The sequence below is a fragment of the Castor canadensis genome, chromosome 8, assembly GCF_047511655.1.
Source record: "Castor canadensis chromosome 8, mCasCan1.hap1v2, whole genome shotgun sequence".
Classification (NCBI taxonomy): domain Eukaryota; kingdom Metazoa; phylum Chordata; class Mammalia; order Rodentia; family Castoridae; genus Castor; species Castor canadensis.
The window spans coordinates 18,666,444-18,736,997 of NC_133393.1; the positions used below are offsets into that span (position 1 = coordinate 18,666,444).

The 70,554-nt window shown below is 45.9% G+C and overlaps 2 protein-coding genes across 5 annotated transcripts; one reads left to right on the forward strand and one right to left on the reverse strand.

Moving 5' to 3' along the window:
• The first annotated feature begins 3,933 nt into the window (after positions 1–3,933).
• On the forward strand, positions 3,934–17,835 carry Ccdc167 (coiled-coil domain containing 167). 2 transcript variants are annotated; one of them, XM_020175921.2, is made up of 4 exons: positions 3,934–4,016; positions 15,531–15,625; positions 15,853–15,905; positions 17,489–17,835. In XM_020175921.2, exons 1-4 carry the CDS (start codon positions 3,975–3,977, stop codon positions 17,590–17,592), a joined length of 294 nt encoding a protein of 97 aa, XP_020031510.1. In that variant the 5' UTR covers positions 3,934–3,974; the 3' UTR covers positions 17,593–17,835. The 2 variants fall into 2 exon arrangements, with proteins under 2 accessions (XP_020031510.1, XP_073938396.1); XM_074082295.1 differs by lacking the exon at positions 15,853–15,905.
• A 1,180-nt stretch (positions 17,836–19,015) lies between these two features.
• On the reverse strand, positions 19,016–58,810 carry Cmtr1 (cap methyltransferase 1). Of its 3 annotated transcripts, XM_074082289.1 has the most exons (25): positions 58,622–58,809; positions 57,690–57,777; positions 55,897–56,034; positions 47,580–47,731; positions 45,905–46,063; positions 43,309–43,401; positions 41,763–41,834; positions 40,295–40,389; positions 40,114–40,186; positions 35,933–36,131; positions 34,902–35,020; positions 32,930–33,026; positions 32,474–32,606; positions 31,640–31,819; positions 29,111–29,167; positions 28,338–28,395; positions 27,799–27,867; positions 26,746–26,877; positions 25,630–25,752; positions 24,922–25,013; positions 24,167–24,235; positions 22,805–22,852; positions 22,008–22,120; positions 21,260–21,368; positions 19,016–20,509 (listed from the first exon to the last, which is right to left on the reverse strand). In XM_074082289.1, the coding sequence occupies exons 3-25, from the start codon at positions 56,027–56,029 to the stop codon at positions 20,353–20,355; spliced, it is 2,532 nt and encodes an 843-aa protein (XP_073938390.1). In that variant the 5' UTR covers positions 56,030–56,034; positions 57,690–57,777; positions 58,622–58,809; the 3' UTR covers positions 19,016–20,352. The 3 variants fall into 3 exon arrangements, with proteins under 3 accessions (XP_073938390.1, XP_073938388.1, XP_073938391.1); XM_074082287.1 differs by lacking the exon at positions 57,690–57,777; XM_074082290.1 differs by lacking the exons at positions 19,016–20,509; positions 21,260–21,368; positions 22,008–22,120; ... (2 more) ...; positions 24,922–25,013; positions 57,690–57,777 and adding an exon at positions 25,025–25,483 and having other exon boundaries at positions 58,622–58,810.
• Between the last annotated feature and the right edge of the window lie 11,744 nt (positions 58,811–70,554).

A 70,554-nucleotide genomic window follows, 5' to 3' on the forward strand; every position in this document is an offset into this window, starting at 1 on the left:
CAGGAACTTAGGCTCAAAATCCCAGAACAAGTTCAGATCTGAGCCTCTTCAGGAACAAAGGAAGTGAGGAACATGACTGTTATGGCATAATTACTGTTACAAAAGGTACAGTAGCCATGAAATAAAGGCCTATCAGCACCCCAGAAAAGGCCACAGAGTTCATCTCATCACCAATGTCTGAAAGAAATGTCTTCTCATCAAGAAAATACTGTAGAGTCAAATGATTTGCATTTTCAATATGTAAATCCAGGTCCTTTTGATATCACCTGACACCTACTTCAGAGTCTCATCTGGAGTCATTCTCTATTTATGATCTGATTTAATTTAACAAAAAACTGGTACACCAACTAAGTAGCAAATAAAGCATCCTTCCATCACTTTTGTTTTCTTCATATGGTAAAATGAGCTAGGGCACAAGGCACGGTACAGATGAGTTTTACCAGTGAAGTATGTGGGCAAAAAAGTTCTAGCACCTCGGCTTAGCTGAAACATAAAAACTGCTAAGACATAAAACTGATCCAAGCAGGCCATAAAGACACCGCTGCCTTTGCCTCAGAACTTAGGCTATAATCTGCTGCCCTGGAACAAAATTCAAACATAAATCAGCTTTCACTGTATTTTTAACCACCTCTGAAATTCTTCATTTCCTGCCTGAAATGCTTCTGACAGTGAACAATGCTACTCTCCCTCACCCCTGCTCTGCAAGGCTCCGTCGGGGCATGGCTGGGGACCCAAGCCTGGATCCCATAGTTAGACAAGCCTAACATGAGGCAAGAGGAGAAAGAAATGGTCTGTCTCCAAGACAAATAATCCAACTTTGGGCAAGTCCAGACAGTGCTTTTGTGCTAAATTGAAAAGAGTGCCCCCTTTTGGCAGGGAAACCCTTTGGGTTCTCACCTAAGAAGTCACATCTGACCTCCCTGACCCAGAGCCTCTACAAAGCCCTCCCCGACCCCAAACACTCAAGCATTCCCTTCTTTTGGAGCTCCCAATGCATCAACAGTAAGTACCAGACAGCTGGCATTTAATTGTATGATGTCTGCCATTCACTATTTCATGTTGTCAGTCTGTATCTCTAACTAGATTAAAGATATCTTGGAGTAATGATAGTTCTTATTTCACATGTCTACCTTACAGCTAACAAGGATGCCTTATGTCTGGGCACCTTACAAATACCAAGGTCATGAAAACAGAATCCTGGGGTATCTAAAATGTCTTGTTCTCCCTGCTCTGCCCATTTTTCAGAGGAGGAAATTGAGAGCCAAAGAGGAGGTGTGATCTGCCAAGGTCACGCAGTGAGAACCTGCCAGGAATGACACCAGCCAAAGCAGGTTCTCTGTCCTTCATTCACCTAGCTCTACCCCCTACCCCAAAATAGACAGTTCAGAACGACAGCTCACTGGGAAACAAACACAGACACACAGACCACCAGCCCACAGGAATGCATCTGCTCATGGGCAGGGTTCCCAGCACAGAGCCCAGCCAGGCTGCAATAAGTCTCAGCAAACAACAACCATGTCTTTGCAAGTGTGAGGGGAAAGAAAAGACCCCTGTGGATTACCTGGGCACCTGCAGGCTCCCCCATGTCCACCACTGTCTGTATTATTTAGACACATGAAATGGTGATTGATGGTGTCTGCTCAAGGACAAGTAGAGAAGTGGCAGGGCTCTCACCTCTGCAGAGAGATGCTTGTGCATTTTGGGGACTGCCTTTTGCAGTGAACAACACAACCCAAATTCCTAACAACTGATACTCCACAATAATGTTAAAGTCACCAGAAGCCATTATCAAAACAACAGTGACAAATACAAATTGCTCAGGGAAACCTATAAGGACAATGGTGGCAGCAGGCTTCTAGATCCTGCTATCTCGGCAGCTCTGGCATATTAGTGATTCTCACAACAACCCTATGAACCTGGCATGATGGGCTTGCTTAATAGGCATGGAAACTGAGGCTCAGCAAGCTGGAGTGTTTGTGCCACATCACATAGCTGCCAAGTCAAAGAGGTGGGATTGAAATCCAGGTTGGTCTTACTCTGAAAGCCTCCCAACCTTTATTACTGCCCACCGAGACTCTCATTCTAGAATTTTGTCCCATCACCAGAACCATGGGAATAGGTCTGGCTGGGGAAATGCAAGGCTGTTGCAAGAGAAAGACAACAGCTTGCCCATCTCAGCAGAAGAATGGGAGGAAGAGATGGGACTGCTGTGAGGCATGCCAGATCTCCCTGGCTTTCTTTTGGTGCCAAACAAACACAGAAGGAGCCACTTCTAAAAGAACACAGTGTCTTTCTTCCTCTCCTCACCTCCCCTGGGCTGGTGCCTGTGGTAATTGGGAAGTAGAGAGTCTGGTTTTTCTGGGATGGGAACCAATGCTGCGAAGAGTGTTGACAATGAATGTTGTTGATTGACAGTTGATGGACAGTGTTCTTGAGTAAGTTTTTCCTGTGCTGGGTGTTAAAGCTGAGAACTGCACTAAACTGCTCAACAGCCTGTGTCCTATTCAGAAAGAATTTACTACATTTTCCCTCTGAGGGCTGCAGTCAGACAGCCCAGTGAGATGATATCTCAGATCCTGTTCAGCTCCATCATTCAATGACTCTATCAAGAAGAGGACATAGGTCTGAAAATATTTTTTTTCTCAGTGAGTTGAGGTTATTATTCACACAGAAACACAGCCTCCAATGGAGAGATAATTGGTCAGGAAAAGGAGCTTTGGTTCAGGTCTCATAATCTTTGACCCAGTAATTCCACTTCTGTGAATTTATCTTAAAACAAGAACACAAAAGGACACAGCTCTGTGCAAAGATGTTTGTTTAGCACTATTTGCAGGTTTTAGCCTATAAAATAATGTCCAAAACAAAAATGGATGTTGGCACCTGGTATTATCACAATGATGAGTTCAAAGACATGGAAAAATGCCCATAATAATATTTTTCAAGCGGCACTTCACTCTCCATTAATGGGTATTTATTTGTTAGGTCTTCTGTCACCAATTTAAATTTTTGGTTGTTGTTAGATCAGTCTTACTGTGTTGCTAAGGCTATTCTCAAACTCGTGGGCTCAAGTGATCCTTTCTCCTCAGCTTTTCCACTAACTGGGACAACAGAAATGTGCCACCAGACCTTGCTCCATTAAAAAAAAAAATCAAATAGGCTACAATAGAAAATATCACATGCATCACAGATAGTAAAGGTACTTATTGTAAAACTTTGGTAACTGGGCCATGGAAGAATATATATATATTTATGGGGGTCATAGTCAAAACATTTCAAAGGCCGCAGATCAAAATAGTATAAAATACTATGTCAGTCTAAGCATGGGAAGGAATACACAGAAACAATGATAGGAACTGGTAAGATTGGTAAAATACAGATGCTGCTTCTCGTTTAAAGTTTTCTGTGATGTTGGTAGGCTGTTCTTAAGAATAAAACAAGAAAAATGAGTTAGAGCATAAGACAAAAAAAGACAGCTAGCAATATAGTAGGCCATTATCAGACCCCAAAGGGCAGAGGGGCTCGAGGTGGGGGCTTCCTGAAGGAGCAGGGCTACAGGTTGGACCTTGAAGGATGGACAGAATTTGAATTGGAGGGGGAAGTTGGCTTAAAACTGAGAGAGGTTGTCATTGATGCATGAAGGGCACAGAAGGACAAGATGGGGCTTGGGGTTTAAAAAAAAAAAAAAAAAAAGGCTCTCATTGATGAATAGCCACTTCCACCCACGGTTGAACCAAGTCATGGATCTTCCTCAGGCCTTATCCATTTTCCACTCTCATCCTAAGGCCTCAAACCAGAGGCTGCCCCTCACAAACATGGCCGTATCCAGCGGCCGCGCCCCTCATCAAGATGGCGACGGCAGTAGTCCCACCTTTCTCTGCCTCGCTGACCAATGAAAGAGACGCACGAGGACTTGCGCGTGCGTAGTGCGGCTCGGTGGGCGTGTCCAGCACCGACTGGGGATCCCGGCAAGCAACATGACTAAAAAGAAGCGGGAGAATTTGGGTGTCGCTCTAGAGGTGAGGGGAGAGGGCGGAGTCGGGTAATGGGTCCGCCCGGCTGGAAGGTTGGAGAGGGGGCCGCAGTGAGGGAGCGAGGGCGACGCGGGCCCGGGATAGGCACGCGAGGGGCGAGGGGCCCAATGGGACACCCAGAAGTGAGGAGGCACAAGGAAGAAACCCGAGGCAAGGGGAATCCACAGGGGAAGCGACACGGGGAGGAACCCCAAAGAAGCAGGGCCCAGAAGTGAGGGGACCCAAAGGAGAGGACGCGGAAATTAGGAGGAGCAGAGACAGCCAGGTAAGTGAAGAGTAGCCAGAAGGGACACACAGGTGACGCCTAAGGAGCAGGGACCTGAAGATGGGGGGACCCACTGGGGAGGGAGCCCCTACCCTTCAGTGTTTTACTGCTGACCTGAGTACCCTGAGATGGGACATTTCCCTCTAGGGTACGAGTCTTGTGGCTTGGACATTATTTTGAGAACCTTTGAGCATCTGTAAAGAGAATTCTAGAATTAGTGATGTTACCAAGGGCTTAAAAGTGGTCTACCGCCTATGGAAAAGAAAGAGGAGGGCAGCACGTGGAGTCACTACTACAGGCCTCTTTCACTTGCCTTCTCCACTAAAATGAGGATAGCGAGATTTCAAGTAGGATCCATGGTGGCACAGGCCCGAAATCTCAGCACTGGGGAAGCTGATGCTGAGGATCAAGGAGTTCAAGGCCAGCCAGGGCTACATAGGGAGACCTTCTTTCTTTCCCTCCCCCCAAAAACCCCACAACAACAAAATAAAATCCACGTTGAAGTTGTAGGAGTGATGGATTAGAGAATCGAGCCCAGGTGATCTTCCTGGAAGTGGGACTTGTTTCCTCTTGGAGTTCCCCTGGAGCACCCTCCCAAAATACCAGACAATAATCTTCTTTAGGCTTACTACTAGTCTGTGATTCTCAAAGTTAAGAATGCAAATGAACCACCTATAGAACTTGCTAAAAAGGGAGGGCCAAATTCTTCCCCCATCCCAAGGAATTCAGTAGCACCAGGTCAGGTGTGCATCTTTAACAAGCCATGCATGCCTGTGCTGAGGCAGGTGGTTTTGTAGCCCTGCTTCCTTGTAAAATATCAGCCTACTTAATAGGAAAAAAGTCATTGGAAATGTGACTCTCCTTCGAAAAGAGAATAGTGTACGAATGGTGAAATGAGTTGTCACTATATAGTGTGAAGAGTATAGACTTTATAGGCTGTCTTAGGGCACAGTAAACTGTGATAACAGAAATCCCAAAACTCAGTGACTTCAAAAACAAAGTTTCTCATTTTCTCTAACAGGCGAGAGAGGGGGTTAGCAAACTTGGGTATAAAGAGTCCGACAGTAAATATTTTAGGAATTGTGGGCAGAATGGTCTCTGTTGGAACTACAGTCGATCCTTAGTATTCACTGATTCCAGTCTGCCTACTGGCTAAAGTTTATTTGTTGCCCCCAAATCGATACTCGAAGCATTTTTGAGGTCATTCACAGCCAAATAAAGAGTGGCAGGAAAAAAAAAAAAAAGTCACCTGAGATCCAGCTAAGGTCAAACAAGCGATGGTCTGCCTTTACTAGAGGGGACCTACTGTAAGCAGATGTCCTTTTTATGGTCTGTTTAGTGCCATGTTTTTTTGCATTTTTTTATTGGTGAGTCTGCTCAAATGGCCCCTATGCATAGTGATGACTAGTGTTCAAAGGCTGCCATGTGCCTTGTTAGAGAAACGTGGGTTTGTAACTCAGCCCTGAGAGGTACTGTTGGTCACTAGTTTAGTGTCAGTGAAGCAACGTTCAATAAAATCTCTTTAAACAGAAACACATGCAAAACAAAGCTTTATATGAATTAGTTGAGAAAAATGTATGAGCAGAACCTCCCAAGAACCTAACCTGTATTTGCAAATTCAGTGTTGGCTCAATTTTAAAGAACCTAATTACCCTGAATAATGAGAACCACCTGAATTCAGATAGGCTGTCTTAACAAAAAAGCAGCCATGGGCAATATGTAAGTGACTGGGTGTGACTCTGTTCCAGTAAAACTTTATTTACAGCCGGGCCTGGTGGTGCACTCAGGAGATTATGCAGGAAGATCTTGGGCTGACACTAGCCTAGGTTATGTACTGAAACCCTGTCTCAAAAAGACAACTAAACAAAAAGCTCCCACTCCACCCCGCCCCCCCCCCCCAAAAAAAAACTTCATTTACAAAAACAGGCAGTAACCATGTTTGGCTCACAGGCCCTCATTTGCCATTCCTTGGCTTAGAATACCTGGACTGTGGTGGTTCTGTCAGATTCTTTGACTATGGGCCTTGTTATCACCTTGTCAATAAAACCAGAATACCCTCCATTGACATGTCTTTTGGCAGAGAGAGAGAGTGGAAGAGGTAAGTGCCCACTGTCTTAAGGATCCTTGGCACAAACTGCCCACTTTCATGGGCAAGAACTAAGACGTGTGGCCCCAGTAAGTGCAAGGGGGTTCTGGGAAATCCACCAGAAGGTCTCATGCCCAGCTGTAACTTGCTTACCACAGAAGAAGGTGTTGGCATTTTGTATAGACAGCCTGCAGTCTCCACTGCCCATCCCCTCACCTAACAGTGTGGCTGAGACAATTAAAGGAGATATACATATAAAGTGCCTAGTGCATGCCTGGCACAAGGTGGGTAGTTAGTAACAGTAGGTTGCCTTTGGAGTTCTTTTGCATCTGTCTGCCATGGCTGTGGCAACCCAGTGTTTGGGCCTTAGTTTCTTTATCTGTAGTGTGAAGAATTTGAACTCCACTGGGTGTTACAAACTGACCAACTGTGTCCAAACAGAGATAATGGATGTCTTTTGTTTCAGTTTTTAGTTGAGTTTGATTACGCATATATTCTTAGTGCGGTATTCTGGGCAGATTCACCCTTTTTTTTTATCCTCTTGAGACCACTATATGTATTTTTATAGATACTTACATAGGTATTTAAAAATACATATAAATATATTTGCCCTCCCTGTCTCTAAGTTACTTTTTGCTTGGTTACTCAAGGTTTTGAGATCTGTAACTCTGCTTGGGAAAAGCCTGGCGTCTGGCTGCCTGCCTCCTTGCTCCTCTGTCGCCCCAGAGGGCCAGAGTATTGAATGTGCACTGACGCTGAGGAGCAGTAGATATTGTGCTCTTATTAAAAGTCATGTGCTCAGAGCCAATGAAGTGGTGATTTAATCAAAAATGTTTGTTAATCTGACGAGTGCAATAAACCCCCCACAAGTGAGTGATCTCTCAGCACCTGCAAAGTCTCCACTTGTAATGAAGCAATTACCAGGCAGGCGGCACTCACCCAAAGGCTGGAGCGGCCCAGCTGCACTGGGCAGTCACCTCCTAGGATAGCCAAGGCACCTTCTAGCCTCCCCCGCTCATGGTCCTTTTTGAGGCCTTTTTATCCAACTCATTTGCCACCTTGTGAGATCTGAGTCGGAAATAACTGGCTGTTAGTTTTAGGTTCTGAGAGTTTATTCTGAATGATTTCTCATTTGAGATGAGAAATCTCTGGCCCTGACTTTAATGTGTGGGAGAAGAGAGAGGTTGCACTTCAATCTAAATGGATAGGAAGATTTTGGCCAATACATAATTTGTTTTTACATCTCTGGTAGTAAAATACCTGGTCATTGCACTTTTCTTTTGTGGCTAGACTGTTTGACCTGGTGTCTTTAGATGTTTCACTGGCCGGTTGATCTTAAGTTATCAGATGTGTCTTAGCTGACATCTTAACAGGGATAACTTGGTAACTTGGTTGGATTTGATCCACAGTGCAAAAATCTTATTACTTAGAAAAGCTTTTGTCTACAAGTTACAGAAAGTTCACCTTACGGACTTCAGCAAATAGGAGTATACTGTTTTGCCCCATAGAAGTTTGTAGGTTGGTAGAAATTTGAACCACTTGCACTGGTTCAAAGCTCAGCTATATCTAATAACTGATACCTAATATCAGGGTTAGTGTTTCTGCATACTTTAGCTGTGTCCTCATAGTCATAAGATAGCTGCCACAACTCCAGACATCATTTTCAACGTTAAGTCAAGGAGAAGGAGAAGAACTGGGCTCTGGTGGCTCACGCCTATAATCCTAGCTATTCAGGAGGCAGAGATCAGAAACATCACAGTTTGAAGCCAGCCTGGGCAAATAATTAGCAAGACCCTATCTTAAAAAAAAAAACCCATCGCAATAAAGGTCTGGTGGATGGCTCAAGGTGTAGGCCCTGAGTTCAAGCCCCAGTACCGGAAGAAAAAAAAAAAAAAGAGAGAAAGAAAGAAATAGCAGCACTATTTGTCCCTTTTACTAGCAAAGCATAAGCTTTCACAGGAGCCTTCCAGCTGATTTCTGAACATCTCATTGGCCAGAACTGGGTTGTGCATGATTGACTCCAGCTGCAGTGAGACTGGGAAAGCCCCTTTTCTGCTTTTCCTACTTCTGCAGTAGAGGTGCGTGGAGGAGGAGGGGCTGGGAGTCAGTGCTGGACTAACAGTATCTGTAGTAAGGAATAAAAGTCAATGGGAGGGCTGGTAGAGTGGCTCAAGTGGTAAGAGTGCCTACCTACCAAGCATGAAGCCCTAAGCTCAAACCCCAGTGCCGCCAAAAAAAAAAACCAAAACCACAAAAGTCAACGGGAATCATTTAAAATTCTCTGGAATCCTTACAAGGAGAAAGGACTGTTGATCACTCAGGAGAGGTAGCAGGCTGAGGGGAGAAAATGGCCTAGCTAGAATGAGCACCAGGAGGAAGGGAGTCGCTTGACCCTGTGATTATAATCAATGCCAGCCCCTGCCGTAGACCCCACGGGGCAGAGGGCAGAAGTAGGAATTGTGGGTGAAGTCGGTCTCAGGAGGCCCGGGACAGGCCTGTGCAGAAGGCTGCAGGAACCAGTTTCCTGAAAACAAGCAGCTAGTGGCCGTCATTAAATATGTGCCCGCTGACCTGAGTGGCAGGAGGCGGCACTGGGTGCTGGGTGGGCAGAGGTTAGGAGCCGGCAGTTAGAGCTGTGGTGCTGGGAGCAGCCGGCCAGGAGATGGGAGAGGCCAGCTGCATGGGGGCTTTCAGGGCCTACTGACCATTAAATGAGCCTTACCTGCTGCAAGCTAGAGCGACAGGTCGCCACTGGGCAGGTGATTTCTCCCAGCAGCCTGCATCTGGCTCCGCTCCACTTGATGGGGTCAGGAGACTAAAACCTCATTACCTAACGCGGCTGGATGGCGGCATGTATGGAGTGGCTGTTTGCCAGCATCTTAATTAATGAATTCATGAGGCATGGGGTGAATGCCAGTTCTTGAAAAGTGCTTGGAGCCTTTCAGCGATGAAGAAGCTTGTGCTAATTTATCAAAAAATATATATTGGGAGAAAGAAAACAAACCCCCAACAACACTTTAGCCCAGGGGCAGCTGAAGACTTCAGGCCAGCCTGACCCTCAGCTGGGCCACCAGGGCCACTCAGCCTCCTCTCAGCCACTGGGCCTCAGACCTGGCCTCAGACCTTGTCCAGAGAAGTGATGACTGCCTGGGCCCACTCTGCTCTTCCTGAAAATTGGTCATTGATTAAAAACTGGGAAGGCTGACTGTCTTCATGGGCTCCACCGGGAGAGAAACTTCTGCGGCCTGTTGATTTGGGGAACCACGGACAGAGGTTCATCTTCTGCCTCCACAGAACCAGATGGGCCGCTGCCTCAGAAAATCCTCCAAGGCAAGTTGGGGGAATCAGCCCTTTGGGGTTTAAAGCTGGCCACCTGGAGAATTGAGACCCACGGCCCCATGTGACTTGGCTGTGCGGCCTGGAGGCCCCAGATGGAGAGTCCTAGCGCTCTTGCCAGGGACCATCTGGGCCAGTGCTCTGGCTGCTTTACCCATTATAGTAAATGTCCTGAGGCCTCCCAACATGCGAAAATGAGTGGATTTCCACAAACTGGGCTCCCAGGCTGCTGGGGCTGAAGATGAAACAGCTGACACCACTCTCCAGGCTGTGAATTAGCAAGAAGGTGAAGGCTTTTTGATACCCTTTGGGGAGGGAAGGGTTTATCAGACTCAGCTAGCCCGCCCACGCTTTTCCTTCTCCAAACTGAACCTATTTTGCATGGATTTGGGAGCCTGCTTTGACAGTTTGGCAATTTGGGGGAGGGTGCCTGGGGTGCTTGTGAAGCGGGGAGTCAGGCTCAGTGTGAGGATAATCACTGCACTTCTGGCCTCTGTGTCTCAAATCACACAGATCTCAGGCAGGCTGTTCCTCAGCAGCACATACGAAGCAAAGCCTGGCACAGGGTCATTCAGAGTGGAGGATCTGTTAAGCCAGCCCAACACACTTCATGGGCTGCAGCTGGGGTGTGGGATGATTGTTTCTAGAGCACATCTTTGTTGTGGATGTTTGCATGAGGGATGTGGTAGAAAGAGGGGGAGCCCAGCAGCAGAGAAACCCAGACTCAGACTGGCCTGCAGGGAGTCTGCTCTGTGCAGTGACAACAGCCCTTCCTTGCAGGGTGGATGTGAACACAGGAGTGCATACATGCAGGGGCCCGCACCTTGGGAGGTTGTGCCTGGGGTTTGGCATTGCTTAGGGCTGATATGTTTCTGCTTTCTAATATGGGATGATGGTTAAGAGCACAGACCTAGACCTCTTACCTCCTCCATTGATAGTCTGTGTGATCCTGGACAAGTTACTTTATTCCCATGGGTCTGTGTTTTCTAGCTGTGAAATTCAGGTGTTCATTATACCTCTTGCCTCTTTTCTTCTGAGCCTCCCGTGAGTTGAGTGTCTGGTGTGTGGGACATACTGCAGAAATTACCGTTATGGTTTCTTTTGTGTGGGCTTTTGGTTTCCAGACAGTGCTTTGACTCACCCTGTGTCATCCAGACATGGGAGACTCATGACTTGATCTCGGCTCAGATACCCACCACCCTACTCTTTGTTAGATGTTCTCAGTGCACAGCCAGGACCTGACCATGCAAAGGTGGGACGTGCGTAGGACCGAAGCCTGGCCCTGGAGGCAAGCCTGTTCCCAGCACCCTCGGTCACTTGCTGGCCGAAGATCCTGAGGGCAAGGCTTCAAGGAGACAGGAAATGATTTCCTAAACTAGAAAGCAGAGTGGGCCTTGTGACACAGAGCCAATCCCGAGGGTGCCTCTGCCCTTTCCTGGAAGAAGGCCTGGCCCTCACAGTGGCTCACTAGGCAGAGGGCAGAAAGCCACCTCCCAGCTATCTAGGTGCTCTGCGGGAGCCCCATTCAGCCACCTTCAGTAGGAGAATGGAGTGAGCGACAGCCTGTGGCTCTGCTGATTCCTGCTTGTTGTCAGAATAAAAGCTGCCTGTGCCCCATCCCGGCAGCCAGACTTGGAGCGGGCACCCCGCAGGGCCTGCCCTGACCAGTGTGCTCAGGCACTTATCTGTGCAAGTGGCACAAGGCTCCCTGCCTCCGAAGAGCCTCACTGGGGCTTTGATTCCTGGAGGCTACACACTGAAAAGATGCCTCACAGGGATTTCAGAGGAATCTTACAGTTTCTCTTAACAAGTGGTTTTATGGCATATGGGACCCCAGGGAGACTTGCCTAAAGCTCTGAGAGTAAGGTGATATTCCCCTATCAGGCAGCAGAGGGATTGGGTTTATTTGGCTCTGGGCTGTGGAGTTGCCAGCTGCGGCCCGGGGCAGACAGCCTCAAGCTTGTGGCCAGAAGGCTCTGGGAAGCTGCAGGAGGAGCTCCTGCCCCTGGTGACTGGCAGGAAGAAAGCCTTTCTTGTACTTGGACGTGCCAGCAGGACCAAGGCCCTACTTGGCTGCAGCCTTGTCCCAGCTTCTGTTAAGCCCACCACACAGCCTGCCTTCAACCCTTCTCATCCTGTGAAACCTCCCACTCAAGGCTGTATCCTGCCCAGGTAGTGAGAGGCAGCTGTCCTTCCCTGATTGACTGCTCCGGCCTCCTTCCTGGGCCTCTGCTAAACTACATTGCCAGGGCCTCCCTTTCGACATGCAGAGTCTTCCCCATTCCCTGCCTTACCTGCCTCCTTCCCCTCCACCCTTCCCATGTTCTGTTTCCCTGAGTCCCAGCAGCAGTCCCAACAGCAGGTTTCAGCCACTGCTGGCCTCTGGGTCAAGACCCTGCACACTCACCTTCCTGTGTCTGTCTCGGTCCTTCAGACCACCTATGCAGGGGTTTGCATGGCACCTCCTGCCACCAACTTCCTATTTCCTGGGTCACCTGTGCTGCCCTGCCTCCTGTGCTGGCTCACCTCAGTGACTTGACACCATGCTACTTTCCCTTTGTAACAGTAGCCCTGGGTTTTCTGAGTGTAAATACAGCACGCACATGAGCACCTTCAAGGCGCCCACGCTGCCTTTGCTGTTTGTGTTTTATATGGACAGTTACAGCCAGTAATGTTGCCCCTTCCTTATCTTTCATACCCTGACCCTAATGCCCATGTCTTCTGGTTATTGCTGTCTTGTCCTGTGTTGCCTTTAATCTGGGGGTGGAGTGACCACCCACTACTGATTTGGACTGGGTCATCTGCAAAGTGCATAATCTGTGTGAATATAGTTGAGAGTTGACTGAAAATTTCCAGCTAGGGACTTTAAGGCCCATTTTCTGATTCCCTCGTTTCTGGACCCATCTTACTAGGTCAGCTCCGTTCTGCAGCCATCACTCTGGACCCCAGTCACAACTGAAGGAAGCCTGCTGAGTCCCTCCCTACCACCACTGAGGTCAGGTTCCCCATTGTTATAGCTGCTGAGAGGGGCCTCAGTTTTACAAGTCTGCCAGGTGTTTGGTAGCCAGCTTCCTTAATCAGGCCCAGCCCAGACCCAGCAGGGTCACCTTCTAAGGATGGGTGTGTGGCCTGCTGAAGCGCCCCTGATAGTCCCAGCCTCCCTTCCCTGGACCCACATCAAGCAGCTGGATCATTAAGAAGGGGAACTTGCTGTTTAGTAGGGAATAGAGCGCTGTCAGCAGGGCATAAATATTCATAGAGGGAGGTTAGAACTTGAGTCCCTAAAACCTTGATTTGTGTTCACCCATTTAAGCCTCATTAAAAAGTGGCAAATGAAAGTGGGGATATTTAGTAGAACTGCAAATAAATTGGGCTTATTCAGATAAAGGCTCCCAACTGCCAGTCCCTTAGGCCCTGTCCAGAGCATGATGGCAGATTGGCTTGGCCACTTGAGATTTGCCAGGCTCAGTTGTAAGGTTTTGCTTAGCATGAGTTCCTGGCCTTGCTCTGGGGCAGTTACCACTTGTTTGGGTACCTGGTAGCCTTCCAGTGGTGTTTAGGGATGGAAATCCCCACCTTTTCTCTCCCCAGAATGACTTGCAAATCTGGGCCTGGACCAGGAGCAGCAGGGAGAACTGTAACCTAGGACTGAGGCTTGGGTCTGTAAGTTATGTGCATGAGTGAAAGTGCCAGTCTAGGTTTCTCCTTCCAGCTTCTGTGGGCACGAGGGCAAGGATTTGGAAGCCAGTTGTTACATGAGACCTGAATCAACTGTCCCCAGCGCCAGTCCACCCATGCCAAACCGCCATTCCAGCCACAAATACAAAAGGTGCAATAGGCCCAGCCTTGTGGTAGACCCAAAGGAGACAGGTTGCCTTCTAGGATAGGAGCTACAAACTTAGGCATTTTCAGCCCTACATGGGGCTCTCAGGGTTTGGACACAAATGGGGCAGCTTCATGTATGTTCCTTCCACCTTCCGAAAGGACAGACTGCCAGGGGAAGGTTGGTGTCCCTCCAGCGAAGGGCAGAGGAGGAGGTAGAGCATCAGGAATTAAGCTTTATTTGGGATCCAGTCTGGAACTTGGGGCCCTGGTTGTGGCTTCTTTCTGTTGGTGGTGGGGTTTTTGTTTTTTTTCACTACTGGGAGTTGAACTCAGAGCCCTACGCTGGCTAAGCAAGTAAGTGCTCTACCACTTAAGCTGCACTCCAGTCCCTGACTGGTTTCTGTGCCATAGAATGACACAGGGGCTGGGCTGTGTTGAGGAGCACTCTGTGAAAGACAGACCCCATCATGACCTGAAGCATGGCATCAGGCTGTTGCTGTCCCCCAAGCCTGGTCTCCCCAGCGTTAATTCCCTGCAGTGCAGGTCTCAGAAGGCCTCTGGCCTCCCCAGGGACAGCCTCATCTTTTGGCTGGAGCTGTTTCCCAGGACAGCTCTTTTTTTTGGGTGCCCATTTGCAGAGAAACTACACAATTAAGTAGGCAGTTAACTCAAGACTCTGCACTTGCTCCCTCCCACAGGACCCTGAGCTGGAGTGGGCTGGGACTATAGGGAAAGGGAGGATGGTGTGCCTTCTGAACTAGGCCTCAGGAAGAGGGACAGTGGCTGCCCTAGAAGTGACTAGAATGGGTGCTGGCCAGGGTGGGGGCAGAGACCCAGACACTTCAAAAGCAACTCTCCTGACCCCAGCCCAGAATGCCTGCCTGGTCCTGGACTCTGACCAACCTTCCTGAGATCCAGGGTTCTCATTTGCAGGGGGCAACTCCAGAAAGGAATAGAGGAGAGAATTGGCCCCACTGTGACTACTCAGAAAAGTCACTGCATTTGGGCAGCCCATCCTCCCATTTGTGAAAAACATTTGTTATCTGTCCCAGGGATGTGGTGAGACTGGGTGAAGTCAGACATCGGAAATGGGATGTGATGTGGCTCCAGTGAGCTCTTCAGCCAGCTGCTGTGCAGGGCACAGCCCTTGCACCCCGACCCTGAAATCTAGACTCCTGCCAGTAGGCCCAGACCCAGAGAGACACCTGGAGCCAGAGGAACAGGGAAATGGACTTGCAAGGACAAATATGTGACACCAGGACCCTGGTTGGATAACAGAGGCCAGGATTTTACAAACCACTTTCCTACAAGTCAGATATTTCCCCCAGGAGCACATCTCTCAAACTAATCAAGACAAACGGGAAAAGGTATACTTGGCAACCTGCCTTTCAAGAGTTTATATTTCACCACACAAGTTATACTTTCCTTGATGATAGGCAATGTTTTTGCATAAGAACCAAGTTAGAAAGAAATACAAGAGGTTTGGAGTTGCATTTTTTCACTAATTTTTATCAGTTCTCACAGAAAAATATCTATTCTCAAAATTTAGATTATGCTGTTAGGATGAAGTTTGTCAGTGAACACCTGCTTTGTGTCCTTCCCAGGTTTGCAGGCGTGGGAGCTCCACGGTGCTCGTGTGTCAGGGGCTGCCTGCGGAGCAGGACCTGCAGTGTGCAGGGCTTCGGTGGCCCCTGTTGTAGGCCCAACTGGGGCGTTGTGCTGAGCTGACAGCTGACCCAGGGGCTTCTCCTCTCTGCCCCGAACTCTGCTTGGTCCAGAAGATAGGACAGCTGTAACACCCACTGCCCTGTTTCCACGGGGTGCTTAGGCTGATAGCTCATCTGAAGCACACAGTGGTAGAGAACATTAAAACAAAGTCACTCCAGGGAAGGCAGGACTAGAACAACTGCCCAGAGGCTCCCTCAGAGATCCCAGTGTTTTGAAAGCTGCAAGGCTCTGCAGCCCACCTGCCTGCTGTCTATTTCAGATCGATGGGCTAGAGGAGAAGCTGTCCCAGTGTCGGCGAGATCTAGAGGAGGTGAACACCAGGCTCTACAGGGCAGAGCTGAGCCCAGAGGACAGGTAATGCTTCTGCTCTACCATTCCCCTCCCCCATCCCTGCCCTCTGTATCCGCCCTAGGCCCCCAAAGTAAACTGAATCAATCAATCCCAGGCAGATTGGGGTCCCTAGCTTCTGTGGCTTTAAGACCTGAGCCCTTGCCCTCCTTGTTCAAACTGCCCTTGTGTGTAACTGCTCCTCAGGGGAGACTGAGAAAAAGGGCTTGAGCCATAAAACTTCCCTCTCACAGGAGGTCTCTGGAGAAGGAGAAAAGCAGCCTGATGAGCAGAGCTTCCAACTATGGTAAGAAAGTAAGTTTCCTTGGGCCCATCCCCCAGCCCCAGGGTTGAGGAGTCAGACAGCCCTGGGGAGCCAGATGAGGTGTCAGGGAGCCAGCCCCCAAAAGGCTGCAGGAACCAGCCTCCTGGAAGGAGAGCTGTTTTGTTCTTTGTTCCAAGGGAGGAAGAGGGCCAGTGATGGCTCTTCCTCTCTGGGATGAAGGAGTGTGGTTGCAGCCAGGTCCAGAAGAGTCTCATGTCCACCCAGACTTTGGACATCTGTCCTCCCCCAACCCCGCCTCCCACTCCCTTCCAGAAACACCCTGCAGTGGGAGTGGAGCAGTGGTGAAACAGGACAGCCCCATTCAGAAGCGCTCTAGTGGGTAGAGCAATGCTGCCCCCTTCTGGGGACTGGAGGCAGAGTCCCGGCAATATGAGCAGCCCCTTGCCCTCAAAGGCCAGGAGGAAAATGGCCTGCTGGAGGCTCTTCAGATTTGTCCCCTGTTCATTCCTTCCCTAGGGGGGCCAGGTCTGGCCAGAGAATTGCCCAGAAGAACCAGTCTGAATCAACATGTGGCTGAGGCGTGGGGCCCAGTCTCACCTGCCCACAACTGGGCATGGGTAGGGGTGAGTGGGGCCTCAGTTTCCCTTTAAGCTTAGCAATTTCACTCAGAACTGCAGCATCACCAGTTTAACCCTCAGAGTGCCAATCATCACCTACCTACATGTCAAGAATAGCAGGACTGACTTCCTTTAGAGTTGAGGCTGCCTGCCCATTTTATCCTCTCTAGTTCCTGCTTAGCTGGGCACCTGGCAGAGGACAGGAATTCAGGAGGCCCTCAGAGGTCTCAGCTTTCCTGAGTTTCTAACTGGCCAGAAGAGACTCCTGGAAGGATGAGCACCACAGCCCACCCCGTGATGGGTAAGGGGCCACACCTGGTGATGTTATGCCAACTTTAATCTTTGGCTTTCAGCTGAAGCCACTTGGGTTGACCCCTCACACCCCAGCTGCACTTGAAGAGGAATGACTGAGCAGAATTTGGTATCAGGACTGTTACGTTAGCCCAAAATCTGTAGCTAAAGGTTATGAGGATTTGGGCAGATAGGGATAGGGCCATGTTTATAGATAAGAAAGTAGCTTAGTCTACGGCCACACCACCCTGAACGCGCCCAATCTTGTCTGATCTCGGAAGCTAAGCAGGGTCGGGCCTGGATAGTACTTGGATGGGAGAAAGTGGCTGGGATAAGGACTGGTTTGAGGCCAACCTTGGCATAAAAAGTTACCAAGATCCCATCTCAACCAATTAGCCGGTCATGGTGACACACACCTGTTATCCTAGCTTCATGGGATGCGTAAGTAGGAAGATCATGGTCCAGACTAACCCAGGCAAAAGCCACACAGCTCTACTTGAAAAATAACTAATGCATTAAGGACTGGGGCATGGTGCCTGCTTAGCAAATGAAGCCCTGAGTTCAAAACGCCAATACTGCCAAAAATGAAAAAGTATCTGGGAGACACCTCTATCTTGAGCTATGTCCATCTTGGAAAGGGAGAAAGTGGCAGATGGGCCTAACCTCTGCCTCATTCCCACCTTCCCTTTTCCTCAGAGAAGGAGCTGAAGTTGCTTCGGCAAGAGAACCGGAAGAACACGCTGCTCTCTGTGGCCATCTTCCTCCTCCTGGCCCTGATCTACGCTCACTGGACCATGTGAGTTTCAGATTCTCTCAGCTGGTCCCTGCTTGCTCTCAGCTCCCTGCTCAGGACCAAGCATTCCCTTCAAGTTCAGAGGACCAAGGTGCCAGGCATCCTTCTCCCCACACCACATGCTCAAGGGAGACTCTTGCTGACCCAGCCCCTGTGGCCCTGGCCTGCTGTGGGGCTGGATACCTAGAAGGACATGCTTAGGTCTCCTGGAGCCAAAGGAAAGGCAATAAAGAATACCAGCCCTCCCGTCTGCTGAGTAAACATTGCGGGATGCTGCAGCTGAGGGGCAGCAGGGCAGTCTGGTATCAAGGAAAAAGAGCTGTTCGTAAGTTCTTGGTGTCGAACTCAGAAGGGTAAAGGCAAACCTGGGAAGGCAAACAGACATCATGCTGCATGCCCACTCCCTACCAAGTAAGCTGCATGCCCTCCCAGTCAGTGCCGTGGCCTGTAATTATGGCAGAAAAAATACATGCAGTGAAGGGCAACTCTGGGACTCATAAAGTGGTGGTGCAGAGGTCCCAGGGGAGTGCGGAATTAATCCATCTTCAAGAGGCAGGCAGGGCTAGGTGGTCTTGAAGAATAAGTAGGCAGCAAGAGCCATGGTAATGAACAGACTGACTTATGGTGACAGTGGCCAGTAAATTAGGTAGGGTTTGCATGCAAGAAGGGTGAGGCTGATCAGAGGGGAGGGGACTGAGACAGGAGCAGCAAACAGACATTACCCACTGCCCTGGCACACCTCAACTCCACTCCAGCACTGGGCAGGCGGGAAAGACTGGGTGCTACAGTAAACAGCTCAATGGTGAGGGCTGGGACAGAATGAGGAGAGGAACGCTGTTAAAGCATCAAGATGGGGTTCCTGTGGTCAGGAGAGGGAGTCCAGCAAAGTGTAGGCAGGCATAAGGGGAACCAACACCAGGTCACCAGGTGGAGAAACTCACCCTAGAGTGGAGAAGAGAGGGACCGCTGGCATGTGCACATCTGCTCAAGCATGGGCAGAATGGGCCCTGGCCACCTAGGAGGGGAGACTGGCCAGGGTCAGCAACACTGTCCCTTCCTTCCTCCCATTCCCAGTCTAGTGAAACTAACTGGTCTGACATCTCTGTTATTTTAAGTCACACAGACTGATCCTGGCTTGTCACAGTGCCCCCACGGAGTGAGCTGTGTGATTTATATAAGAGAGGGAATGTGTCCCCTGGCCTCCTGTAGCTGGAGGTTCATTCATCCCCCACCTCGTTGGGCTCCCTCTATAGCAGCAAGCAGCAGCCCTGGGAGCTTGGACAGGCTCCAACTAAACAGACGGTTCTTTCTCCCCCTCTTCAAGTAGAGCTTCCTCTCCCTTCACCTCCAGCCCAAACTGTTTCATCCAAGCCAGTCCCCAATCACAAGGCACTAAAGACAAACGGCCCCAGCACACAGACACACAAGCATTAAAAATATGTTTATCTTTAATGATCCAAGATTCTGCAAGACACACTGATATACCCAGAACTGGGTGGAAATACAGCATCTCAGAGGTGCTGCTGCCAGCTTGGGGGGGCCAGGGCTGACTGGAGAACCCCCCGTGGTGGAGTCAATTCCAACCTCACAGGAGCCTCAGTGATCCATCTCCATGGAAACCAGTCTAGCATTGGGATGGGGGCTCTAGGGAGCTGGCATGAATATCTCTGAAGCATTCCCCATCAAAAACAACTGCAAGTGCCCTCCCCCACCCAAAAAGGCCACCCAGCTTGCCCTCCTCCCTCTTCACCAAAGTAGAGGAAATGGAGTGACCACAGTATGAACGAAAACAGACTCTATCTACTAATAGAGGAACAGGGTAGCAGAACTCAGAACTTTAGAACTCTGCCATGACTTGAGGGTGGCCAGGGCAGGGTGGCATGTGGTTGCAGGTGCTACAAAAACCCAACCCCGAGGTAACCCATCTGCTACTGGGGAAGAGCAAAAGGCAGGTCTAAAAGGCTGCCTCCTGTTTTAGAGCTGCCAACATTTGGATCAAAAGGGCGGGCCTGGAAAAGCTCTAGTTACAGCCAGTACCAAAGACAGCACAACCTGGATCACAATGTGGTATGAGGGACATCAGGCCCACATGCCTCCTTCCTGGCCTGCCAGAACTATCCGAGGTTCAGGCTGAGTACTACTCCAGGAAGGGTGAGGAAGGAGACAAAGTTTTCTCCAACATGGCATCAAAACAGAGCAAGTAACAAAAACCTTGATTTGTACAACAGCTGCTCCCGGCCAGCTCAAGGCAGTGTGCCTCCACATACTCAAGGTTTGCCCAATAGAAGTTGGGCAAAGCACAGGCCTACACGTGGGACTCAGAAAAGTGGGTCTACAGCCTACCACTCTGACATGTCCTCCACCAGTCCCACATGCCCTAGGCACTGACCACAACCCTGCCTCAGGAGCAGCTTCCTTCAGGTTGAGTCCTGTTGGGGAAACAGTTTCCAGGTAGGTGTCCCAGAGTGAAAATGTGTCCTCTGAAGGCCCCAAATAAGCTCCTCAGAGATGGAGAGGGGCCACCGCCCTCATGGCCAGGCTGAGCACTCTCCAGTCCCTTCCCAAGAGGTGATGGAACCAGCACTGCAGACCCTGGGAACACAGTGCCCTGCCTTGGGGAATGCTGGGGCACTTGGCAGAGGCACAGACTTCCACAGCCCTCAGGTGCTGTGTGTTTGTGTGTGTGTTAGGGGTGGGGGGAGTTGTTTTGTTTTTTTTGGTGGCACTGGGTTTGAACTCAGGGACTCATGCTTGCTACGCAGGCACTCTACCGCTTGAGCCATTCCACCAGTCCAGCACTGTGCCTCTGGATGAAAGAAAGGACGTCCTCTTTGGACAGCTTATCTGGGTCCTGCGGCTTCTGGGAGTCGTGCACACGGATGCCATCTCCCCACTCCCAGAAAAGCCGGCCGTAGTAGCAGATGCTGGGAAGAAGTGTGGGGAAAGAGGTCAGAATGCTGCACCTAGGTGACATGGGTTCAAGAGAATACCAGCCCACCCCTGGCAACCACAACTTAGGGGATGGGTGTTTTCAGTGTGTGTCTTCAGGAGATAATCTGTTGATGAGCAGTTGAAGGTCTTTTGGCAGCCAATGGGTACCCAGGAAGCCCCAACTTCTCTGTGCTTCCCAGAACCACTCTTCCCAACAAACAGCTGCTGCTGCTTAACTGCATCCAATGGACGCATAATTACTGATATTCCAGGATTATCTGTCTGGGCTTTTCTGACAGAATAGTATCAAAAAAGTGGGGTGACAGAAACAAGTATCAGTGGCTAAATTTAGGTACATTTGTGCTACTGTCAAAACTATGACCAGTTATCTGGTAAATGGATGCTGGATACTGAGTCCTAAGGGGCAAGGCCAGGGGCTCTCACCTTGTTCCCAACACCAGACCAGTGTCGGAATGTCACGCAAGGAGCAGCTGCTCTATAGACCAATGCCTACCCTGGTGGGCCTTTCACCCCAGGACCCCCCACCCTCCCAGCAAATTGAGGCATTGCTCTCACTGAGGACAGTACGCAGGCTCAGCCACACCTTTCTGGGGAGGGATGGGGGGTGAACTGTGTTTCCAATCAAGACAGAATCATCCACTCTCATGGCAGGCAGCCTCAGCCCTACAGTGTGCCCAGGAGGGCTGGTTTCAGAAGGATGTGGGGCGGCTTGGAGTACTCACTGAAATGGGGCAATGGAGTCTGTCGGGAGGTCAAAGGTGGAGTTCTTGGTTTTCTTGTTGTAGAAGAACTTCCTCTTCGTGCTTTTGCTGAATGCCATAGTCCAAGGCTCTGACAGGAGGAAGAAGGGAGGAGCTCACAAAAGGACAGAGTACCCATGGGGGTGGGTCTGGCCAACGCAAGGGTACCTTTCTTCCTCCTGTTCTTCCCTTCCCACCTCCCTCCAAGAGCAATGGGGATGCAACCTCCATCACCAGCCTAAAGAGGCTCAGGAGGGCTGGGGATGTAGCTCAGTGCTAGATCACTTGCCTAGCATGCCCAAGGTCCTGGGTTCGATTCCCAACGATGCAAAAAACAAAGGGGCTCAGGAAGAAGATTGAGATTGTTACTTCTCATCGGCCCCAACCTAATCCTGTCCACCTGCCACAAGGGTAGTATCTCCAGCCTACAGGGACACAAGAGGACAGTGGCCAAGCTTGCCTTTCTGGCCTTGCTACTGCCCTCTGAGGATACCATGTAGACATCTGCAAGTTCATCTTCTCTTTCCCTGGCCCAAATCCCAGGGCCACCAAAAAACAGAAAAGGCCCAGGGAACACAGTGCCCAGACACCTACCTCAGAGAAATGACAGTATGGCTGCTTCTCACCTTAGCAGGGAGCCTATAGCTCTGGCTCAGGCAGGGTCTGAGCCAATCACCTCTACTGGGGAAATGGTAGGGATGGGGACAGGGTACAGTCACTCATCACTTACCGTTCATGGTCCGGACGATGTAGAGGCCTGTAGGCACAAAGTGCCGGTCATCCCTTCCCGTGTAGCTGAGCTTCGGAGTGCCACTGGAGCCCTTGATGATCTTCATTTCTAACCTGATTAGATTTCCCCAGGTACGTGTGCACACAGGGAGCGAGACAAGAGAATAGGTGCTAACATTAGTCTAGCTACAAGCACAGAGACCTAAGTCAGTCACTCTGAACTCCCAACCAAGCAATGAAGGCAAGGGAGTGACAGATGACCCTGCTGCTATTGCTCTTTGGGGAGCTTCAGGGTGACACTATTAAAAGGGACACCTGGGACGATGAATGCCACTGGGTCTTTAGCCCACCACCCACAGCATTGCTGTGGCCATTGGAGAGCTCCCACAATGAGACTCAGGTCTGCGAGCACCCCACACTGTGGAGAATCTAAAGCCTCATTAATGCCCTTCTGCCCCCTCCAGGCTCAATCTCACTCTCAGCACTGGGAGCTGGGATTTATAGTGTTTCAAGCAGCTTGCTGCTCTGCCCCTCACAGGGACAGTCGTAGCTATTACAGCATCAATAAGCCAGTATTTCTGCCTCACACACCCACCCTGCTCCCCTCCCGAGCGGTGCTGAGTCAGCTCAGCCTAGAGCTCTGGGCTGCTGTGGGACTGCATGGAGGCAATGAGTGGGGGATGGAGGCAGCACCAGGACCAACTCCTACGTTCTGCTACAATCAGAACAAATCCTGACTTGGCCATGCCCCCACCCCAACTCTCCTCAAATCCCCAGCTCACTGGATGAGTTACTCACCTGACAAAAATCTTCTCCATCTCCTCTAGCCTGTATACTTCCTTCACCCTGGTTGGGGGGGAGGAGAACACATGGACAAGGCTGCCTGGACAAGGCTCATCCAGGGTGCAGCTGGCAGGAAGTGTTACACCTGCCCTTGCCCTCTGCTTCAGGCCCTCACTCCAACCACCAGCCCACCTGTGGTACTGCTGTTCTACACAGATGAACCCTGGGTTTCAAAGACGCCACACAAGCCCACCCTGAGGCAGTGGGGGAAAGGGAGCACAGTGGCTCCTGAAGACAGGAGAGAAAGGGAAAAATGTCTGCCAGACAAAACTCTTGCCAGTTCGCCTATTCTCAAGTTACCTTACTGTTACCAGAGGACAGAAATCCAAGGACCAGGCTCTTGGTCAGGTCTGTCTACAGAGACTTTAGACCTTCCTATAGCTGAATTATTCTAAATAGTCCTATTAGCCACAGAGGTCCTGACCAGGGTGCAAGACTCCTGTTTGATGCCTAGCCTCCAGCTCTCACACTCTGGGGGCCCTGAACCTGCCTGGGACCTGCTCTTGGCAAGATAACCAGAGATCTAGCAAGCAGCTAAGTAAGAAAGGCAGGACCCAGGACCTGGTCAGGACCAGGCAGATAGGGAACAGTAAGGGGCAGACAGCTTGCTTTTAGACTTTCACAGGACAGCTACAAAGTTCATTCTCAATAATGGATTTAATTTTAATGAAATTTACATTAAAATGAATAAAAATGACATCAATAAAACACGAATAAACACCTCAGTTTCCAGTAACATAAAACCTCAAAAAGCAGGGCTCTGCAGTGCCCTTTTGGTAATGACCTTAAGACCTGGAGAAGTCTGCTCTCCATCTGTCTTCTCCCTGGCTATTCCCTCCTTCCTCTACCCCAAGACCTGGAACTTTCACGCCACCTAACATCATCACAGATCCTGGTTTTCTCCCAAAGCACCGAGGATCCCGCACTCTTGAACCATCCTTCTTTTCATCATCAAGCTCCTATTCCCTCAGAACTCTTTCCTTACCTGCAAAAAAATGACAAGGCCAGGTGCTATGCCAACAACACTCAAGTGTGAATGAGTGACCATGAAGTGTATGAGGGTGCTCAGAAGCACATAATCTTAAACTCTCCATGCCTTAGCCTGGAATGAATTACTACTTGCGGACGTTTGCCACTGTGCCAGACAGGACAGAGATAGATTCTGGGGTGAAAGCCAACTACCTAATGCCCCTCAAACGTCTAGCAGCACCAATCTTGCCTGGTCCCCTCCACTGAACCCTCCCTGGACAGAAGCAGGAAGTAGAAAGAAGCAACTGCAAGCGGGGAGGAGGGAGGAGGGAGGTCATATGCGCTCACCTGATGGGATTCATGTCAGGCCGGCTGGGCTTGGAAACGGCTTTCACAAATTTCTCAGCAAGCTGAATTCTACAATCCAAACGGAGTCCCTCAGAGGCCAGCAAGGGGCCGTTGCCACCATCCTTGCCCCAGCGCATTTCCATAACCACAGGGGGAAGACCTAAGTCTGTACAAAACTGCCCCAAGCAGCAGCCATTCCCCTGGAGACCCACCCTGCCCTTTTCAGGGCCTGTTCTTTCTACTGTCGCCTTCACCATGCCCAATTCGGTCTGGGTTCTAGCCTTTAAATTTCACTGTGTCTTGGCTGGTTCTCCTCAAGTACCCCTTCAGATGTGCCCAGTCACCTTCACTAGAGCTTCAAGTATTCTTATTGTGTCTGCACTGTTACACCAGATCAGGGACAGCAACTTAAATGGGACTATCTCAGCACTGGGCATGTTCTTCAGAGATCCTCCCTCTTCCCCACATGGTCACCCTCTTGCTCAACCTTAACACGAACTATCACCTAAATCTGAGCACCTATGGCAAGATGGAGCACCCTGTTATCTATGACAACGAAGACCCAAGCCCTGGCAAACTGAAATGTCAACACCAAGTTCTTACCCTGCCCTTGGGACCAGCCAGTGCGTGGAAAAGGGAAACTCAAGACAAGCGGTCCACAAGCAGAGAGAGAAGGGGCGGAGCCTCAGGAAGCTGCTGCCCAGAGAGCTGCCCCCACCCACCCTGCCCTCCCTACCCAGGGGCCCGGATCAGACCGCTGGTTGAAGTGCTGTTCCCGAACATCGCTGCCGTTCAGCACAAGGACATCGAGGATGTGGATCGCACTGATCTTCCGCTGAGCCTTCCCCTAGAAGGACAAGTACTCTGACCCACTATGCCCACCGTGGCCTCCACTCCACTACAGCTGGGGAAGGGAAGGGCCTTTAGAACACAGTGCATTTCTTTGCCTCCCTCCCAGCTCATCTTCAGACTGGTCTGGGCTTCTGAGCAGGGGGCAATCCAAGGTAATGAGTGCAGAGCCTCCAGGAACCTTAAACCCAGTGAGGTTGGTGCCATGCTGCTCCAGCCAGGGCTGACCTCCACCCAGTATCACCTATCCCCACTGACTGCTCTCAGTGTCATCCCTACAGCTATAATACTCAGAGCTCCTGGGAAATGGCAAATCTTCTTTCCAAAAGGATTCCTAGTGGGGAAAAAAAATAAACTAAACTAGCTAAGAAACACCCATTAGGCTCACCAGGGCCCTGGATGTACAAAGACGATCATGGTCTCCTCCGACACACTTGGAGACTGTTCCTTCCTACCTGAGTCAGGCAACTGCTCAAGGAGAAGGAGTAATTACCAAACCTTTCCCCAGCCCCAGGCCCTGTCAACCACCACACAATGTAACTAAAGGCAAAGGGCTAGGCTCAGCTGTGCCCCTGTCCCCTTGCCACAGAGCTGACATGTGAACCATCTCTGACCTCCCCTTTTAGTTCATGCACGATTTCCACAGACAGCAGAGTGTCTCGGGGCAGTTCTGTCTTCAGGTCCAACTTCACCCAGCGGTCTGACTGGCGGCCATCCCATGTGTATATCTGGGACTTCTACAGGCAGAGAGAAAGGGTGAGCATGAGGACTGAGGAATGACAGGCTCAGCTCTCAAAAGGGCTTTTACTTGGCAACTACAAGCTGAAGGGGTTGGGAAATGTCAGAAAACGAGACGAAGTTTGTTAGACTCTCTCTCCACCGAAAAGAAGGAAAAACCAAACTGGTCCTGCTAATAGGAAACAGGTCTGGGGCAACTTTCAAATGACCTTAAACCATGACTAGTGAGCCTCAAGAAAAATCCAGCTTGATGTATGTTGGAGGCCAGGGCTTGGGGTGAAGGAAGAGGAGAAAGTAAGAGTACGCAAAAGTAGTAGCTGGTGGTCAGGGGCAGGTGGTTCACACCTATCATCCTGGCTACTCAGGAGGCAGAGATGAGGACTACGGTTCAAAACCAGCCTGGGAAAATAGTTTGCGAGACCCTATCTCAAAAAAAAAAAAAACCCATCACAAAAACGGGCTGTTGGAGTGGCTCAAAGTTAAAGGCCCCAAGTTCAAACCTCAGTACCACAAAAAAAAAAGGAATGGCTGGGGAAGATCAAATTACATGGAAAGACAGGCAAAGTTGAAATAAAATGCGATGACTTCACCTAGTAAGATGCAGAACTTACTGTGACCCTCCCTCACCTCATTTTAGCTTTTAAGGACCCAGGGAAAGGGGTTTCTTTGCATGACAGGAGAAGACATAGGGGGGTGGTGGTGTTGCAAAGCACTGGCTACATGGGTTTAGCCAGGTGCTGACCATACTTCTGGGCTGGGAGGTCTACATCCCAAGAAAAGCAGCAGCATTCCCTTTAGCAAGGAAGAGCTGAAGAAACATGTGAATAAATGAAAGAATAAACGAATTACTGTTGGTGAACTCAGAGGAAAAAGGAAATAAAGTTTCAAGAAATACCTCTCTAGGGCCAAAAAACTTCAGTGCCAACAGAACACATGGAGTATGACCAGCGTTGCCACCACCCTGAGCTGTAGGAGGCCAGTTGCAGACTTACCCCGAGACCAAGGAGGAACTTCTGCTCACTGCCAGATACCATACAGCGGTAGTCTAACACAGGGCGAATCTTCTCCAGGGTTTTGGAGGTGAGCAGCGTGGGCTTATAGCTGAAGATGTCGATCTCAGTGCCCTGCAGCACAGGTAAGAGGAAACACTGCTGGGCTGGAGGCAGGCCTGGCAATACAGGTGCCTGTATGGGCTGGGCAGGCTGGGAGAGGCAAGGACAGGAAGCACCTGCTCTCGGGAAACATGCTTCCCTTCGCCCTCTTCGCCATGTAACCAAGCACTAAATGGGATCTATTTCCATCTGCCTGGAGTGTTCCTCTAGAACCTATTAGGAGAGGCTGGGAAAGGAAAGAACCCAAGTCTCCAAGTACAGATCGATTTACGAGCTATAAGGAAATGTCACCAGAATATAAAAGCCACCCCTGAAAACAAGGGTTCTTCAGCAGTTGAGAGCAAGGAGTGGTATCTCCACTCAGAAAAATGTGCATATTATTCTTCTGGGGCCACCTTGAGCCTCACTCTCCAGTCCCTGACCCCCATAAAACTGGCACAACAGCCCATGATCTAAGCCAGATTTAAATAAGCCCCAGGAAAATCTGGAGGCTGGTGACAGAAATAAGCAGGCCAAAGAACTCTGAGGACTAGTTCACCAAAAATAGGCCAGACACCCTGGGGTTAGGCTAGCCCTGCAGATGTTCCTCTGGCTACTCCACTGCCCTTAGGCAGGAGATAGTCTTAACCATTCCACACCCCACATCTCTTCTGTAGGCAAATCCCACAGGACACTTGAACTGGCCAGGGCGTGACAGCCAGCACCATCTTTGGGTGGCAGGAAGGCTGAGCACAGAAGCACATCTCAGGACAGGTATCTTGTCAGCCTAACGTGCTCTTGGGGAACTCTACATCCTACACCAAAGGTTCCCACCTGTAGGACCCTAGTACAAACCCTCAGAGCCCACTTTCCTGGAGGCCACTGAACGCATCTGCAGCCTCAGTAACACCTTCCATACCTAGAGTAAGACTTCACTACAGGAAATGGTCTTACCTGGATTAGCTCGAAGAACTTCGATTTTGGGTCTGAGGAAGAAGGAGCAACTCGAGCCTGATCTGGGATCTGAAAGGAGAAATCAAAGGGTTTTGACGGTCAAGTGCCTTGTTGCTCACGGAAGAGTGTGGAAGAGTGTGTGTACGTAAGAAGATAGGTTCAGACTGCGGAAGAGGACATGGCATCCAAGAAAGAAGGCTGGAGAGGGAGGTGGAGCACATTAACTTTCTGCTCGCCCTCACACCCTGTGGTAGAATGCCCCCCAAACCACATTCTTTGCTCTGGGGCTCTCTGGGTAAGTGTTGCTACACAGGTGAAAGCCAGCCCACCAACCTTGTCCTTCCTGACCCAGCTGGAGGTCAAACTAGCAGTGAGGGCTAAAGAGGTAACTCCCAACAGTGCCAAGGCGACCTGCTCTAGGGCACAACGAAAGTTAGCAGATACTTTCAGGTGGAGCAGGGAGCTGGAGGGGGAGGTGACAATCCCATTCTTAGCTACAGTTTCCCTGCCTACAGCAACACTCGGCTGGGGAGACTTACATCCCAGAGTCGGAGGCACTCTTTCCGGATCTCTGCCTGCCGAGGTTCACTCAGGGTCCTGGAGAAACAAAACCAGTAAGTGATTAAGATCTCTAAGTGCCGCCCTGTGTACCCTTTTGGCTACTTACAGAGGAACTGAGCACAAATGAGTGAGTATATGTACTGGGGCCAGGATGCCACTGGTCCAGAGTGCTGACAGCATACATGGCTATCTTCTGAAGACACTCAGAAGTTCATGAAATGGGACCACCTCCCCTTCCCACTACAAAGGAAGGGAGGTAACTACCCCTGACACACACCTGGAGGTTCCTTATGTAACTCTCTTCCAACATCCATCAGCACATTCTGGTCTCTTTCTGACACAAGCCACATTAACCCCATCCTGGTAGATATCACTATACTGACACCTCACAAAGCTGGGTTAACCCAGGTTCACCCCCAACCAGAGGAAACCTGACCAGTCTCCTCTCTGGACTACTCTTTGCTCTGCATCCCCAAACATGTTTTCTACCTGTGTTTTGTCACTTTATAACCTCTAAGGCACTGTTACTAACTTTCCTGCATCCTCTTCCTGGGTTACTCTTACCTGCCCCAAGACAACATCAAGTTTTAAGAGGACAAGGTTCACACTGTATATTTCTCTAGCATCCTTCAGAGACCACAGCACAGCATGAGATACAAGAGTGCTTTTAAATGACTGTTGAAATGAAATAAACAAAGGACTGGGGTTCTCGCGTGAAATAGTTGAATTCTGGAAAATGGGCAACACTCACGTGTCTTGAACAAAGGCCTTGATTTTGGCCAGCGCTTTGATCTGCAGACTACAGTGGCTAGAAGAAAAATAGTATTTGATCTTAGAAGGATTACTGAAAAAGATAACCAAGTGACATCAGCACAGAGAAATTTACCTACAGCAGTGGTCATCTATATTTGGGGAAGGAGCCTCAGAGTTGAGAAAGATCAATGCCCTGCCCTGAGGAGCAGTTAGAAGGGGCCCACAGAAGGCTGAGAACAGAGCAGAGCTGAATCAAACCCTCCAGACACTCAAATCTGAAGCCCTGTTAAAGGCAAGGTTCTCACCCACCATAAAAGAATTTGACAGCAACAGTGAAGAAATCCTAAGTAGAGCAACAACAAAGGCCAAACTCAATTCAATTGCAGAGCAGTTGGCAACCCATCTGCACCAACAGCTACCCTTTCTTCTTTAATCACCACAGTTCTTTTATACACGCCTGGCATTTAATGAAAATAATCAAATGATAAAGTAAGAAAACTTGACCCATTGACAAGTGGGAAAAACCATCCAATAGAACAAGACCCAGAGATGGCCCAAATGTTAGACTTCTCGATAGGACTTTAAAATAACTGTGACGTACATGTTAAGAGACCTAATGGAGAGGCAGACAGCATGCACAGAGGTGACGGGGATGTTAGCAAAGACACAGACACTAGATTTTTGAAAGGCAAATAAAAATTCTAGAAAATGGAAAGTATATGGGCTCATCAACAGTCTGAAAGAAAAGGAAAGAAAGATTCAGTGAATTTGAGGACAGAAGTCAACAGAGACCCAAACTAAGACATAAAGAGGACCACCTGAGGTTTGTGGGACAGTAAATGTAACATGAAAGTATCTGGAGTCCTAGAAGCAGAGGACAAATTAGGACAAAAAAATACTGACAAGATAGTGGTCAAGAAATTTCTCAAAAAGTGATGAATGAAATCAATTCACAGATCCAAGGTCAGTGAACCCCAAGCAAAACAGGTACCAAGAAAACCACATAAAAATATATCAAGATAAATTTGCTGAAAAGATAAAGGAAAATCGTAAAGCAGTCAAAGAAAAAGACACATGACATATATACAGGGAAATAATAAGAATAATGATGGACAAAACAGAAGACAAGCTGGACATGATCATACACATCTGTAATCCTAACTTCTTGGGAGGCAGAAATAGGAGAATTGTGGTCCGAGGCTAGCCTGGGCAAAAGCACAAGACCCTAACTGATAAAATAACTAAAGCAAAAAGGGGCTAGAAGTGTGGTTCAAGGGGTGGAGTACATACCTACCAAGTGCAAGGCTCTGAGTGAGTTCAAACCCCAGCACTACCACCACAAAAAAAAAAAGAAAAAAAAACCTACATTTCACTAAAAAAGTGTATCTTAATTTTTTTTAAAGAAAGAAAGGAAAGCAGTTGGTTATAGACTGTTTAGACACTCTGTTGCTGGAAGCAGTGAAAGAAGTTCCATCTGTCCTGCCCTGGTCCACACTCACTGCAGCAGCCAACAGCACAACTCAGCAAAAAGAAGAGCGACATATTCCCCAGCACGGAACAAAGTCCAAATTTTGCTGATTCCCTGGGGCCTGTTTTCTCAGTATAGCATGCGGAAGTGCAATGCCTGCTCTGCCTTACAGCCTTGCTATGGAGACGAGAGGGCTTATGTGGCAGTACCATGTAATGGTACAGAAGCATCAGAGCAGAGTGAAGACATCTTTCCTCCTATGACTCCAAGGCCACGCACACCGTGTACTTCAGACTTCTCTGGGAGACTTGGATAAGGCCTCAACAACACCTGCGTGGCCCCTAGGAGAATACTTTCAACCAGATCACCATGACTGTTCAACCCTCAAACCTACCCCAAAAAACATTTTTCTAAAGCCTATCCAGAAAAGAACTAAGCCAACTGTTACAACTTTGAGGTATTATCACTAGCAGGAGCTCAGGGGACACTTAAAGAAGGTAAAAGGGGCTGAAGGTGTGGCTCTATCAGTTGAGCAACTGCTTTGCAAGTGCAAAGCCCTGAGTTCAAATTTCAGTCCCACCAAAGAAAAAAAAAAAAGGAAGGTACAAAACCTGCATCCAGATCACCTATCTAGGGACTCATGGACTTGCCAAAGTTTGAGACTTCCAAAGCATGCTGTGCACTTGCTTTCCATCCATCTCCTGCCTCCAAGCAGGGCATTTTACATGGCAACAACCATGATAGTCTTCTGCACAGAGCAGCAATGAAAGGGGAATTACTCCCACATCCAGAGACACAGGCCTCTCTCTTTCCACAATCAGATTCAGGCTCCTGTGGGTAGGCCTCTATCAGCCAGGCACCCACCTGCTACCTTTGGGACACAACATAAGAACAGAAGAATAGGACAAGTGTCCCCAAAGTAGCCAAAGTTCTAGAGTGCCCTGGAACCAGCAGAGCAAATCCAGGTGACAGTGATACCAACAGCCAGTCATTCAATCCTTCATTCCCTGGATTCCTTAATATCCCAATGGTGACAGCAGAAAACACCAGTTGACTTACCTCTCATTAGACCGAATCATGTAGTCAGTAAATTCATGGTCTCCCTTGATCACCATCAAGGGGACCACAAGGTTGACATCAGAATCAGTGTTCCGAAGCTGATTGAGTTTAATATTCACCGAGAAGAGGTATTCCCGCACATCATCTGTCCCCACCTTCAGGCTTTTGCACACCACATATCTGGCAGGAGACACCCTGTCACTCCATGGAGCAAGGGTTTTTCCCCATACATTGCTTCCTCCAACCCCTCTTAAGTCTATGCTCAAAGGGTAGACAGCACAGGTTCTGCTGAAAATGTTCCCCTCAAATCCCTCCCTTTCATGTGAGGCAGTGAGAGTGGTTTCCAACTGCCTTGTGCTAGACAGGCAGCATCACCATCAGCCAGGAAGTCTGTTAAATTACAGACCTAATAAATCAGACTCTCTAAGAACAGGTGCAGAAATCTATGTTTTTAACAAGCCGCCTGACAATTTTGATTGGTTGTGTTTTCTCTCACCTAATGTGTGGGCACTATGTCTATCCCACCTGCCAGCTATATCTCCGGATGGCAGCCCCTTCCCTGTTCCTCACCCATGTTCCTCAAGTGTCCCTATTATTGGTCACCCTCTCCTGGACCAAGCATGGAGAATAAGGCCTGTAGGGAAGGCAGCAAAGGCTCAACTAGCCCAGCTCAGGACCAGTCAGTCAAGAATCCTGGCTCCTAGGGACTCTAATTACAACTCTAAAGTCAAGGTTTTTAAAGCAGTTTGAGAGGTCATGCCAGAGAAACCCACCAGAATATGTGGCTTCGAATGTGAGCCAACAAACCTGGCTAAAAGAAAGAGGAAAGCTCACCGTTCTGAGTTGGCAGGACGGCTTGTAATGGGCTTGAAGAGACACACTCGCTCAAAGCAGCAATAGAGCAGGTAGATGAGCCCCACGCTGAATGGTGTGAAGAGGTCAAACGTTTTACAGATGAAGTGGCCTCCTGGATTAGGAAGAAAATAGCCCTGGCAGTCAGTGAGTCTATTCCAGGGAGTGGGTGAGGTAGCTTTGGGCAGTAAAAATTACTAAAACAAGGAGCCACACCTGGGTCCATTAAAAGTCAGAGACGACTGATAGGAAGAATCAGCTTTAGAGGGAACTTTGGGGATCCTACTGCCTTTTCTTCCCTAAATTCCTCATTTATCCACCTGTCACCTGATAGCAGGTTTGGTTTTGTTTAAACTTCCCAGCCAACCCCTACACATGCTCTTATCCAGCAGGGACTCTAGCAGATCTGGAGTGAGGAGACAGCTGAGGAAGTGTCACCTGTCCGGACCACGGACAACGCCATGAGGAACTGACACAACAGCAACTGCTTGCTGAGGATCTCCTGCAGGTTCTCCTGCCCCTCCACAGAGAAACCCTGAAATAAGAGCACAAGGACCAGGGTGAGAGAAATGAGGAGGACTGAGAATAGCATCATGAAATTCATCAAAAGTTCATCAAGTATTTCCCCTGATCACCACTACCTGACTGATGAGTCACAGATCAGAATTTACATTCTTCTGGCAAGGTCATGTGGCTGGTTACAGAGGGAGTAAGGACTGGGGTCCAGGCCTAACTACTGAGCCACTGCTGCTTTCCTGACCTAGAGGTCAGGACCAGGTCTGGTTTTCCAACAAATCTTAAACTCACATGGACATCCAAGAAACAGTAAGGCAGAACAGAGGCAGCCATGAAATAGGAAACAGCACAGCCCAGTGAGTCCTTACAAGGCCAGGTAGAAAGTGTCCAGAGAGTACTCTCCTTGAGCTCACTAAGCCACTGCACTAACCACTGAACAGGCCCTAGTCTGGTAAAAGGAGAAAAGTTAGCACAACTGTGATAGTCAGAGTAATCTCTTTGTTGACCCAGGTTTTACTTACAATACCCTCTTACCCTGTTCTAAGGCCACAGAGCCTTTTCCCTCCAACTGGCAGACTCACTGGCCAGGGTATCTCCTCAAAGAACGTTTGCTACTATTCCTAGAGCATCTCCCTCCTTGTGGACTCAAGCATATGAAGTACAGACGAGAGCCAAGCTCGCACAGAAAAAAAGGAGGCCAGGCAATTGGGAAGGAAGGAAAAGAACAGTTGTTTAATGGTACACTTTCAGTTTTGCAAAATGAAAAGTTCTGAAAATTTGCTGTACAACAGTTTAAGAATACTTAACACTACAGAACTCTGCACTTAAAAATAGTTAGGATGATAAATTTTATATTATGTGTCTCTTACAATAAAAAAAGAAAAGAAAAAAGGTTGGTCTGTTAAGCTGACCCCAGCCAGGCCAGGTGTTCCTGACTCAGTCCTACAAAAACAGTAACTAAACAACTCAGAATCAAAAATGTTTACCTATGTCTCCTAGACTTATAGATGCTTCTCAAAATCCATGTTTGTTTATAAAGTCAATAAAAATAAAAACAAATAAAAAGTTCACATCAGCGCTCCCACTGCCAAAGTCCGTGGCCAGTTCATGAACACTAGCAGACCCTACATCTGTTCAACAGGTGCAGCCCCTCTTCCAGACAGCCCACCCTGTCCACCTGCTCTGTACCACACACTGGGGCGCCAGGGCATCTCCAGATCCCTCTGACACCCTACTGCCTGCCTTCACCCTCCTCACAGCTGCTGCTTGAGAGGCCACCCACAAAGCTTCCAAAGTCTCCTCAATCTTAGCCATTTATGACCCAGAGGCACTGCCACACTGCCTGTACTTCCTCCAGAGTAAGTGGTGGCTCACTCCAGAAAGGATCACTGCAGGGTGGGATTGCACCTCAAGCAGCTGCCCAAAGACAAGGCCCCTTGAACATACCACTTTGGCCCAGCCACTGGAAGAGCCTCCATGGATTCTCCTGAGCTGCTGCCTTCGCTTATGTGGCCTTCTGTCAGCATCTGATAAGCTCAGGAGAGACCACACAGAGATAACCTCCACCAGGAGCAACACCCTAATGACACAGGATGGCAATGTGCTTCCCACTCAGTTTGCCTAGTTGATTTTAGTCACAGTCGGTTGCTCAACAGGTCTCACAGCCAAGCAAGACCCTTTAAGAAAATGAGCTAAGTTCCACCTTGCTTCAAGCTAAGTGTCCACAACATTGCAGTCTTTGCAAAATTACAGAAAATATATACACACAATAGATTAAAAAATGAACATCTCTACTATCTGAACTGTGAGCTACCATTTTGGGGGGCAGCTGAAGAACCAAACCAAACAAATTAACAAATCCCTAAAGTATCACTATGGAGAGAAGGTCACCTACCCCATCAGCCATCAGAAAGTGGACACCCTTGCGATCTGTGTTATCCAGGACGAAATTCCGAAAAGCAGAGATATTCTCCGGGCGGGTAATATCTCCATCTCCATTGATTCCACCCTCACCTGGTAGCACACAAGATTCCCCATGAGTTCATCCACCCTGAACATCCTAGGAACTGGGACATGAGCAGTCTGGGACAGTGAATATAGGTACAAAATGAGTCTTGAAACCTGTGACCGGTCCTGCAAGGCTCCCTTATAGTAATGAACCAAAAGGAAGAACCTACTCTAATAAACCAGCCAAGTTGTTTCATTAACTGAAACTGAGGACCTTCCTCTTCAAGGCCCATGTAGTGTTTAAGGCACCTATATGTAAAACCCAGTATCACCCTTATACTAAAGATTGTTAAGAAAGGATTTATGCTAGGGGTGGTAATGCATGCCTGTAATCTCAACCCTTGAGAGGCTGAGGTAAGAGAATCTTCAGTTCAAGGCCAGCCTGGCCTACACTGTGAGCTCAAGGCCAGCCTGGGCTGTACAGTGAGACCCTGTCTTTAAAAAAAAAAAAAAAAGACAAAAATAACAGCTTCGAATTTGCGCAATAATCAAGCCAGAGCGCAGAGACTGCTGTGGGCTGCTGAGTTGTCTTCTACCCAGTGCATTCCACACCCAGCACACAGGGCTGGAGATGGGAGGGCGGTTTATGTTTGTTAATAACCCTGCCAGTTCTCAGCCAGAGATCAGGCGGTTTCATTATCTCCGTCACCACAAGAGAAAAGTGCTTCTGCAAGGCAGAATTAATATGGCTTTGATGAGAGTTTTTCTAGTGGAGTGTTTAATGTATTCTGCAGGCGTGGGGTAAAAAGGGACAGTCCAGAGGAAACCAAGACCTTCACAACAGGGACCGTGAACCCCAGGCCAAGAGACCTAGGAAAGAACACATGGTATGTGGATGACAACTCCTTTTTCCCTGAAGTCCTCACAAATGGGCTGTCCCTCACACCTCCTCATCCTCTCCCTGCTCAGTGTCCCTACCATAGTAGGGTTCGAAGAGCTCACTGGAGGCCGAGTAGAAATCTTCCAGCTTGAAGTCATGAGGGCCCTTCAGAGTCATCCCAAAGCCCTTTGCATGCCACTTCTTCCTCCACAGCACATACTCTGAGAAGCCACCAGGGCCTGCGCAGACATCAGCAAAGTACAGAAGCTCGGGGCCCCGGTCCTTCACCAGTTGATTCTGTAAAGAGAAATGGAAAAGCAAGACAGGGAAAAAAGATGGCTTTAATGTGACGGTGCTGGTGCCGGTGGCTCACACCTGTAATCCTAGCTACTCAGGAGGCAGAGATCAGGAGGATTGAGGTTCAAATTCAGCCTGGGCAAATAGATCGTGATACCCTATCTCGAAAAACCCATCATGAAAAAGGGACAGTGGAGTGGCTCAAGGTACAGGTACGTGTACACACACACACACACACACACACACACTCTCTCTCTCTCTCTCTCTCTCTCTCTCTCTCTCTGGCTCAATGAGGAACAGGAAGGAAAACACAGGAAGAGTAAATTAAGCCCATCAGCAAGGCTAACCCAGAGCTCCTGCCAGGACCACAACACCCAAGAAATTGTCCTCTGTGACCATCGCTCTCTGGAATCTCCCAGTGCACCCCAAGATACACCCAAAGCCTTTCACACCACTAGGCCTAGCTCAGACTCCTAATAAAAACATCTCTGTGGGTATCTGAAAGGCATTTTTATTTCTCAGGATCTTCTCTTAACCATGTTCTGACTTCCATGAGTCCTACTAAGCAGAATAGATGCTACATGCCCCATGTTACAGATCGGAGAAAAGAGGCACCAACATACAAAGCAACCTGTCCACAGCTAGTCTGCAATACAGCTAAACCAGAATCCAGGTGCCCTGACTATTCCCCTTGTCCCTGGAGCTCTAACATCATCCCTTCCCAGCTACAAGGACCTGCCATTCGCTCCTTCCTCTCTGGCTCTCCCCAACTTTTTGCTTCCGATTAAGTTTTTTATGGCAGTACTAGGGTTTGAACTCGGAGCCTTGCACTTGCTAGGCAGGCACTCTAGCACTTGAGCCACTCCACCTGCCCTCCACTTACTCCACCTGCCCTCCACTTAACTTTTTATTTTAGAATAATTTCTGATCTACACAAAAGTCACCAAGATAGTGCAGAGTTCCTGTACCCTTCACCCAGTTGCCAGTTTTGTTAATACCATTGTTTGGCAAAACTCAGAAACTAGCATTAGTATGTTACTGTTAGAAACAAACTCTAGACTTCATTCTAATTTTATTAGCATCCTTTTTCTGATCTAGGAGCTGATCCAAGACACGCTACCACATCGGGTCTCCCTGTTTGGCTCAGCAATGGTCTATATCTTGTGTTTACACTTCTTTGTAACACAAATGCTCTTACTCATTCCTGAGTCTAGACCTACTGCAACAAAGACAGATCATCTGCATGGGCGATAAGAGAGTGAGCTCTGGAAATGGGTGTCCACAGAGAGGCCTACAATTGCTCTAGAACCATGAAGAACATCCAGGGAAAGAGGCCCAGGAACCCTAGCTTTTCCTCTCTACAAGCTGGGCAAGGCTGAGAGCTTGTCCAGAGTTCTGCAACTGCTAGATAAAGATCAGTAGGCTTAAAGTTATAAGAAAGAGACATACTAATGCTCACAACTCAGTCACTTCTAGGTGACAAGGGTCTTGTCTGAGATGATAGCTATCCAGTTTTATCAAAACAGTCTAAGTCTCTGAAGAAAGTGACATTAGCTAAAAATAAATTTCATCACCCTGTGACAAGCCCACCCTAGGCATGCTGGGACATATCAGTTCTTTCCAGCTTCCTCACTACTTCTCTCCAGCATTCTTTGTTCTTGATCCATTAATTATTCATATTTTCAGATTATATTAATTTGCACACAAAAAAAAGACCTAATGCCATTTATCAAGAACATCACGTAGCATTTTCCAGTCAACACAGTGGTGACGACTCATGGGCCAAAAGTTTAAGCCCTACACCTAATGCAAAGAGGAAAAACAAAGTTCCTGGTGTGGCATTGGCCCCAGACTCCAGCCTAAGAAAACCTGGGGGTAGGAAGGGCAATGACTCAACGAGAGCACCTCACTTCTCGTAAGACAGCTTAAATAAATTTGATCTCATCCCTGATTTCACAAGCCACGGCCAGCAGTGTTCACAGAAAGGACAACTGGGATTCTCAGCTTTGCCACTTACTAGCAGCACAGTCAAGGAGAAGCACAAAATTTAAGTCACTAACTTCAAGCTTCCTAACCTATAAACTGGGACTGACACAGTACTCACTTCTCAAGGCTTTTGTCTTTCTTTTCCTTTTTTTTTGTGGCACTGAGGTTTGAACTCAGAACCTCATGCTTGCTAGGCAGGCACTCTACTGCTTGAGTCACTCCAACAGCCCTATGAAGACTTTTGTAAGATTAAATAAATCATGTTATGGTCAAAGGTCTTCCTAAACTGTAAAATATTCACAAATAAAAATATATTCAACTAGATAACTTCTCTGGAGTGAAAACCTTTGTCTTTCTCTGTATTTGTCTGTGTAGTACTCCACACCCCACAGGTGCTGTAATGCTGCCTAATTTCCTCTAAGACAGGACTGAAACAGCGCATTCAGCTTTTGTCTTATTACACCTCACAATGTTTTCTTATCCCTTCAACATCCCTAGGCACACAAATCCCTCACATACTGTAACAGTTTATACTGTTTCCACACACCCCAAGAATCTAAACTCCTTTCCTTCTCTCGTTTCATTCAATTCTTGCCTCCAATTTCTTTTCCTCCCCGAGTCTTTTCTCCTTCTACCACAGCCTGTAGCACGAGATTAGGACACTTGTTTTAAAATTTCAGACCTTCCCCCACCCACACGCTACTCCAAGCTTCAAGTTCTCTGATTCTTAGTTTATAATTTGCTTGATCACAGAGTCACTAGGACCCTAGCAAGCCTGGGTGGTGCCTGGGCCTCCAGCCACTACCACCTCTGTTGAGGCCTGCTCTGGTGGCCCTGCTCACTTAGAAAAACATACCAAGCCTGCTGAGCTTGGCTGTCACTCTGGTCCTTGGGGGAAAATGGAGAGGAAAATAGAGAAAAAAACACTGGAGGCTTGAGAGAAATCACTTTTTATAGTGGAGTGCAGAAAAACATCTCTGAAAGGGCAATTCTCCACGGCCACTAACAATCAATTCAGGTCAAGAGGCTGCCTGAAATGTTATAAACACGGCTGCCTTTTCCTGTGTAACTGCCATCTCCACCTCCAACCTGAATGGTACAATCCTGGTGCCTACTTCATTTTCATGACAGCCAAAGACAATAACCAGAGACCAGCTGCTGGAGGCGTTTACATTCAAAAGCCCCAAATGATGCTGTGACTTCCCGTCAGCTTAACGGGGCTCCTCTGCCAGGCAGGGGTTTAAAGGAAATCATTGGGAGCTCAGAAAACTAAATCAACATTATATCAACCTAATTTTCTCAAGATGCTAATTCCAAGAGCCCTTTTGTGCTGCCTGCTGGTCCTGGAAAATGGGGAGAGAGCCCTAGGAGAGAAAAATGAGTAAAGGCTGGAGGGCTATGCATGCCAGTTCCGCCAGCATGGAACAAGTAGTTAGGCAGGTGGAGCTGAAACACTGAAGAACTTGGAAATAAGCTTCTTTAGCCAGTGGGTAATTGGGGGTCTAGTAGAATGAGGGTGAGTGAAGCAGAAATGGGACTGGGGGGAGCTGGCTCCTGGCACTGTCATTGTCAAAGAAAACTAACTTTCTAGGACTGGGTAAAAATGCTTTGAAACCCGGAAGAGAATGTTAGAATGAATTTTCCCTTTTCGCTTTCTCTGTCATTATGCAGGGTCGGTGTTCAGAGAAACGAGATGTAGCAGAGTAGAAAATCATTTTGCTCTACCACTTCTTGAGAAGGGCCAAAGCCTCCTAATTATGATCCCACACAAAGCTTGTTCAGAGAGGTGGAAGGAGGAAACGGCCCCTGAAATCGCAGGTCTTAGAGCCTTCTGGCACACTGGGGCACTCCTGGGATCACAAGAGCACTGTAGGACTATGTGGGGAGCTCAGAGCAAAACACATCTCTATTGCATAGCGCAAATAGTCTCACGTTCAACAAATGACAATTTCTGAGCTAATGAAGCTGAAGTCCACTCAGCAACATGAATTCTCACCCCATAGGCATCCCGTGGATTTGTAAACATGCGATCAAACACAAAATCCATGTTAGCCATCTTCATCGCTGCCCTGCAACAAAGCAAGACAAAAAGGTGCATCTCAGTTTCCGGTATGGAAAGCTGAGGTTCACATTAAGGTGGGACGGGGCATGGAGGGAGGGAGGGAAGGTTAACAAACCTGTTAAGGAAGAAGACTCCTCGGATCATCTCGTAGGGATTGGCCCGGGTCCGGGCTCGTCGCATCTCCTCCCCATCCAGGATGTCAAACACACTCTGCCCAAAGAGAATCTCCAGGTTAGCATCATCCCCACCCCAGGACTGGGGTCTTAACTCCAGAACTCCAAGGAGCTGGGCCCCTGCTTTGCCTTAACTCTGAAAGTATTGTTCTGTGACCCTGACAAGCTGCTCGATCACTCTGACCTTCAACTACCTCACCTGGAAAGTGGTAAAACCAAAAGGTAGCAGGTGCCTGGCGTGTGGTAAGCGATGTAAAAAAGTAGCACCCCCTTGCTACACACACAGCCACTTCTTGGCATTGCTAATCCTCACAGCAATCATTACCCCACACCAGCAGCAACTTCCCAGGGGACCCAAGTTGTGACACTTAGGCCCTGTTGACTGGGACTCACTTAAAGAAAACAAATCAAGAGCAGGGTTTGTAATAGCACCTAGTGCGCACATAGTAGATTCCTTCTGCCCTCCAACCTTCACTCTAGGAATAGACATCCTCACTTTAACTGGGATCCCATCACCTTATGGATATTCCCAAACCTTTTCCTTGAAAAAAATAAGCAATATGAGACTGTTGTGAGGTCTGTGTTCTTCTCCAACTCACTTCTTTCTCAGAGTTTCCCTGGCTCATTCTGCCCAAAGCATGTACTTCCTGACCTACAATCAGGTCAAAAAATGTCAAGCGGAGGATGACATGCTGCACAGCCACCATTTCATTTAACTCTCACACCACCCAGAGAGGTATTTTCTCCCAATCTACAGATGAGGAGACTCAGAGACTCTGAAGCAATTGGCTCTAATTCACACAGCAAAACATAGTAGAATTAGGGTTTAGACTCGGGTTTATCTCATGCTAAAGAATGATTCCAGGTTGGGTATCAGTGGCTCACACCTGTAATCTCTAGCTGAGATTGGGAGGCTTGAGGTTCAAGATTGTGGTTTGAGGCCAGCCCATGCAAATAGTTAACAAGATCTCATCTCCAAAATAACCAGAGCAAAATGGACTGGGGATGTGGCTCACGTAACAGAGCTCCTGAATGCCTGTTTTACAAGTGAGAAGGCTTGAGTTCAAACCCCAGTACTGTCAAAAAAAAAAAAAAATTATTCCAAACCTTTGGCTATACCAGTCCTCCTCATGAATTATAATGAACTCACCCAATGAAGTTAAATGAATTCCTTCCTGGCTACCGACCACATGAGCAGCACAATACTAAAACACTACAAGGTCAGATAGTCATGAGGGAAAAAAGACACCTTGGAGAAATGTGTCAAGCTACAGATCTGCTTTCCAGGAAAAATCTTAATAGCCCCCAACACACAAACATACATGGATTCAAAAGAAGAGATGGAAAAGCCCAGCCAGTCACCTCACACAAGGGTTTCATGCCTGGCTCTAGTAACAAGGCCTTCCTTACCTTACATTGCAACACACTATGAAGCAGCTCTTCCCCACAAAACTCTGTTTCATCTTCAATAATCATCTTTCTCTACAGGAGGAAAGAAAATAATAAATAACGTTCAAGTGTGACTGTATATAGGGTAGGGGTGAATGGAGAAATTAGGGTTCTGAGTGAGGAGAGCAAAAAGAGGCTTGAGTCCCTGCCAAGAAAAATCAGTCCCTGAAGGGTGGGAAAGAAACAATCCCAAATCCCTCTAGCCATACTCCAGATGGCTCTGAGAGGAAGCAGGCCCCTGGGAGCTCTGAGTAGAGCACCATATGGATACAAGACTCGTGAATGCTGAGGCTGAGAAAAGGAGATGTGCAAGCTGTCTGCCCCTAAAGCAGGGAGGCAGAAGGATGGGGAGTGCCCCAAATGACAAGCTTGTTCTTTAGCCAGAAAGCCTCTTGTTCTAAGATGAGTACAAATGCTTGATATCAAGCCTGGTAACATTATAGAAAACAAGGGCTCAAAGGGGCCCTTGTCAAGTCCAGCCCTATCTAAGTGTGACTACCTCTAAATTTTGTGATGTTAGGTTTTATACTTTGAAATCATTGACATGGCTTGTGGGGGGGGGGGTGTTCGCTCTGTGGTAGCATTTTTGCCTAGGATATGTGAGGCCTTGAGTTCAATCCCTAGCACTACCAAAAAAAAAAAAAACCACTGAGGACTCCAAAGAGTTTTTGTTTACCTGAGTTAGACAGATAGAAAAGAAATTAAAACTGAGATTTTAGTATTTCTTAATTCAGTTTAAAAAAGTAATGTTTAAAATAAATATTTTTATGAAAAATAGCCTTAATTAAAAAAAAGTTTAGCAAATAGTTCTATTTTCCATTTTTATAAATCTCTTCAATGTCTAGCTTAATAAAAAAGCTAGAGTCTCTTCCCTGCTTTTGCATTTCAATTCCATGTTTTAGCACATGTCATAGCCTCTGGAAAACTCTACTGGACATTTATGGAATAATGAGAGTGAAAATGGCATCAACATCATTTTGAAGATAGTTTTGACCCCATGGACCCCCCCTGAAAGGGTCCTGTAGATCCCCAGAGGCCCCTACACTTTGAGAAATGCCCTCCAAACCACACTGATTTGATAGCCATCTACTTTATTCTTATGATTTTCAGGAAGGAGATTAAACAAATTCCCTCTGTAACAATTTCCTCATTTCTTTCTGAGGACAGAACAGTCTCTTTTCATCTACCTGGAATAGTACCCAGCAGTGACAAAAACATATACAAATACATAATAAGCTACTCCAAAAAGCATTCACAGGGAAGAAAGAGAGGTTATAGCTTTTGTCTGCCTTGCAAATTAAATAACTAGAAAAAAAAAACCTGTAAGCTACCTCTCCCAGTGGCGTATCTATAAAGCCTTTAACATGTCCTTTGACACAGCTTTATTTCTACCAAAATGGTCAGTTTCACATTTTTTTGTAAGTTACAAGTCTATGTACACACTCTACTCAAGGAGGAGAAAAGTCAAGAAAGGGACAAGTTGGGGTACATTTTCCTGAAATCCTACCTTTCCCACAATCATCCAATCGCTCATTTCCTGAGTGTCAGGAATTTCGGTTGTACATTCTGGGAACCATGACACCTGTTCACAGGCACTGGGCTACAAACAAAAGAGAGGAAGAAAGTCAGGTAAGACAGACCTTTTGGGCTATGCCATATGCACCAGGGCTTCCCCAAAACAATCCAGAGGGACTCAGATAGACAAAGAAATGTCCAAGTTGTTGAAGCCAATGTAGTGGTCAGATATGAGAAGTGAGAGCCAGAATTCTGCAGTGTGACTTCTGAAAGTCAGCTCCAATTCTGCTGTGAATCCTTTAGAAACTCTGGAAATCTCTAAGGTTTCTTTCATTTGTTCCGATTTTATTTGCTGAATACTTACTATGTGTAAGTGCTCAGAATACAAAATTAAGTAAGACAAGTCTTTGACCCAAAAGGTTTAAAATCACAGTAGTGAAGATACAGAGAAGTAAACAGGTGATTGTTACATATAATGTAAGTCTTTGAAATGGCAATTACGTCATTGCATTACTGGCAATGAGTCTCACCTCCAGATACTCAAAGTGCTAGTCACAAAATAAGCCAGATATTGAAGGGGGGGAGTGGGAGGGGGTGGAGTGGGTGGTAAGGGAGGGGGTGGGGGCAGGGGGGAGAAATGAACCAAGCCTTGTATGCACATATGAATAATAAAAGAAAAATGAAAAAAAAAAAAACAAACCTCAGTACTGTCAAAAAAAAAAAAAACAAAAACAAAAAAAACAAAATAAGCCAGAAACTAGTAGATTATATTCCTCCCCCACTGATTCCAACACAGAACAGAAAGTGGTAGCTCTAATGGCTGCTTCCTTTTAACTTTTCATTGCTTTCTCTAACAAACAAAACTGGTTCTCACTCTGACTGTACATTAGGATCTCTTTCAGAGAGCTTTTAAAGAGTACTGGTGCCTGGGCCCTACCTCCAGAGTACATATGATCCTATTGCTCTAAGGTGGAAACTGAACATATGTTTTTTTAAAGTTCCCAAATAATTCTACTGTGCATCCAGGACTAAGTACCATTGGGCTAGAGCAACATGGATTATAAAACCTAACCAGGTGGCTACCCTGCATGGCAGCTTCACAGATTGCCTCCCAAGCCAGTTGGAGAAGAGATTCACCGTTGCAACTTGAAGCAATGTGATTAAAGGTAATACCACATGCTCTGAAAGGTACAAAATGGTATCACGATGCAAGGTCTTGAGGGCAGACCAACCACCACAAACAGAGAAAAGCTGAAAAGAAAAACTACTGAAGTCTTTTGTCCATGAATCTGGCAGTGAACCATGGATTCTTTCCCTAGTGTAATCTATCACCTTTAAGCAAAAACGTAAATTATAAACTGTACAAAAGAAACGGTACATACACACATTGGATGCTCCTTTCTTGAGCAAAAGCAAACTTGATCTCCCCATGGAAGCCTGCCCATTAAGGCTACCTGCAGAGTGGACTTTGTCCAAAGGGTCAAACTTTAAACTATACTCCTGGGGTCTAGTAGCCACTGAGCACTTTCCATGCCGTGACCCCATGACTGGATAGTCATCTCAGCCCACCCAGACTCATCTGCCTTAAAGAAGTGGCTACCAACTGAGAGGGGGCCAAACTCTTACTTCAGGCATCTTTTGTAAAAAAAAAAAAAAAAAAAAACTGAATGGTAACTGAAACAGCCTCACCCCAAAAAAGAATTTCAATGGCTTATCTCCATGATGAAAGGAAATTTTATGGGTAAATTTCAGATTTTGAGTTTAACAAAGTTCATTCAAATTCTGCCCCACTGAAAGAACTGCTACTGTATTTGTATGTACTTGCTTTTACACAAATGACAATGAAATGGAATGCTCTAGGTATTTCTGAAACAAAAGTCTACATCTAACATCCAATTATAAGTCTTTACCCTGCACTTTCTTCTCTGCTATTCTGCTGGTTTCATCTCCTCAGAGCTACAAGGTAGCAAGACTATCCCCAGAACCTATTAGCTCCTAGCTTTCGAAATCTTACTCTGAAGCCTTACTAGACTTTGTGCATGAGTTCACTGGTGTTCTTTCCTGATCTGTAACAGCAGGGAAACTGTTGTCTGAAGCTATCTGCAGCAACTATGTAGTAGGGAAGACATTTGTGCTCTATTTTGTCTTATCTCAACTTAGTAATAGTAATATCTTACTATGATTTTTAGGTGCTCCTAACCACTAGATCACTCAAACAATGAGAGAGTGGGTTTTCACTTATCCCACTTCAATCTTTTCAGCAGAGAGAGCTCACTACCTGTGAGTTAAGTTTCTTATTCTACTAGTGGAAACCTGCACTATTTAAATTGAAGATCTTTGTGGAGCCAAACTCTGACTTCTAGAATCTTTTACCTATAGGTCTTAGAGAGTCCTAGAAAGTAACAGGAAACAAACTGGTCTTATGTTTTCCATTCTGGACATTCCCATTACCTTCTATGTAAGAAACTAGTCCAACCCTACCTGTACTGCCTCTGGAGAGTTCTAGCTTGTAAATATGGTTTCATAAACATACAAACATACAAAAATACCCAGCGGCTTTCCTGTCTCTTCCTCCCCTCACCAGTTACCTCTGGTTCATCCCGCCAGTCCACGTTCAGCTCCTGATCAAAGCCTCGTAATGTTAGACCCAAGCCTCTTCGACCTTTCTGATTAGAGGCCTCAACGATGTCCTTCCGACCCTGGCTGTATTTACCCAATCCTTCACCTTCCCTGAAGCCCATCTTGGCCTGAAAAGGAGAACACAGCAGCACAATTAATTCAGTCCAACAGACATGTATTTAGCCCTATCACAGGCCCTTACCAACCTGGAGAAATACAGATGAGCAAGGCCTACTGCTTTCTTGCCTAAAGAAGAAAAGAAGCATAAATAACTACAGGCCCAGTGACTATCTATTCTGCAGGTGAAAGTCTAAGGCAACCGGAAGTTGGATAAATGAGAAGGGACTGCATAACTGTAATTAAAAGAACCAAGAGTACTTAATGAATCTCACTGGACATTTGCACAACTTTCCCTTCTAGCTAATTTGTCTGATTAAGTGAAAAGTAGATCCAGAGTAGAGTTGATAAAAAGAACATAATTCAAAATAGAACAGCTTCAAGCAGTAACTTCTACCTCCCCTTAGCCAAGCAGCCTTACCAGGCAAAGACAAGGAGGGCTTGCAGGAGCCTACTTAAAACATTAACTGGAAAACTTTCTTCATGTAAAGCTGAGGCATGGAGGGTACTACAAGGTTCTGGGACAAAAACCCCTTTTTAAATGTCACAATCATCTACAAGCTCACACTAAACTCTTGAGTTACAGGTCCAAGATGCATACCTCAAAGATCAGAGACCCAAATCCCAAACCCACAGACTCTTACCTAATCAAAGAATTCCAATCCTGAAAAGAACTAATTCCTCATAGAGAGTCTACATTCCCTTTGGGAGCAGAAATCCCAGCTCAAGAGCTGGAGGATATCCCTACAGTAGCCACAAATCCTTCTCCAGGTCAAAGAGGCTAAGTCACAAGCTTCCCCATCTTTCCCTTCTCCAAAACTTGTGGTCTCCAAACAAGAATCCTGACCTACACCTTCAGCAGTGACAGTTCTTATTCTTAAACTATTCCAGTAGAAAATAAAGGAGTCAACTATGATATTCCTGTAAGCAGAAGAAAACCTGGTTTTTCCTAAACTTTGTCCTTCTTCTGATAGATCAATGTTATGAACTGGGAAAGAGAACTGGACCTTCTTTGGAAAAAGACCATGCTAGTACCATTTATTTTAGGCACCTAGGAGTGAACATGAGTTTAGTAAGATTAACCTTTTAAGATTACTCACTGAAGCCAAAACTCACAGCATAAAGTCTCTTTATCCACTGACACATATCCATGTTTAGGGGAGTATATTCTTAGGTGTTTATAAGAATTCATTACAAAGAATATAAAAAGGTGATCCAGTTCTGGAAAGAACAGGAAGTTCTGAAAACATGGTTAGTATATAAGACAGTGATAGTCACTAAATCATTCCTACCATCGGTCACTTCTCTCTTAACATACAAATGAACTCATGCCAGGCACCAATGGTGCAGCAATCAGGAGAATCACGGTTCAAAGCTAGTCCAGGCACATAGGTCATGAGACCCTATTTCAAAAAAACCCATCACAAAAAAGGGCTGGTGGAATGGCTCAAGGTGTAGGCCGTGAGTTCAAACCCCAGCACAAAAAAAAAATAAATAAATAAAAACCCAGTCTAAGCACTGACATACCATAAGCTTCTGAGAGAAACTATTATACATGGAGTAGCGAGAAGATGTTCCTTCCACAAGGGAGTCTGCTTTGAATGCATCATCAAAAGAGTCAGAACTGAGCTGTTTCCCCTCGGTCTCACTGTCAGACTCACTAAGGCTGGTAGTAGATGCTGGAAAATAAAAAGAAGAAAGTTTAGGTGAGTTTATGTCACAAAATAGCCTTTAGCAGTCCAAGTTTCATTTATTCAACTAGTATTCAGTATACAAACTGCATTTAATGAAGCTCATTAAATGACCCAGGGTCAAAACTACTCTCTACCTCTTATTAGCTGTTGTATCTGAGTCAAATCGATAGAGTCCCTAATGGTTCTTGACATTGGGAAATAGCAGTTTTTCTTCCCCATCTTTTCAGTTTACTTCAAGTGATACCTACCTCACAGGATTGTTTAAAGATTAAATGAAACAATATATGTAAAAGTATAATGTCAAATATAAAGTGTATTTACTGAAAATATACTGCTCTTTATGTTGCTTTATTACTAAAAACATCAATTTCTAAACATTGGTGCCTACCGCCATTTTCAATGATTTCATCGCAGACTACCAGTTTCTGATTCTTTAATCTTGTAGTCAGTTCTCTGTTTTCATAGTTCTTCAAACTTATAGGCAAGAGAGTGGGTTCACACTGCAGCCCACAGAATCACTGGCTCATAGGGAAAGAAGAGGGGAAAGAACAAAAGGAAAGAGGACAGAGGAGGGGAAGGAAAAGAAGGGAAAAAAAGGAAAGAGAGGAAAGAGAGGGAAAGGGATAGAAGCTCCAAAAGAACCACTAACTGAGGAAGAAAGTAAAAGAGATGCAACTAAACAAACCAGGAGAGGCTGGCGGCCTGACCAAGCTAAACCATCATCTTCATTGTCAACAAACTTGTCAAGGAATTCCAAGTAAGACTCACCTCCAGTCAGAAGTGAGGGTTATCTGTCCCACAATCAAACTGAGATGGATCCTTTGTCTGGATATTCACTATGACTAGCTCTTCCCTCCCTTACATACGTATATAAATCTACTAACTTGAAAGCTAGTTCAATCCAGTGTCATTTTATTCAGTGAGTTTCTCAGATAAACTTACCTAAATTTAGAAACAGACTGTATCTCAAAAAGTTTGGTCAAGCCAGGAACTGGTGGCTCACACCTGTAATCCTAGCTACTCAAGAGGCTGAGATCAGGAGGATCAAGGTTTGAACCCAGCAAGGCAAATAATTCCCCAGACTCTATCTCAAAAACACCCAACACAAAAGAGGGCTTGGTGAAGTGGCTCAAGTGACAGAGCACCTGCCTCTCAAGCATGAGACCGAGTTCAAACCCCAGTACCATTACCAAAAAAAAAAAAGTTTGTTCAACAATTTCTACATACTCTCATTGAAAATGGCATAAATTGCAAACCAGGAGAAATACAAATCAGGAAGTGAGGGTGCTGGTATCCAATCTGATTCAAGGCTTAAGAAATGGGATAGTACTCGACAGTGCATACATCTCATTAATAAGTAATTGTGGTTATTTAAGGATAAAATTAATTTTCTTTCAATTTATGTGTATTACTCTTTCAAATGTTTATTAGCTATTAGGATACAATTACTTGTTATTCAAATTTAAAGAATTACTTAATAATCTGAACTGTTGGGTACTGCTTTTGACTCAGAAACATGATTAAAAAAAAAAAAGTTAAGGCAACATTAAGAGTTTCTTACCAAGAACCCAGAAAGTCTGAGATACCTGCTATCTGCTTTGAAATAGATCACAAAGACACACTGTCAAAAAAAAAAAAGAGCAGGACCACATGCAGGAGCATGACATCCTGACACTTGTGTACTAAAGAGGGGAAATATAATTATATATTTTTATTTATCATAATTGCATTGTAAGGAAAGATACACAAGACCAATAAAAGTGATTATGCACACATGCAGGGGTTGGGGTATGGAGGCAGAATACCAAAATGATTACTTGAACAAATGAAAGAAGTGAAACTTGATTTACAATTTCACATCAGAAAGAGGATACACTGGCTATCTTTTGATACTTTTGAATTATAAACCATATAATACAATACCTATTAAAATGTAAAATACATATAAAAAAAAGACTTAGCAATGTGGCAATGTGGCACAATTTCCTTGAGGAAGAAGGGAAGTAAGTCACTGAGAAAAGAAACTGATTAAAGCCCTGCTGCTGTGGGAGGTGCTGATGAGCAGGACAGAGCGCATAGTGTAAGACGTTCTGTATCAAACAGAGGCAGACACTGTTCAGTACTCATAACTTGAAGACTACAGCATGATTCTGAAGCCTAAGAGTATTAACCCCATCCCTTTCCCTCAGGAAACACAAACTTGCTAAGGGTTGACATCAGAGAAGAAAGCCTTCCTTAGCACCCAGGCCTGATTCATCCATCCACTGTGCCCCAGTGGCACCAGTATTCATGCCGTCAGCAAAGCACTCGCCACACTGCCTAGAGCCAGTTATTTGTCACATGCTAACCCCACTGGACAAGGTCACTCTGAGAGAACAGGAACTTTGTCATACTCAGCTTTGTAACCCCAACAACCAATCTGAGGCTTTTTGTTTAATAAAAATTAATCAAATGGGTGTGATGCTAAGAAAAAAAGACTTGGGGGGTGGCTCAAGTGGCAGAATGCCTGCTTAACAAGCTCAAGTCCCTAAATTCAAAGGGGAAAAAAGAAAAGTAATTAATGCTTACCACAGTGAATTTAAATATCTGTCAGCCAAGTTCATGTTACCTAAGGATATATTGAATGTATGGCTCCTTATTTCCTCATATAATTAGTACAAGATGTTCATGCCTCCAAAGTTTAAGGATATACACAGAATATCTATATCCTAACAGAGAACTGGGCCCTCCTCCAGCTATGATTTAGCACCATCCCACCCCCAGGAGGTTGAAATAGGATCTGCCAGAGCTCATAGTGCTGATACTGTTTAATAGATCAGATAGCTACTTTGGTTTAGGCCCTGTTCTATGAAAAGCTCACACTATATACAACAGGGTATTGTGCGAAAGTAACAACTGTTAGAAAGCTTAAAAATCTAAGACAAATGTGCACTTTTTAATAATATAACATTTTGCAAAACAAAGAAGAGGCAGGTAAACGTGGGTGAGAAAATCAGAATAAACTCAAAATCAAAATTTTGGCTTCTAATCAGGTAGCAAGGAGGAATTTTGGCTGCAAATGTGCCTGAAATCTGCCTCTTCCTGTTAAGATGCTGTCCAATTCTCTTAATAAGGAAATATCTTGTTTATACAGACCACTGTAGCACACATCACAGAGTGCCACTCAGAAGGAAAGATCTAGAACATTAACAGTAAGTAACCATGGAAACTGAGAGGTGAAGTGATATTTATTTTCTGTTTTGCACTTTTCTGCATTTGTGAGAAACAAGAATATATTAGTCTTAAATTGGAATAAAAAATAAAGCTATAAAAATGTACCTTCTAAGTCTTGGTTCCTTTTCAGAGGAATTCAGAGAGCAGTTAAGATCTGAGGGGCAAGGCCTCCTGAGTGGCCCAAGACTATCTCCAGCCACCTGTCTATTCTCTTCCATGCTGATGAGAGATGCGCTCTGCAGCAGAGAGCCCACATGGTAAAGAATCATCCTTCCAAAGGCAAGGATTCTTTTCTCTCAGTTGTGTCCATGCCTTCAACCTGCACTGCTCAGTAGGGAAGGACTGGTACCAGTAATGTGAGCAACTTCCTAAGCACGGCCCTTACAATCCTTCTGGTCAACCCAGGGCTTCAGGATCCTGACTAATCAGAAGCTGCAGTGTTACATCAGTTCTTATTCCTTCCACCAGCTATATGGACATTCACCAGCTCTCTGGAATCCTTCTCAAAGAGGGCTGTGCCTTGCTCCAGCTCTAGGGAGCTGCTGAGCTGTTAGGTTTCCTGGAATGGCAAGAATCCCATGTCTGGGCACACAGGGTTTCTGCCAGCCTTGGATCTAAGAGATCTTGTTTCCTTTTGTCATAACACCTTTGGGCAAAAACAGGGAAACCCAAATTTGACTAGAAGACTCACTAGGCAAATCAGTGTTGACTATGGCATAGACTCCATGCATCAGCCTCTGGCACAAAGATCTTTCCACTCCTCTTCCTCCTCCTCCCAAGGTATTACCTCTGTATGTCCACTGTCTTTCCCAGGTTCTATGAAGGTGACAGGAGCAAAAATATCATCCAATGAGGTAATTCCTTATGAGGTCAAGACATGTGCAAGAGAAGTAAATAAACCTTTTTTTTTTCTCTCTTTTAGTACTGTTGTGTATGAAGCCAATTCTTGGTTGGACAGGATTTAAGAGAAAGTTCCTTAGATTAGTGTTAATGTCCAAAGACTGTCATGGCCACTACTTATTTTTACCCCTGGACCTTTGGGGTCACTCTTCCTAAATGAAATGGAAACAACTGTCATGGCTGCAGCGGAACTAAAGAGGAGCTTTTGTTTCCCAAGACCAGTAAGAATTTAGCTAACATTAAGCAGAGAACGTTGTAATGAGGATATAAATTAACAGGACTAATAAGGTCAGTCTATTAAAATCATTAGTTTCATTAAGAACTTGCCAAAGCTGGGTGACATTCACATTTACCTCCCAAGGAGCTTCCCTTCTAAAACCTACCACAGAGCCCAAAACATTATTTAGGGTTTTCATTTACGATTTCTTCTCTACCTGATAGAAATCCTTATTAAGTTATTTTTAAAGAAAAGTTCACATTACAGATGAACAAGGTTTCCCAGCTACTGCCAAATTGTTCACATGGTGATAGAGGAGGACAAATATGTCAATGCTAAAAATAGAAGTGACAACACATAAGGAGACCTGGCTCAGACCACTCATAGCCAAGGTGAGCGGCACACAGAGACAGAAGAATAAATTATGAATTTTAATAAATATCACATCCTAACAATTGCTGAGGTATTCACTCATTTCTGTTTAAAGACTCAATTTCTCCTTCATGCCAGACAAATGGTAACTCGTTAGAGCAATTTAAACAGATACCGATAAAGGGAGTTTTTGATTAAGGTCATGAATCTGGGCTGACAGGAAAGCAGTGGTGTTTCAGGGCGAACAGCCTACTTAGGAAAGAATTAAACCTGGTGGAGGGGAAGGTGCTTCTATCGTGGTGCTGGTGAAGGAGCTTTGCAACTTCCAACCAACTTGCTGCAAGAGGATCAGGAGCCCACAATAGATGCACAGCTTGGGAGAGAAGGAAATTTTCTTGAGGTCTACACCACTTTCCCTGTGAGAAACAACCAAAAATAAAAAATGACCACATCTGCCTCTAATTGACAGAAAATTTCAAAGAGTTTATTTATACTTGAAAGTGCCTTCAAACTCCTCTTAAAATACTGAAAGAACACAATGGGAAAGAGCACAATGATAGGTGCCATGATAACAACTTCACTTTTTCCTTTACTCTGGCCAAATGTCAAGTCACTGAGATGGCAATGCCACCATCTTGGGAATGATATAAACGAACAAACTGCTTAAGCTAAACAGATCCACTAATGAGTCATCACATTGATCTAGCAAAGGAAGAAAAACAAAAGTCCACACAAAAGTAGTAACTACTGGTTTTATTTTTTGTTTTGGGTTTGTTTTTGTTTTTTTTCTTTTCTATTTGTCCTCACTAAAGAGCATTTTTCATTCATCTATGAACAGTATGTACAGGTAAGGTGGGTGGGGCAAATGACTTGAATAGGAAAGCCGCATATACATCTCAGCAAGACAACAGCCAGGCACGCAGTCCAGGGGCTGCCTAGGGGGAGCTGATACAGAGCACAGATGATACAAATGCCAAGTACTTAATGAAATGATCTGCAAACTTGAGCAGGGATAGGCAAAATTATAAGATGTGAAACATTTTAAGACTTTAGAAAAGACACTATTGTTACCTTTTATTAATTTTGCTCAGTAAATATTTATTGTGCATTCAGCCCATACCAGGCATGGGAAGGAGCGGAACACATAGAGTAGTCATGCTGACTGTAGTTCTCAGTTTTTCTGTCAACATGGGCCCTTCCTGAAGTGAGTTAACCTAGAGAAATCTAGCAATGTTGGTTTGCCTATACCTCCTGTCTCATTTTCTACAAATAAAAGAGACAACTGGCCTACTGTCAGACACTAACAAGGGACTAGCCACCTCTGAATTTCCATTCTGTGCACAACAATAGGCAACCCTGACTGTGTCATATGGTGCTACTTCCATAAAAGATTAAGGCTATTTTGTTAAAATTAAAGGGAGTGTATGCATGAGTATAGGGAAGGAGGTGTTAAATTCAATTCACAATCACATTTTTAAAAGCCTGAAATTTTAAAAAGACTAGTTTCCTTAAAGGATCCTTAATCTTATTATTTACCTTCCTTTTCCTGGGAGTTGCCCTTTCCTTTCTTCAGAGAGGCTAAGAGCAAATGTCCTCCAAGATCCACTTAGAACTAGCTACCTTCCCCATGTGAGCATCGCTTATTTCCCAGATATGCTCTCCCTTCTCTCTTGTAGGCCTTCTCTTTCAATACCTAAGCCAGACCCAAGCAGACTCCGCCTTCACCAAGCTGCTCAGATCCAACAGACCCTGCACCCAATAAACACTATTGTCCCATTTAGGAACCCCCAGTTACATACAGACTTTTTCACCTACCCTGGAATCCACCATAACTTTAATGATTTATTTTGACAAGGTCTTGTTATATTGCCCAGGCTGTTCTCAACTTCACAGGCTCAAGTGATTTTCTTACCTCAGCCTCCCACATAGCTGGAAATTAGGCATGCCACCACCGTGTCCAGTTCCATAGTGACTTTAAAGGACATGTACTCCACACACAAGGTTATGAGTCTCTTGTCCAGCCTGGGTCACAGCTGCACCATGTGCTCCATTAGCTGACCACCTGTCAGGCTTTCCTGGACCAGCTTCCTTGTGACAGATAATAGGCAACTGCCTTTCCATGATCCCACCACTTACAAATAAACTGTATTTCCTACCACCCTCAAAGGATGTTTCACGCCCTTTCAGTCACCAATCTGCTACTACGTTTCATTCCAGTTTACCACTGTGATCCCACAGAGGATGCAAAATGCAAGCCTGATGGTGTACTGAATCGAATATAGTGCCCTCTCCCCAAACTCATGTCACCCAGAACCTGTGAATGTGACCTTATTTGGAAATAGAGTCTTTGCAGCGGTACTATCAAGATTAGGGTGGGCCCTAATTCAATAACTGATGTCCATATAAGAAGAAAGAAAAAAAAAAAAGGAAGAAATGGGAACACAGAGGGAAGGCAGAGGCAGAAGTTGGAGTTAGGATGCCACCTGAGACAAGGAACACCAAGGATGGCCAGCAACTGCCAGAAGCTACTAGAGGTAAGGAGGGTCTTCCTAAGAGTCTTCACAGGGAGCATGTAGCCCTGCTGACACCTTGATTTCAGACTTCTAGTCTTTAGAACTGTGCAAGAATAAATTGTTTTAGGCAATGCAGTATATACTAATTTGTTACAGCAGCTCTAGAAAACAAAAACAGTTGGCAAGTCAAAGTTAATGCCAATGGAGCTACCTCTAATTACTTGGTGTCTTGGTGTCTGAAACAAGTTCCTAGGCACTATCATTTCTCAGAAAACATCCGAAGAAACAGTAAATGTCAAAAAAAAAAAAAAAAAAAAAAACAGCAAAGCAAAATGCTGCTTTCAACAGACCAGTGAAATCCTTTGCCCTTAACATAAACAGCAAACTAACTTAGAGGTGTTCCACTGCAGCTGGGTATTTCAGACCACAACTGCTGAAGGAATGGAGAAAACTGGAAAAGCTGAGACTTAAGCCAGGAAGCTGCGCCCATCCTCTACAAAAGAGCCCCAGGATCATTAATAGCTGTTAAAACACACAGCACTCAATGCTCACTGCTTCTTCTAACTGGCTTCAGGCAGCAATAGAGTGCCACCTATTGAAGGACCAGCAACGGAACCAAAGCACTTCAGGAAAAATAACAATTTTTTAGGGCTGGAGGAGTGGCTCAAGTAGTAGAGCACCCTGCCTAGCAAGTACGAGGCCCTGAGTTCAAACCCAAGTACTGACAAAGAAAGAAAGAAAACAATTTTTTATTTAAAACAAGTGTCCGCACTCTTAGTAGAACGACAGAATGGAAGACTCTATAGCCAAAGTCTCTCTGTAGAATTTGCCTACTTTTCCCCAAGGAGCAGTGGACTGTATTCTGCTCCATCCAGACACCAGGGATTCAAATAACCTGAAGGCCAGTGACCTCAGACCCATACAGGCAAGCATACCTTTTGCTGCATGATTGACAGAGGAAGGAGGTTCATCATCAGACGTGGAACTGAGGTTCAGGGCAAGCTCTGCAACTCTTTTTTTCTGTTTCTTGATGGGGGCAGTACATTCTGGGTCAGTTCTCCTCTTCATTGTTACTGCAACCATAAATCCAGACAGTCAGCTACCTTTGAGTTAAAGCCAATGGGACTAGAGCAAGGATTCCAAAGCATAAATCATCAATGGGATGAGATTTGGCAGTTCTGAACATCATTCAGTGCCAGCACTTGAATAGCTCTTCCTCAGAATGTGATCTAGGAAGGAGGCTAGCCAAGATCTGGTCTTCAGTAACGGCTGTTAGTTTTACTGGAAAATGAGATGCTCATGGAGGCCCCTGGGTCATTGATATTAGTTACCAAAAGGTCATCGATCAACACCACAAGCCACAGGGGAAAAAGGTCTTATTCTATACTTTCGAGGCAACAGTGGCTATGCATGACAATGTACACTAGAAATAAGTCATGAAATCTACTAAATATTAACCAATATTTTCAAGGTGTAGGGAACATCGAAGAATCGTTGTTCCATCATTCTTATTATTTTACCAGAATTAAGAGATTACATAACATGACACAAACATTGAGTTTTTTGTTTACTTCGTAATGTTTGAAAATACAGAAAGAACTGGTCAAGTTTTTAACACAGGCAAAGAATGGATGTAAGGATTGGTTTATAGCTGAGGAAAGACAAGAGTAGGAAAGGCACTGGGACTAGAAGTAACTGTACCATTGGAGAGAAGAATAGGAATCCTCCTCCAAAAAGAAAAAGAATGGAAGCCAGGCGCTGGTGGCTCACACCTGTAATCCGAGCTACTCAGGAGGCAGAGATCAGGAGGATTATGGTTCAAACCCAGCCGGGCAAATAGTCTGTGAAACTCTATCTCAAAAAAATCCATCACAAACAAGGGCTGGTGGAGTGGCTCTAGGTGTAGGCCCTGAGTTCAAGCCTCAGAACCACTAAAAAATAAAAATAAAAAGAATGGAGTGCCAGACATGGTGATACATGCCTATAATCCCAGCAATTGGGAGGCAGAGGCAGGAGTACTGCAAGTTTGAAGCCAGACTGGGCTACCATAGCAAAACCCTGTCTCAAGGTCTGGGGAATGTGGCTCAGAGGTACAGTGCTTGCCTAGCATGCGCAAGGACCTGGATTCAATTTTCAATGCTGAAAGAAAAAAAAAAGAATAGAAAGATGCAAGTATCACGCCACTATCATTCATGTCACTATCCTACCCACGGCAAATATGAAAGGAAAGCATGAGGAAAAAAATGGGATGGAATGAAATGATTATGGGATCTTGAAATCTTAAGGAAAAGCAGTGAACAGTGTGGTTTACACATGACTGACTGGGTATCGAGAACTCAGAAAAGAGAAAGGACTCAAAACAGAAGCAAACAGTGTGGGTGGCCAGCTGGGCTGTCACCCCTGAAAAAGAGGAGGTGGAGAAGTACAAGAGTGAGCTTTTACCAGGCACTGGTGGCTCACACCTGTAATCCTAGCTACTCAGGAGGCAGTGATCAGAAGGATCACTGTTTGAAGCCAGCCCAGGCAAACAGTTCTCAAAACCCTATCTGAAAATACTCAAAACAAACAAGGGCTGGTGGAGCAGCACAAGTGGCACCCCCGCCTAGGCAAGCATGAAGCCCTGAGCTAAAACCTGAATACCACAAAAAAAAAAAAAAAAAAATGAGCTTTTAACAACGGTCCCAGCAGCCACAACAAGAAAGCAATGAAATTCAAAGATGTTACTGACCCCACAACCTTGTTCCTCTTCTCTCCAACTCAATGCACCATCACACGCTAAGAAAGAAATTCCTTAACTGGCACCCACAGGCCCTCTCCTGGGAAAGTAGGAAGAAAAGGAGACTGAGAAAACAGAAAGCAAGGCCATGGCTGGCGGAGTAGTTCAAGAGCACCTACCTGTCTAGCAGGTGTGAGGCCCTGAGTTCAAACCCCAGTATCACCAAAAAAAAGAAAAAGGCCACACAGAGCCACGTATCACTTTAAATCACAGTCTCAGATCCCCTCCAAAAAAGGCCCACAAGGTGATGTGCAAGAAAGCCCATCGCAGGACCTGCTTCCAACTACAGCCAACGCAAAAAGGCTCCTCTGATTAAGTCACTCGGGGAAGACTGGAAGCATGAAAAACTCACTATGGTCTGTGTTAAGACGGTGCATCAAATCAACAGTCACGTGATGCTGATGTTCCTTCCCAAATCACATCAACTTAGGTTTGGGTCTTCCAAATCATCCAATCCAACCCTCTCGTTTTCCAATGGAAAAGACTGAGGCCCGAAAGGGGAAGGCCATATAGTGAATTAGTGCCGGGTTCAAGAGACCTACACGTGCCAGAAGACGTGCTCTGGCCAGGCTTCTAAGAAGATTCAAATCCCCTCTGCGCTCGGTCCTCCCTCCCTGGGCCTCGATTTCGCACTGCCACCCTTTTTCATAGAGGGAAGTGATGGGCCAGCCTTTGCATTTGAGGACAACGTTGAGTGTTTGAATGTGTGCACACAGACATCTTAGCGGCAGCCTGGGCTCTTGGAGGCTGCTGGGGAGGGCGGGCAGGAGGGGAGAGAAGCTGCCAGAAGGCTGGGTGAGGGCCGAAGCAGCAGTGGTGCGGGGAGGATGCTTGAGCCCGCGTGCCCGCCCGCTCGCTCCCACCGGCCGCGCGTCGGCACTCACGCTTAGGGGAGAGGGCAAGCTGCCAGGGAGCGGAAAGGGGGGGGTCAGGATGACGCTGTCGCCGCCGCCACCGCTGGGCCTGGCCCTGCCGCAGCCAGGGCCTCTGCCTCTTCCCTCACTTTCGTTTCCCCACAAGCCAGCTGGGGTCCGCAGGTCGCGCCGTCGCGCTCAGGTCCCGCCCTCCGAGTCGCGCGGGTTGATGACGTCACGAGCCAGCGTACTCCGCCTCCTTCGTGCCCAGTCCCGGCCCTGGGAAAACCGTGCCGTTCCCGCCCGCCCCACCCCCACCCAGGCTCAGGGCGCATGCGCAGAAGACCCGGTGGAGATGGGGAAAGATGCAAAAGTAACCAAGCTTGTTTTCCTCTTGCTGGGTAGATACAAAGGGTCTGGTGCCCTCTGGTTACCTCATCTCAATCTCCTGATCTACATTTTTCAGATTAAGACAAAATCAGAGGCTATGGACCCATTCACAAAATAATAATTTGAAGGGCTAAAATAACACATACAGAATTACAAAGGATATGAAGAATTACATTGAAAAAATTACCATATTTAAAAAATCTAGTGATTTGTTTGAAAATTGATGTATAGCATTAAATAATGAGAATGCATTCAAAACACAGGCAAGTTAAAGTTAAATTTCATTTTTAATATATATAAGTATATCCATCCAGAACAAATATACAGGGAAAACATGAACCTTGATTCTTATGCCTTATGAAAACTTGAGCTGGATGTTGCATGCCTATAATCCCAGCACTTGGGAGGCTGAGGCAGGAGTCCCAGGCAAGCCTGACCTATACAGAGAGACCATGTCTCAAAATGATTCATTGGTTGATTGAGTAGCTTAAAATAAAAACAAGTCATTATAATCATGCTCTAAAAAGGAGAGATGATAGCCACAAAACTGTTAAAAAAAATACCTGAGGTAAGTTGAATTTAACAGTTTAAATGAGCAATAAAAGGTTCTCAAATGAGGCAGCATTCAGACAAAAGAGGGGTCAGAATGCCTCCACCGACATGGGAAGCTGTACTTATAAAAAGAAGAGCAGGAAGTATCATATCAAAATTACCCAACTGGTGCATTTCCAGGTTTGTCTTACATAGGTGTGTTTTGGCAGCCTTCTGCCTGTGTCTGGCTCAGGGTTTGCCTATGATGATTATCTGAGATTCCATTGCTTGGTTACCTTGGTATACTCTCAGGTTTGGATAAGGTTTTTTGTTCTTGTTTTTTGCGGTACTGGGGTTTTAACTCAGGGCCTACACCTTGAGCCACTCCACCAGCCGTTTGTGTGTGTATGTGTGTGTGTGTGTGTGTGTGTGTGTGTGTGTGTGTGTGAGGTATTTTCGAGATATGGTCTCTCGCACTATTTGCCTGCGCTGGCTTTGAACTGTGATCCTCCTGATCTCTGCCTCCTGAGTAGCTAGGATTATAAGTGTAAGCCACCAGTGCCCAACTAGGTTAAGTTTCTTTATGATCAAGATAGGTTACAATTTACTATGCACGGAGGCAGCTCTAGCCTAACTTGGGCCAACTTTATTATGTAAGTACAGAGTCAAATTTAGGCTAAACTTAATTCAGTTTAACAGTATCCAACCTGAACAACAGAGAGAATAGTGTAAAGAAAAGGGCTGACGAAGTTGCTCAAGCGGTAGAGCGCCTGCGTGGCAAGCATGAGTGATTCAGAAGTATTGGTCTTGAGTTTGTGTCCTGGCCCTGTTGATGATTGAAGACACTCAACCAGGAGTTAAGAGGTAAAGCAAGCACAAAGTTTATTGAAAAGAGAGCAAAGCACTCTGATGGGTGGGACTTAGTGAAAAAGCTAAGCACAAAGAATAGCTGAGGTCTAAGGGATAATATAGGGCTCTGCCTGACTTAGGCATCCTCTACTCTACTGTGAAGTTTCACTGTAATTGAATGTCTAATGAGCTTCTTGCTGAGCCCAACCATCTGGCTGCCCCACCCCCATCTTCATCAGACTGGACATTCCAGGAGGGTCTTGTTAGTCCATCCTGTCCTTGAGGATTTCCTGACATTCACATTTTATGACTACTGTTTGTCACCTTGGTGAGACCCCCCATTTATTGTTTATAACCCCCTTCTGCTAGCTTGGTAAATTCTGCTGTGTTACTTTTCTTAAGGGATCTGTTTTTCATCTCCTTAGATGTTTGTCTTTAAAGATGCTTCTCTGTCTCCCTTATCTGGGAGATAGACCGCTGTACTTTATTATCTGGGTGAGAATCTGCTCCTCAAGTCTCCGGAGATGTCTGCTCTTACAGATGTCTTCCTGTCTCTTTTATCTAAGACAAAGTTACTTTTGCCATCTGTTCCCTTTACATTCCCAGGGTCACTTCTGTCATTTATTCCCAGAGCAATTTCTGCCACTTTTCTGCCATTTGCCCCCACTCAATGTTTGCTCCCATCACGAGGCCCTGAGTTCAAACCACAGTACCATAAAAAAAAAGTATAATAACCTCCGAAAATTGGAGAACACCAAACGATTAATATTCGTGTCATCAGTCTCACCAGGAAAGGAGAAAAAAAAGGCATCATAACCAGACTGCTAAAAACTGAAGGTAGTAAATAAATTTTTAAAATCTGGATAACAACCAGAGAAAAATAATACCTCACATATGAAGGAAATTAAAATGTCTGTGAATTTCTCATCCGAAACCAGGGAAGTCAAAAAGATGGTGGAACAACAAACGTAAAGTCTTGAAAGGAAAGAAAAGTCAATCTGGAATTCTATATGCAGTGAAAATATCCTTCAGAAGTGAAGGCAAATTTACAGAGAAAGGAAAACTAAGAAAACTTACCATCAGATACATTTTGCAAAATAAAAACTAAAAAAAGTTATTCAGGTTGAAAACAAATGATAGCAGAAGAAAACTAGAACTGTCAGGAATGAAAGATCATAATGAAAATGGGACATAGTGAGGTAAATGTATAATTGACCATTATTATCAAGGTCTTAAATATATACATGAAAGCAAAACAGCATTGTCTGATGGGGTTTTCAACATGTGTAGACATTAACACACATGACAACTGCAGCATAAACAACGGGAGGCCAAGGAATCCAGGGCTGAGTTTTCTACTTTCTGAAGGTGGAGAAATATTCATTCTAAACACAATGTGAAAATTTAAGTATATTACATTATCATCCCCCACAGCAATTCTAGAATTTTGGAATGGCATAGTGAGAGCCTCTGAAAATTCAATCCTTCATTTAAAAAAAAATTGAAAACACTAGCAAAACTGTTAAGAGGATTCTGGAATCTGGCAGAGTAGAAATAGGAGGAATTCCTCACCCCACCTACACAATGGGGCAGGCAGTCTGTCTGTCTGATGTAACTGTTTTGGCACTCTGGGGTTCACTGAGGGCTTCAACACACCCAGGGAGGCTTAAATTGTAAATTGCTTTTCTTTTTTTTTTTTTTCCTGGTCAATTTCAGCTCTTAGCAGGCAGCAGCTACCCATCCCCCACTACTGCAGGAGGCACCTGTGCACTGTTTCTGAGCCGCTTGCTAACAGCTTGCAGGAGCAGGGTTGCAAAACCAACTTGTCCTCCAAAATGGGGCATGTGAGCTCTGATCCTGTATTTCTGCTACTGATCACAGAGGTTCAGGCAAGGGGCGGGGCAGCCATTGTCCTTCCAGCCTTTCCCACTCTGGCTACAGTGACTTCCAGGAAACCTAAAGGGTTGATTCATTTTCTTATTTTCCCCCTTCACTTCACTTTTTCCTACTGTGGAAACCAGACTATAAAGAGAAGGAAATTCAAAAACAATTGCTTATATGGAAAAATTAGAAGGTAATCATGCATGCCCAGGGAAAGCCTGAGAAAAGACCTGATAAGACCTTAGTTTTACTCACAAGCTGACCTTTGGCATAGAGGCAGCTATTATTGTTTATTTATTATTGATTGTTATTATAAAAACAGCAATCCTGGGAGAAAGAAAAGAACCTACTTTCTAGAGCTCAAATGTCCAATTCTCAACAAAGATACACAAAGAAACAGGAAAGAGTCAGAGGGGTGAATTTTTACAAACACTGTTCTAGTTCCTTTCTGCCCAGATGTGTTGACTGGTTTTTTTCTTTCTTTTTTTTTTTTAGTGGGATTGGGGTTTGAGCTTGGAGTTTCCTGTTCATAAAACCAGTGCTCTACAGCTTGAGTCACACCTCCAGTCCATTTTGTCCACAAACTACTTGCTCAGGCTGGCCTCAAACTAAGATCTTCCTGATCTCAGCCTCCCAAGTAACTAGGATCATAGGCCTGAGTCACCAGTGTTCAGCTGCTTTTAAAGTAAGAAAATCCCTCTGCAGCTGTCCTGTTACCCAATGTGTAATCAATCTGTAATTAAATGGCTTTAGCACTTTAAAAAAAAAGAAAGAGGAATGCATGATACATTGAAAGGGATAAAAATAAATCAACACAAACTGGCCGTGAAGACCTGACAACAGCTGGGCACCGGTGGCTCACACCTGTAATCCTAGCTACTCAGGAGGCAGAGATCAGGAGGACCACGGTTTGAAGCCAGCCCCGGAAAAAGAGCTTGTGAGCCCCTATCTTGAAAACATCCAACACAAAAAAGGGCTGGCAGAGTGGCTCAAGATGTAGGCCCTGAGTCCAAGCCCCAATACTGCAAAAAAAAAAGAAAAAGAAAGAAAGAAAACCTGATCATAGACATACTAAACAAAGACTTTAAAACAACTGTCTTAAAGATAGTCAAAGAAGTAAAGGAGGATATAGAGGACATCCAGAAAATGATGTAAAAATAAAATAGAAATATTACTAATGAGATAGAAAACCTTGGGCTGGTGGAGGGCTCAAGCAGTGAAAGCACCTACTAGAAATCATGAGACCTTAGGTTCAAACCCCAGTGCCGCACTATTCAGGAAGCAAAGATCAGGAGAGTTATGTGTTGAGGCAAAACTTCATCTCCACCATGAACAGATGTGGTGGTAGGCACCTGTCATCCCACCACATGGGGAAGCATAAATAGGAAGATGGTGATCCAGGCCAAACTGGGCATAAAGTGAGATCAGATCTCAAAAATAAGCAATGCCACAAGAGCTGCCAGTATGGCTCAAGTGGAGTGGTAAAGTGCCTGCCTAGTAAGCAGGAGGCCCTGAGTTCAAATGCCAGCATCACAAAAAAATAAAGAAAAGAAAAGATCCTAATTCAACAGCAAATCTTCTGCCTTAAGAAATTAGAGGGGAGAGATAAAGGAAAATAGTGGAGGGGGTGAATTCAATCATGGTATCTTTGATATACTATAAGATCTTCTGTAAGTGCCACAATGTCCCCACCCCAGCACGATTTAAAAAAATGAAAATGGAAAAAAATAAAAGAAACCAGAAAAAGATCTAATAAACCCAAAAATAAGCAGAGGAAGGAAATAATAAAATTACAAACAAAAATTAATGAAATTCAAAACAGAAAAATAAGAGAAAGAAAATAAACCAATAGGTAGTTTTGTGAACAGATCAGTAAAGTTAATAGACATTTTGGCAGACTGGTGAGAAGAAAAGGTACATGGACTGGAGGTGTGGCTCCAAGAGGTAGAGCACCTGATTTTCAAGTGCCAAGCCCTGAATTCAAATCCCAGTCCTACAGACAAAAAAAGCTACAAATCACCAACACCAGAAATGAAAAAAGGGCTACTGTTACAGACCTCTGAGACATAAGATAATAAGTGAAAGGGAATGGTACTGCTGGCTTTGCAGACCCGAGGCCCAGGGTCGAAAATACCATCCGCTCTGTGAAGACTTTGCTACAAGGTTGAGCAGACAGTCCTGCTGACAGCCTGGTTAGCTGAACTTCCTGTGTAGCTAGAGTCACAGCAAGAAACCATAGAGTGATGCTGGTGGTCTTTCTCAGAAGTCCCTACCTGCAGCAAGAACGCCCTGAGAATGAGGGTACAAAGCCAACCAAGAAGCAGAAACTTTAAATGCGTACTCTGGGGACCAGTGAACTTTGGAGGGAGGTGGAATATAGGGGGAGCTAAAAGAGCAATAAAAGGAGAAACCCAAAGCATTTCAGCAGACTACTGGTTTCTGGGTCCTGCTGCTTGACTCTTGAGCAGCCTTTACTTTCACCTTGTGCCAATAAAGACTTCTCACTTTAACTCTCCCAGTGTTCCTAGCTTTAGTTCTTTAAAACTTAGAGAACAAGAACCTATGGTAGCCAAGTGTCTGAAACCCATGCATCATCTGGGCATACTGAAGAGGACCAATTTATACGGGCTGATTCCCTAAAAACTGTAAACTACCAAATTCACCCAAGACGAAATAAAGATAACCTAAATAGTCCTGTACCTATTAAAGTAATTGAATAGAATCACGCCTGTAATTCTAGCTGTGTGGGAGGCAGAGATCAGGAGGATTGCAGTTTGAAACCAGCCCAGGCAAATAGTTTGCATTCCCTATATCAAAAAACCCATCACACACACACACACAAAAAAAAAAGGCTGGAAGAGTGGCTCAAGTGGTAGAGCGTCCACTTAGCAAGCGTGAGGGCATGGATTCAAAATCCCAGTTCCACATACATATAATACTGTGCAAAACAAGCCAGGCACAGAAGAGTAGATAGACTTCTGTTTCATTCCCGTAAGGTTCAACAGTGAGAACTAACATATGCTGATCCCAGAATAGGGGGTGGCTGGAACACAGGAATTTACTCGAAAAAATAGAAGTGTGAGGGAACATTCTAGAGATCTGGAAATATTTTATATCTTGACTGACTTGCTAGTTAGACAGGTGCCTACATTGTCAAAACTCACCGAACTGTTAAGAGGTACGATTTTGTAAGGGAGCAAACATGGGGGTGCTGAGGGCAAATGGCAAAATAGCTCTGGGAATAAACAGCAGAAGTGACAAGTGATCATGAGAAGGTGAAGGGAAGAGATGGCAAAAGTAACCTTGTCTTAGATAAGGAAGACAGAGAGGCATCTTTAAAGACAAACATCTAAAGAGATTAAAGAAAAACAAAAAAACTGATCCTTTAAGAAAAGTAACACAGCAGCCTTTCCCAAGATAGCAACATAAACATAATAAACTTATTATTTATTAGAAACAATAAATGGGGGGGTCTCACCAAGGTAACAAGCGGTAGTCATAAAATGTGAATGTCAGGAAATCCTCAAGGACAGGATGGACTAACAAGACCCTCCTGGAATGTCCAGTCTGATGAAGATGGGGGTGGGGCAGCCAGATGGTTGGGCTCAGCAAGAAGCTCATTAGACATTCAATTACAGTGAAACTTCACAGTAGAGTAGAGGATGCCTAAGTCAGGCAGAGCCCTATATTACCCCTTAGACCTCAGCTATTCTTTGTGCTTAGCTTTTTCACTAAGTCCCACCCATCAGAGTGCTTTGCTCTCTTTTCAGTGAACTTTGTACTTGCTTTACCTCTTAACTCCTGGTTGAGTGTCTTCAATCATCAACAGGGCCAGGACACAAACTCAGGAACAACAATCCAGTATCAAATATACCTCAAAAAGCAAATTTAACATGGTGTGTCAATGAAATCAGTGACAGGCTACTACTTAGCTTAGAAAAGAAAATTTAATTGTGACATGATCTTTTTTTTTTTTTTTTTTGCAGAATCAGGGCTTGAACTCAGGGCCTACACTTGAGCCCTTCCACCAGTGCTTTTTTATGTTGGGTATTTTTAGAGATAGGGTCTCAGGAGCTATTTGCCCAGGCTGACTTCAAACCACAATCTTCCTGATCTCTGCCTCCTGAGTAGCTACGACTACAGGTGTGAGCCACCAGCACCTGGCTTGACATGGTCTTTGACATGCATTTTTTGTTGACATTCAATCAATTTTTAAAGTTTTTGTCTCAATATCCCTAAGTGTCAAAAATCTCCATTCATAGATTTGAAAATATTCCAGTTAAGGGAATCTCGAACTGAGATATGGGACACTGAGGCAATTCAGCAGAAAGCTACACTTTATTGTGCTGGCACAGACTCAGCAGATTCAAGTCCAAAGGCTGAGCACAAGAACAAAGGGGTCTCACTTTATATTCCCTTGCAAGCAGGTTACAGAAGCAAAAAGCAAAGCTTAACCCATATATGATTGCATTGCAACTTTATTGGCTATTTCATCCCCCAGTGCTACCTGACTTTCTTCACGTTTCAGTTCTTTAAGTTTTCTCTCTCTGCTATGCCATCCCCTCCCCCTGCCACATTATTGGAACACAGACTTGTCTGTTTCTTTTCTGATCCTCCTCCCTGCTGCATTATTCCTCTCTTTGATGCTCAGACCCACCTAGAGCCAGAGAGCATCAGCTTGATTTAGGGGTTTGTATTTTCATAGCATAATCATATGTGCGGCCATTTTTCTTTCTTTAGTGGACTCTATAATGGTCCTGATAGGCTGCAATACCTGGGGAACCAGGCAGGGTGGTATTAAGCTCTCAGGACAAGACCCATTGCCCCTATAAGGTTTGAATCCGCCCAAGGCAGAGAACCATCCCCCAAACAGAACATTGGGATCCCACCCTCTCCAAATCTGGATGGGGACCTGGGCAATCTTCCTCATTCGGTCTGTGATTTTTTTAAATGACCTTCCCTTCATCATCAATCTGTAAGCAGCAGTTGCTTAGGTTAAATTTTCCACAAACTCCTCCCTCAGAAGCAAGCAAATAATCTAAGGCCAAGCAGTTCTGATAGATGGCATTGCGCATCTTAGTGCTTTGTTCTGCCAGCAAATTGAGAGCTCTTGCAGTTTCATTAGTTGTAATTTCAACAACAGCCTGCAGCCTGATGATGCAGTTGAGCATATGTATAGGGGTGCGATAGCCCAAGGACCCATCTTCTGCCCAAGTGGCAGGGCCATAGTACTGGATGATTTGCTCAGGAGGATATTTGTTATCTTTTTTCAACTGTCAGTTTGTAAGGTACCCCATTTTTGTTTATTTAATTTTTCTTTATATATGGGGACTCCCAGTTTTTCACTTTGTCTGAAGGGAAGCAAGAAGAAGGATGTCCTGATACAACCTAGTATGTAAGACCCAAACTAGCTGCTAGGTAGCTCCGTATAAGCTTGCTTCCCACAGATCCAATACAGCCCCCTGCGTGCCCGCCAATCTATGTCTGTGGTGAGATTGCCTCAAGCTTTCCTGAAACTAGAGAAGCCAGTGGGTGGGGTGGGATGGGGTTCTGTGTGGCTTAGAACTCCCCACCATTGGGTCTTTTGGGCAGTATTGTTATAAAACCTTTGTCCTAGACAAGTTAAATCCCCCACTGGGGTGGAGAACTGGCCTTTTGGGCAGGAGATACGGTAATTTTCAATGATGGAAGTTACTAGGAGCCAGATGCCTTTCCTGTGTTTTGGGAAAAGCTCCCGTGAGTCCAGTTCCCTTGTTTCCCAAGGCCAATGGTCTCCTATGTTGGTCCCTGCACAAACATGGCACTAAGTGACATTCAGTATCTGGGCTATAGACTCAGCCAGTGAGAGGAACAAGTTTTTGGTAGAGATAGAAGATTCACGCCTCATTTCCTCATAAAAGGAGTGAAAAACTTGGTATAAGGAACTCTCATGTGTATCAGTTACTAATTTGAGGTGCATCACAGTCCTTGGGTCAAGGCCCTTTTTATTTATCCTTATACTAATTATGTGCCCCTGTTTCCAAGTACATGGCTGAAGTACAGTGAAATTTACAGGGTTTCAGGTGCCAGGGTACGGTCAGGGGCGGCTGTCCCTTGCAAAGGAGGGCTGTGTGTTCTGCCCTTTGCGGTGTAGCCATGACACACAACCCCAGTGGGGCAGTAATAGGAGCCACATCATCACACGGCCAAGAGTTGTCTCCCCGGCACATGTGCTTATCATTTGACGTATAGTCTCTCTCCCAAGCCAGACAGCCTGTGCCTCCACATCCACCTTGGTCTATGGCCACACGTGCATCAAAGAACACTGACACTGGTTCATCAGGGTTAAACACCTGGGTGCAGCTGACGAGGTTCCCAGGGTTGTGGATGCTCCAGACCTCTAACCATTGCTCCCGAGGGCAGTAGGTGGAGTTGAAGCAGATATGCTGATCACCATGGGAGAGTGCCAAATATGTGGTACAGTTGTGGGTACATGCCCTGATGACAGAGCCTGCACAGGAATAGCAAGTATGGAAAAGCAGAGTCCTGGTGACAGCACTTCCTGCCCAGGTGATAGCATGCGTAGGTCAAAGGATGAGGGCTCTGGGACACAAAGGGAAACCAGATCAGTAATGATAAAAAGTAATTATGCATCCTGCCCAAAAGAGGGAGAAGAGAGCTAATAAAAACTTTTTGCCATGGGTCCAGTTGGCAGAGGCGGTTTCTGCCAAACCTATGGCAAAGATTAAGGTGAGAACTACAGCAACGGATACAGACAAGGGGTGACAATGCATTACAGTAAAATAATGACATAGAAAACAGTTTGTTTATCCTGTTTGATAGTTGACTCCTCAAGCTTTTGCTATGCATAGAGTAGTCAGCTTCTTGAGTGACTAGAGCAGGGCTGCCGTCCAGTCGTTCCTGGTCCCGTTCTCCCGGGAAGCAGAGTCCTGCCAAGGAAGGGTGCTGATGTTCCGGAGGGTGATATTACATAGTAAAACCAGATAGGGGATACATTCCCACTCAAGAGAAGCTGACTTGATTCACCTGTGGTGGATCCAAGGAGCGATCTCTTCTACTTCAACTGCAGTAGGGATAGACAAAATAACAACAAAAGGGCCTCTCCAATGAGGCTTTAATGGTTGGACATTCCATTCCTTTACCCAGACAGCATCCCCTGGCCTATAAGGGTGCATCAGAGTTGATGACAGGCAGTCTCTCCCAGACCCAGTCATTGATCTTTGAGAGAGTCAACCTGAGGGCCCACATCTGCTGCCTCAAGGTGAGGTCACCTATTTCCTTAAGGTCCCCCTGTATGTCCTTGATTTAGGGGAATGGGTGTCCATAAATGACTTCAAAGGGTGAGAGCCCTGTGCACTTCGTAGGACTAAACCTAATCCTCAGTAATGCAATGGGTAGTAATTGATCCCACTGTAGATGGGTCTCCTGACAGTTTTCCCAACTGTAATTTTAGGGTTTTATTTATGTGTTTCACTTTTCCTGAACTCTGGGGGTGGTAGGCCATTATGTAACTTCCAGGTGATTCCTAAGCCCTTAGCCATCACCTGTACCACCTCAGCCACAAAGACTGGCCCATTATTTGACCCAACAGACACAGGTATTCCAGACCGAGGAATGGTTTCCTTTAGCATACACTGGCCACCTCCCGGGCCTTTTTAGTCTGTGTAGGGAAGGCTTCCACCCATTCTGAAAAGGTATAGACAAACACCAACAGATATTTGCATCCTCAAGCTTGTGGCATTTCAGTGAAATCCATGATCAAGTTTTTAAGAGCAGTTCCACCAATGCTCTGCGCCTGGAGCCTTTGGCCCTTGTCTGGGGTTATTTTTGGCAAATAGGCTGCATCTTTTACATACTGTCTTAGTTATGCTGGAGAGCTTGGGGACATAAAAATGCTGGGCCAAGATGGTCTTGAGGGCTGTTCACCCTAAATGAGTTCCTTTGTGGAACTGCTTGACAAATGTAGGGTCCAGCAACTCAGGTGTGGCAATGCAGCCTTCAGCAAACTTCTACCATCTGTTTGGTAGAAAATTTCCCTCTTCAGTCTTAAACCAAGCCTGTTTTTGTGGTGTGTACCAAGGACCCCATTCAGCCAAGGGGCATGGGAACAAGGCAGCCATCAGAACAGTTGGGGCTGGTCCCCTTGTGAGACCAGCTTGTTTGGGCTCCCTGTCAGCTTTCCAGTTTCCCCGAGCAATTGTTGCATCTCCCTTTTGGTGCCCTTGGCAGTGTGTAACTGCCACCGATTTAGGAGCCCATACAGCATCTAGTAGTTCAAGGATTTCTTGCTCATATTTGATATTTTTTCCTCC

What these genes read in the sequence shown, in the direction of transcription:
- Ccdc167 (XM_074082295.1), top strand. Translation starts at nt 3,975, where the DNA reads ATGACTAAAAAGAAGCGGGAGAATTTGGGTGTCGCTCTAGAG. An exon ending in ATTTGGGTGTCGCTCTAGAG is followed by an intron (nt 4,017 to 15,530) that starts GTGAGGGGAGAG and finishes TGTCTATTTCAG; the next exon opens with ATCGATGGGCTAGAGGAGAA. An exon ending in GAGCTGAGCCCAGAGGACAG is followed by an intron (nt 15,626 to 17,488) that starts GTAATGCTTCTG and finishes CCTTTTCCTCAG; the next exon opens with AGAAGGAGCTGAAGTTGCTT.
- Cmtr1 (XM_074082287.1), bottom strand. Translation starts at nt 56,029, where the DNA reads ATGAAGAGGAGAACTGACCCAGAATGTACTGCCCCCATCAAGAAACAG. An exon ending in TGCATGAACTAAAAGGGGAG is followed by an intron (nt 25,014 to 25,629) that starts GTCAGAGATGGT and finishes TTGTCCTTCTAG; the next exon opens with GGGAAGGCTCAGCGGAAGAT. An exon ending in GAACAGCACTTCAACCAGCG is followed by an intron (nt 24,236 to 24,921) that starts GTCTGATCCGGG and finishes TTTGGATTGTAG; the next exon opens with AATTCAGCTTGCTGAGAAAT.